Below are 72,089 nucleotides of genomic sequence, written 5' to 3'. Positions count from 1 at the left end.
AAATGCTGCGCAGCTAGCGCCATTCGACGGCCAACACCGCGGTTCCTGGTGTGTCCGCTGTGCCGTGTGTGTGATCATTGCTTGTACAGCCCTCTCGCAGTGTCCGGAGCAAGTATGGTAGGTCTGACACACCGGTGTCAATGTGTTCTTTTTTCCATTTCCAGGAGTATATATATATATATATATATATATAGTGTGTGTAATATGCAGCTTCAATAGAGTGGGTGAGGAAATCCAAATGCTTCCTGAGCCAGGACTAGTTTGCTGGGTGACTACGACAAGTAAACTGGTCTTGCAGCGTATCTAGGAAAGCACACCGACTACATTTATCTGTGTCACTAACCCAACACGATATAGACACTCATTGGTGGAAATCAAATTGTTGACCACACTGTATCAGGAGGAGGCCACTGTCATTGATAGAACCAGGGGGTAGTGTTGGCCCACACTGTTTCCCACGATATTTGCTGTGATGAGTGTTCAACGGGATTCGGGTAGGAGCACTGGCCGCTGTAATATGTCAGCCTCCAAAAAGGTCATGGCTTGTTAGAACTCTCGAATGTTTCTCATCTTAAAATTCAGACGATCAATGTCAACACGGGAATCAACACTCGCTGGCCGAGCTAAGGTGAACAGCAGAGAAGATATGTAAGTCCTGAGTGATCATCAAAATGACGCGGCGAACATACAAAACAAACGCCTTACTCTTAACGTAAGAAAGGCGCAGTCAGCCGAGGTAACGTGGCTCCGTCACAATCTCGAATCGTAGCCTGAAGATGTGACGCTTCCATAAAACGCCATCTTAGAGGGAAACGAGAAAAATCGTGGGATGTTATAGGCCTTGCACAACACATACATATCCAAACATCTTAACTTCTGAAGAAGCGTAAGAGACTGCCGATCATGTTCAAGTATCATTATTCGATTTCCAGCCGGCCGCTGTGGCCGAGCGGTTTTATGTGCTTCAGTCCAGAATCGCGCTGTTGCTACGGTCGCAGGTTCGAATCCTGCCTCGGATAAGGATGAGTGTGATGTCCTTAGGTTAGTTGGGTTGTAAGTAGGCTGTTTAGGTTTTTTTATTGGTAACGCCACGTAGCGCTCTGTATGAAAAATCACTGGCTGTGCTGTACACAGTCAGTGGCTGGTTGGCATTGTTGTAATACTCGCCATTGTAGTGTTGGGCAGCTGGATGTTAACAGCGCATAGCGTTGCTCAGTTGGAGGTGAGCCGCCAGCAGTGGTGGGTGCAGGGAGAGAAATGGCGCAGTTTTGAAATTTGTAAGACTAGATGTCATGAACTGCTATATATATTATGACTTTTGATGACTATTAAGGTAAATACATAGTTTGTTCTCTATTAAAAGCTTTCATTTGCTAACTATGCCTATCAGTAGTTAGTGCCTTCCATAGTTTGAATCTTTTATTTAGCTGGCAGTAGTGGCGCTCACTGTATTGCAGTAGTTCGAGTAACCAAGATTTTTGTGAGGTAAGTGATTTGTGAAACGTATAGGTTAATGTTAGTCAGGGCCATTCTTTTGTAGGGATTTTTGAAAGTCAGATTGCGTTGCGCTAAAAATATTGTATGTCAGTTTAAGCACAGTCTTGTATAAATTCTTCAAAGGGGAAGTTTCATATGTCGACCTTTAGCCGAGGGAATCTTCTGATTTCTTTCTTGTAGTTTGTGTAATTAGTGAAGCTTTTGTTTATTGCTAGTGCGTATTTATAGAGAGAATTTCCTTTGTAGTTGTAGTTTTTCATTGTTGTACAGTAAAACAGTTGTGGCATGCATGTACATTTGCACCAAGCATTTCGCAGCTGCGCTTGCAATTAATTACATATTATTTTCAGTGCTATGTTAATATGTTCTCTTATTCTTGCTCTTCAAATTGTGTTTTTATGTGTTGTCGTGTGAAATATTGTGACAATAATGGCGTGTGAAAAACGTAATACTAGGCTCCAATGTAAACTGAGAAATGACAGTGAAGACGAAAGCAGTGTGTTAGCTCCACCATGTAATGAATTAACTAATGTTCAAAGTAGTAATTTGGTAATAGTGCATAGGGAAATGGAGCGGACTGCAAATAATGGTGTAGGCAGTGAAACAATTAGTGAACAGGGAAGCATTATCGATCGATCGGTCGCCAACAGCTCGTCCCCGGAATCCGAAATGACAGGGCACAATCTTGCAAATACTGTAGATTCAGGTTTTGCGTCCTCACCGTTTTCTCAAATAAATCAAGACACAATTTCTGCTTTTCAAAATGCGAATATTGCCGATACAAATACACTGCCAAACATGTTTCAGACACCAGTGCACTGTTATTACAGATAATGCAACAAATAGGACAAAGGCTACAAAAGTTAGACACAACACTTGAACAAAATCAGAAACAAGTGGGACAAAATCTTCAAAAGTTAGGCACAATGGAAAAAAATCTTCAAAAGTTAGACACAATGTAACAACACTAGAGACAAACACAGCAACAGTTAGACACAATGGAACAAAATCTTCAAAAGTTAGACACAATGTAACACAATCTTCGGAAGTTAGACACCACACTTGAACAAACACGTGAAGATTTAACTACTGAGTTACATAACATTGAATCGAGATGTCAAAAAGTCTGTAATGACGTAAAAACACAAATTTGTGAGCATTTTCAACTTATTTTTTCGCGGCATGAAAATGCATTACAGGATCACGAAGCAGCCATAAAAGAACTGCAAACCATTGTTCATGAAAATCATGAGACCTTGCAAGCTAAAACTGACTCAGTTGCATCTACCGATTCGGTTACGCTACTTGCAAAAACTCAGGAAAACTTAAAGGACACAGTAGGTACGATTTCAACACAAATGGACACTCTGAAACGTGGTTCAGAAAAACACACTGAGGAAATAAGTACACTATCGGAGAAAGTAGCCGAACTTTCAGATCAGTTCACTAACTTATCTACAAAGGTAGATGGTGATCTGAATGACACAAGCCTTCACTGACACTGAAGAGTATGAACAAATTAGAAAATTCGAACAGAATCAAAATCAAATCAATACACGGTACAAAAGCGAGAAATGCGGGAACTACAAGATGAGTTGACACAGGCAGTACAGGAATTACATATTTTAGAGGACACTCGCGCTCCAGTACGGGAAGAGGGACATAGAAATACGGAACAACCACAAAATAATAACACAGGACACTTCGGAAATTATGAAAGAAATTGGCAAGGCGCATTGAATTTTGAGATGGACCCGCCGAAACGAAGTAACAATGACCGATGTGCGACTCGCCGACACGATGATTTTGACTATAAGCTGTTCATTACTACACGTAAATTAAAAACATTTAAGAATTCTGGCAACGACATTCATCCACGAGCATGACTTCATCAATCCTCTAATTTTTTTCCTCTCAACTGGTCATTAGAGTATAGATTAGAATTTATGAGTGGCTACTTAGAGAATGAACCAGCTGTAAGAGTGCGATCGGTCATTCACGATTGTCACAGTGAAGGAGAATTTTATGCCTTCCTCCCCCTCAAGCTACACAAGACCGAGTAAAACATAGCGTCATAATGATGAAACATTTCGAACAATCTCAATTTTCCAGTCTTGTGAAATATTTTGAAGACATGTTGCACAAGAATCAGTACCTGTCAAACCCATACAGCCTCTCAGAACTCATCCGCATTTGCATAATCAAATTGCCTGAACATTTACGACATATTATTTTGGCAGGATTTTGCAAAGACGACACTGAAGCTTTTCAGGGGCAGTTACAAGAATTGGAAATCGACACTGACAATCGCGGGACGCGAAAACAGGAACACAACAATTACAGGTCACATCCGGCTCAATTCCGCGATGACAGAAATAATAACTGGACACGACAAGGCTATTCTTACAACGCAAATAGTGACCAAAACAGACACCACCCGTATGACAACCGTTGGCAGAGTAGTAATAATTACATGGAAAGATCGCACTTCCTTAGTAATGAATATGACAGATATAACCATAGAAAGAGACAATATGGGAAACAAAACAATTATTATCAGGGGAGACAAAATAACTTCAGACGCAACAGTTCAGCGCGCAGTTACGAGTCAGGGAGAAATTCTCCACCACGTGACCGACAAGAAAGAAATTATGGAATCTACCGATAAAGCGACAGACCTGAATTCCATCAGAACTGGCGAGCTTCAAACACTGCAGGGCCTTCTCGGCAAGGTGAATTAGTAGAAGCGAGGTCCCCTAATCCTAATAACGTCGCGCGCCATCAAAGAGACAGGCAGTGACTCGCACCGCAGGCAACCGCGTGCGCCGGCTGGCTCAGAGAAAAATAACATAGACGTTAACCTTGAGAAAAATTTAGCTTTCCTTACCGACATATACAACATGATAATTGCGTTGAAGTTGAAACTCTGTGTACTAGGAAGAGTAAAGGTTTACACCACATTTCACACGTAAAACCGTTTATTGAAAGATAATGTGCTTTTTAACTTTGTCTTTGCCATAAAACTTTCCATTTCACGTTACTAGTATGCTTTGTCAGACTTAGAATCTGTTAACATGCAACAATGTTTGAAGGTAAATATCCAATCAAGAACCAAGAGAACTTATTTAAACAGAAATTACAAATGCATTGTTATAGTGAACAGACGACACAGTCTTATTGTGTGTGTACATTATTGCCTGTTAGTGGCACGATTAGGTAACGACCATAAGGCTCACATACTTAGAAAATGTACCGGTACTGCTAATGAGATCTTAATGCAACATTTTGGTTACTTGAAAATACATTCTGGATTTAAAGTACTTTCTGTGAGATACCAGATGACACAGTGGTTAGTATATGTGACAGCTACACAATTATATCACGACGCTACTAATGAGTGACAGTGTACAATGTTGGTTTTGCGGTGTATCTGTTTTATATCTGCACAGTTTTTATGAATTACTCTGGAAAGTAAAACATGTTTTAGTAGTAACTTTAGTGGTATAGCTACAAGGAGACAGCCCTTTCTGTTACACAACAATATGTTACAGCACAGTATTTTCTTTATCATGACAATAAGCGTAATAACTAAGATATCTATACGCAAAGCATTTCACTTTTGTTTATCATGAGGTAAGTACATTGACTTCTGCAGAACTTAGCTTTCGGAGGACGGTAAGTACGACACTTCCACGGAGATTATCACACAACAAGATGCACAGTTTACGCTACAGTACACGTATTTTAGTGATTAATTTTGTACTTAAAATATTTATTTTTAAAGATATTTGAAGTACAATGATACAAAGGTTTTCCGTGATACATTTCATTCCATTGCTGTAATCTGCAACACCTGAGGATATAATTACACTAATCCTCAGGGGGGTGCACGCTTACTTTGTGTAGCATGTGTTTGGCAAGCACGAGGAGCCCTAGCTAATACGGTATTTGCTTATCCAACTTTACACATCTGTACCACATTTCTCTAACACATAAATTACACAGCTATCTGATCATCTAACTGGGACAGACAAACATTTATTTTACTACATCAGTGACAGATGGTTATGTAATTACACAGCTGGATAACTTCACACTTATGAAACAGTATTTTGTCTGTACTTTGTGAAATGTTCATATTTTTTTGGGACCATTGTGATACTATGAGAGCTTTGAATGATGTATTTGGTATGGGGTCAGGATTTTTAAAGTACGTTTGAGGTAGACGACACTATTGAAATGAGCAGAGAATTTTTTTAGGTTTTTAAATTATTGCAGAAAGCTACGACGTTTTTGAGATTTGCCTGAGGTGTTACGATATTATTTTTACGACGACGATGTGTATTATGCTGCTGAGGTATGTTTATGATTAACAAGCTGATGCTATATGAGGAATTTGATTATGATGAAATATTGAAGAAGTGTCGACGAATATGTATATGTGTAATAAGTTAAGGAATAATGAGTATTGGTTAGGGACTCTGGTTTGTGAAAAAGGTTGTTGGAAACCAAGAATCGTACTTTAAGAGTTATGAAATGTATGTAAGTGCGCGAATGTATTACACTGTCGACGAAAATTTTTTGGACACAGTTATATTAATAGGATTTTGTTTCTACACATATGCAAGACAAATTCTTGACCTGTTAAACTTTTTGTACGAGACTGTCACTGTACTGGAAACTGCTGTCGTAAATATTTCAGTAAGAAAGTTAAGTGACCACCTTCACGTAATGCGTCGTGGGCACCCAGCTGCGCGACAGACGCCTGGAAAAAAGCCATTAGTGTGTGCCTTTCAGAGGAAAATGTGGAGAAAAACAAAAAGTGGCCATTATCCTCGCTATTGACATTCCTTTGTAGAAAGCATCGTAAATACGACACCCTCAAACTTGAAAACATGATTACACTGTATAGTTCTTAATTTACGATACTTACTGAACTGAAATTATGAGAAACATTTCATTTCTATTGTCTCGCTAGTAGGAAGGTTGTTTACTGCATTATGAAATGCCTTATGGCTAGCGAATGACGTTTCACACTGAAACGTCCCCTTAGAAAAATTATACACGACTGTGCTTAAACTGACACACAGTAATTTTAGCGCAACGCAATCTGACTTTCAAAAATCCCTACGAAAGAATGGCCCTGACTAACAATAACCTATATGTTTCACAAATCACTTACCTCACGAAAATCTTCGTTACTCAAGCTACTGCAACAAACAATGTATTTACCTTAATAGCCATAATATATATATCAGTTCGTGACACCAATTCTTACAAATTTCAAAACTCCGCCATCTCTCTCCCCACGTCCACCACTGTTGGCGGCTCACCTCCAACTGCGCAACGCTACGCGCTGTTAGCATCCAGCTGCCGCTGCCCAACACTACAATGGCAGATAACAATGCAAACAAGCCACAGACTGCACACGGCACAGCCAGTAATTTTTATACAGAGCGCTACGTGGCGGCGGCGTTACCAATAGAAAAACCTAAACAGCCTACTTACAACACCTTGGTTTGCCTATTTTGTTTAATATCTAGTTTCTAGCTGCACTGCAGCATTGCTTAAAATAAAATTTAATAGATGTACTAATATAGTTATTTTATGCTGTACTTCCAAGAAAACGAGGATAAATAAATAGACATTTCCCTTCACAGGAACTGATTAAATAATTTTTTTACAATTTGGTAACTTGTCTGCTAGAGTAAGTTTTCGTGATGCATCACCCTAGTGTTAAGATGTGACATAAGTGTTAAACATGGCCATTTTTCTGCAATATATTTTCTGCTTGTGCTTTGTCATGTTTAGATATAAGCTATTGCATTTGCTGCGGCTGTTTGCCAGGCATAGTGCTACTAAATTTCACTTTGTGTTACTCTGTTAAGCTAGTTTTACTACTGATTTATTTTTCTTGTTGCTGCACATTGGCTTATATTAGTTGTAATGTTGCATTGGTTGGTGATTCAGATTTACTGTAGCTTGCTTTGCCAATTTCCATTTTTTTGTCATTCCTGTTTGTGTTAATTGTTTTGCGCTGCTGCATTGCCTCATCCCTTAGTTTAGCATCTGAGCTCAGTAGATTTAAGTTAGCTTAAGAGGGGGTAGACTACATAAGAGAATGAGTTGCGATGAATTGGAAGAAATGCATTGAGAAGTTATACGAAAAAAGTACAGAAAGCAGGTATAGATCGGACTTTTTGGACATAATGAAGAACGAAGGGAGGTCTCCAAGAAGTAAAGAAAGTTTTGTTTGCAAAATACTGCATTAATACAAACCCTGTCCTTTCCTTGTGTTATCCCACTATGTGTTTGTGTTCCCTTGCGTATTTGTGTTTTCTGTCTTTACGTGTTTAGCTGATGTTGTTATGTTGTAGAATTTTTCTAACACTACGTTATTTAGTTTGTAAAGATTTTTGGACATTATTTGTACCGTTTTGTTTCAATGCTCACGTGTGGAGTTGATGTTTCAAAAGTTATTCAGACTTTTTATGTATTTACTTATGTCATAATTCTTGTAACACTGATTTACATGTTTATTTCTATTCTTTTGTAAAGCCTGAGTTACAACAAATGGTATCTGTACTACTATGTTCTTCAATGATGTATTTTGTACCTTTGTAATTGTATTCTTATGTTATAAAATTGTAATTGTCACTGGCCCATGAAATTAAGTAACTTGTAAGTTACGTTTCACTGCATACGTTTCTGTTGGTCATAGTATATGGACAATGTGTGAGAAGTAAGGACTGATAGTGTTTGCACGTGTGTTGATAATTCAGCAAGGGACTGGTTAACAGCATTGCTGGTTCTGAGGACAATTCGAAAAACTTTGTGAGTGCACAAGTGGTGGTTTACGGACTTGCTATATTCTCCGCAAGACTCTTTGATGGTGATTGTGCACCTGCACAGTCGCAACAGATGACTTCTGGCCGTCTCTACAAGGACGACAGCGGGTCTGCATCTTTGATGGCCCACCATTTCCATTATTTCTACAAGGACTGCAGTGGGTCTGCACCTCTGGTGGCCCACCAATAGTAATCTCTACCAGGACTGCAGTGGGTCTGCTCTTTGATGACCTACCTACCAATATCCTTCAAAACCTCGACTAACTCTGCTGTGGGTTTGCTCTGTTGTGGCCCATTACCTGTCTGCATGTCAAAAGTCTGCACTGTCTTTCTGTCGGAAGGACAACACTACTTCTTCACGACTGCATGGAAATACACTACTTCCATGTGCATTGTCTTTTAATGCTCAGACATTGAGAAAAACACTGCTATTTTACTGTGATGAACCATCAGGACTGTCTTTATGGACTGTGAGAAAATTTTAGCTTTTGACCAACAGTGTATCAATAAGTGTGTGCATTTGATTTCTTTGTTATTGTAATTATAATTATGAAATTTTTTTTCAAATCTGTATTGGCCAGTGCTCAAAACAATTTGTAAAATTTTTTGTGGGGAGCATGGGGACTATGTAAGTAGGCTGTGTAGGTTTTTTTATTGGTAACGCCACGTAGCGCTCTGTATGAAAATCACTGGCTGTGCTGTGTGCAGTCTGTGGCTAGTTTGCATTGTTGTCTGCCATTGTAGTGTTGGGCAGCTGGATGTTAACAGCGCATAGCGTTGCGCAGTTGGAGGTGAGCTCCCAGCAGTGGTGGATGTGGGGAGATAAATGACAGAGTTTTGAAATTTGTAAGACTGGTTGTCATGAACTGCTATATATATTATGACTTTTGATGACTATTAAGGTAAATACATAGTTTGTTCTCTATTAAAATCTTTCATTTGCTAACTATGCCGATTAGTAGTTAGTGCCTTCCGTAGTTAGAATCTTTTATTTAGCTGGCAGGGGTGGCGATCGCTGTATTGCAGTAGTTCGAGTAACCAAGATTTTTGTGAGGTAAGTGATTTGTGAAACGTATAGGTTAATGTTAGTCAGGGCCATTCTTTTGTAGGGATTTTTGAAAGTCAGATTGCGTTGCGCTAAAAATATTGTATGTCAGTTTAAGCACAGTCTTGTATAAATTTTTCAAAGGGGACTTTTCAAGGTTTAAGTAGTTCTAATTCTAGGGGACTGATGACCTCAGATGTTAAATCACATAGTAGTTAGAGACATTTTGAACCGATTTCCAATTTAGCGTCACCATTTTCAGGGGACAACGGTCAATAACAACTCCTACTGTCTTGTGACGATCAACAGCAATGACCCACAAGATCACTGCTCCATGGGAACCCCATAAATTAGATGATTGTGTTTTGCCGTCGTTAAGTAGAGCGCCCAAGATCCTGCAGTAGTCATCGACGCTCGTGTTCAGCAGAGGTTTCTCTGCACATCGACAGAGTAAATCCATCATATCATCATACTACGTGTGAACAGCGAGGGTACTTCCAGAAAGCGCACAACCCTGAAGCTGGGAAGCAACCTTCCGAAGCAGCGGTTCCAGAGATAAGGCAAACAGATTGAGCCATGCACGGCTCGCGTTTATCTCATTTATTGTTTGTCATATTCTATTACGGTACTGCCGCCTCTTTTTCTTATTCCATTTACTGACGTCTATAACTTCCTGCGTTACTTGCTCGTGAGCGGCATCAGCAGCGCGTATCGATAAGTGCACTGCCGTACCGTCACTGGATCAACCGATAATATTTCCAGGATTCTTATTTTTTTTTTTAAAAAAGGGCTCTTGCAATGTTTGATCAAATAATAAAGTTGTATGTTCAAGTGTAACTGACAGCCTCTTCGTTTGGCCCCTTTCCACAATTTAAACTACCTGTCCTGCGTGTTAAGCTAGGGCGTCTCACAGATATTGAGAGCTGGCTCCCCTGCGGCACTCCATGACGGATGCGAATCGGAGACATCAGTAGCCCATTCACAACTACCGAAGCTGCAATTCCCGTGAACTTGTTCAGTAACGCTCTACGGGCCTCAACAGTCAACCTGATCATCTCCAAAATCCGAAGCAGTAAGTCTTGATTTACACATTCGAAACCTTTATTAAAATCCAAAAAGGCAAAGATACAATGGAAAGAAGTAACGGAAGCAGCCGAAATCACATCATGGTATTCGGCCGCAGGGTTAAGAATAGAGTGCTATGGAGACTACTCACATATTCGCAGACGGCAGCGGTCAGCAAGGTAGACGATTTATTGCCTTACCCACTGTCTTTTAATCAAAATTAAGAAACGTGAAAGGACGAAAATTATGAACAGTATTACGACAGGCGTGTTTAGGCATCAATATACTCTCCCCCACCTTGAATGGAGCAGGCCCAACTGCCCCTCTTCTCTCCTCATTCAACATGGACGTAAATGTGATGCCCGAGAGGGGCCAAAAACGCACATAAAATTCCTTGAGAAGCCCATCGATACCTGGCGGTTTGTGGGAAGGAGAAGTAACAATAAGATGATATGCATCATCTGGAAGAAAGGCGGCCGAGAACTCGGTGTTCTGCTCAGACGAGAGTGGCGCAACTAGGGCCCCAAAAGCTGGGTCGAGGGAAAAGTCGCTAGGTGTATCCACGTCGTAAAGCTCTCCATGCTACTCTATCCTGTGCAAGCTGCTTCATCTCCCAGTACCTACTGCAACCTACATCCTTTTGAATCTGCTTAGTGTACTCATCTCTCGGTCTCCCTCTACGATTTTTACCCTCCACGCTGCCCTCCAACGCTAAATTTGTGATCCCTTGATGCCTCAAAACATGTCCTACCAACCGATCCCTTCTTCTAGTCAAGTTGTGCCACAAACTTCTCTTCTCCCCAATCCTATGCAATACCTCCTCATTAGTTACGTGATCTATCCACCTTATCTTCAGTATTCTTCTGTAGCACCACATTTTGAAAGCTTCTATTCTCTTCTTGTCCAAACTAGTAATCGTCCATGTTTCACTTCCATACATGGCTACACTCCAAACAAATACATTCAGAAACGACTTCCTGATACATAAATCTATATTCGATGTTAACAAATTTCTCTTCTTCAGAAACGCTTTCCTTGCCATTGCCAGTCTACATTTTATATCCTCTCTACTTCGACCATCATCAGTTATTTTACTTCCTAAATAGCAAAACTCCTTTACTACTTTAAGTGTCTCATTTCCTAATCTAATTCCCTCAGCATCACCCGATTTAATTTGACTACATTCCATTATCCTCGTTTTGCTTTTGTTGATGTTCATCTTATATCCTCCTTTCAAGACACTGTCCATTCCGTTCAACTGCTCTTCCAAGTCCTTTGCCGTCTCTGGCAGAATTACAATGTCATCGGCGAACCTCAAAGTTTTTACTTCGTCTCCATGAATTTTAATACCTACTCCAAATTTTTCGTTTGTTTCCTTTACTGCTTGCTCAATATACAGATTGAATAACATCGGGAAGAGGCTACAACCCTGTCTCACTCCTTTCCCAACCACTGCTTCCCTTTCATGCCCCTCGACTTTTATGACTGCCATCTGGTTTCAGTACAAATTGTAAATAGCCTTTCGCTCCCTGTATTTTACCCCTGCCACCTTTAGAATTTGAAAAAGAGTATTCCAGTCAACATTGTCAAAAGCTTTCTCTAAGTCTACAAATGCTAGAAACGTAGGTTTGCCTTTTCTTAATCTTTCTTCTAAGATAAGTCGTAAGGTCAGTATTGCCTCACGTGTTCCAACATTTCGACGGAATCCAAACTGATCCTCCCCGAGGTCCGCATCTACCAGTTTTTCCATTCGTCTGTAAAGAATTCGCGTTAGTATTTTGCAGCTGTTGACTTATTAAACTGATTGTTCAGTAATTTTCACATCTGTCAGCACCTGCTTTCTTTGGGATTGGAATTATTATATTCTTCTTGAAGTCTGAGGGAATTTCGCCTGTATCATACATCTTGCTCACCAGCTGGTAGAGTTTTGTCATGACTGGCTCTCCCTAGGCCGTCAGTAGTTCTAATGGAATGTTGTCTACTCCGGGGGCCTTGTTTCGACTCAGGTCTTTCAGTGCTCTGTCAAACTCTTCACGCAGTATCGTATCTCCCATTTCGTCTTCATCTACATCGTCTTTTTTTCCATAATGTTGTCCTCAAGTACATCACCCTTGTATAAACCTTCTATATACTCCTTCCACCTTTCTGCCTTCCCTTCTTTGCTTAGAACTGGGTTGCCATCTGAGCTCTTGATATTCATACACGTGGTTCTCTTCTCTCCAAAGGTCTCTTTAATTTTCCTGTAGGCAGTATCTATCTTACCCCTAGTGAGATAAGCTTCTACATCCTTCAATTTGTCCTCTAGCCATCTCTGCTTAGCCATGTTGCACTTCCTATCGATCTCATTTTTGAGACGTCTGTATTCCTTTTTGCCTGCTTCATTTACTGCATTTTTATATTTTCTCCTTTCATCAATTAAATTCAATATTTCTTCTGTTACCCAAGGATTTCTAGCAGCCCTCGTCTTTTTACCTACTTTATCCTCTGCTGCCTTCACTACTTCATCCCTCAGAGCTACCCATTCTTCTTCTACTGTATTTCTTTCCCCTATTCCTGTCAATTGTCCCCTTATGCTCTCCCTGAAACTCTGTACAACCTCTGGTTCTTTCAGTTTATCCAGGTCCCATCTCCTTAATTTCCCACGTTTTTGCAGTTTCTTCAGTTTTAATCTACAGGTCATAACCAATAGATTGTGGTCCGAGTCCACATCTATCCCTGGAAATGTCTTACAACTTAAAACCTGGTTCCTAAATCTCTGTCTTACCATTATATAATCTATTTGATACCTTTTAGTATCTCCAGGATTCTTCCACGTATACAACCTTCTTTCATGATTCTGAAACCAAGTGTTAGCTATGATTATGTTGTGCTTCGTGCAAAATTCTACTAGGCGGCTTCCTCTTTCCTTTCTTAGCCCCAATCCATATTCACCTACTATGTTTCCTTCTCTCCCTTTTCCTACACTCGAATTCCAGTCACCCATTACTATCAAATTTTCGTCTCCCTTCACTATCTGAACAATTTCTTTTATTTCATCGTACTTTTCTTCAATTTCTTCATCATCTGCAGAGCTAGTTGGCATATAAACTTGTACTACTGTAGTAGGTGTGGGCTTCGTATCTATCTTGGCCACAATAATGCGTTCACTATGCTGTTTGTAGTAGCTTACCCGCATTCCTATTTTCCTATTCATTATTAAACCTACTCCTGCATTACCCCTATTTGATTTTGTGTTTATAACCCTGTAGTCACCTGACCAGAAATCTTGTTCCTCCTGCCACCGAACTTCACTAATTCCCACTATATCTAACTTTAACCTATCCATTTCCCTTTTTAAATTTTCTAACCTACCTGCCCGATTAAGGGATCTGACATACCACGCTCCGATCCGTAGAACGCCAGTTTTCTTTCTCCTGATAACGACATCCTCCTGAGTAGTCCCCGCCCGGAGTTCCGAATGGGGGACTATTTTACCTCCGGAATATTTTACCCAAGAGGATGCCATCATCATTTAATCATACAGTAAAGCTGCATGTCCTCGGGAAAAATTACGGCTGTAGTTTCCCCTTGCTTTCAGCCGTTCGCAGTACCAGCACAGCAAGGCCGTTTTGGTTAATGTTGCAAGGCCAGATCAGTCAATCATCCAGACTGTTGCCCCTGCAACTACTGAAAAGGCTGCTGCCCCTCTTCAGGAACCACACGTTTGTCTGGCCTCTCAACAGATACCCCTCCATTGTGGTTGCACCTACGGTACGGCCATCTGTATCGCTGAGGCACGCAAGCCTCCCCACCAACGGCAAGGTCCATGGTTCATGGGGGGGGGGGGGGGGGGGAGATCCACATAGTACTGACGTAAGGCGTGAAGTACATCAGCTTGCGCTGTCACATGACGGCCGTCAATTGCTGTAAGAGAAGTGAAGCAAGAGCGGCGACATCGAGATTGATGTCGAAGCAGGGGGTGTAACGAAGCTAATTCCTCCGTCTCTAGTGCACTTGGTTTCTATCGCACTAACGACCCTTCCATCTGTCGCCACGTGGGGGAGAGAGCGGTCCGCACCGTCACACAAGTCACGCATCATCATCAGTGTTCTGCCAAACGTCAGGTTTTCACGTGGTAGTTCTCCAGGCTGTTCGGTCTTCTGCCATCCTCTTCAGGTCTGAATAACTTCCTCTTCCCTTTATGTCGTCTATCATCTTGTAGCTCCTTCTTCCTCTCAGTCTTCTCCCACAAACCAATCGTTCCAAAGCATCTGCTAGCAAGCACTCCCTTCTCAATGAATGTCCCAAGCAGTTCTTTTTCCTTTCTCTTACAAACTTCAGCAGACATCTTCTCTCACCAACCCTTTCCAGTACCCTTTCATTACTCAATCTTTCCATCCAGCTTATTTTCTCCATTCTCCCCCACATCCACATCTCAAATGCTTTTAACCTTTTTTTCATCCTCTCGTCTCAGCGTTCATGTTTCTGCCCCATATAGCGCAACACTCCAAACAAAAAATTTGCCAAGCTTTTCCTTAGTTCTTTATCTAATTTGCCACATAAGACTCTGCTCTTTCTGTTGAATGCCTCCTTCGCTATGGCAATACGAGTTTTTTTTATATTCCACACAAGGTTCATTCAGATCTTTCAGCATGTTATTCAGTGTCCGCTCACTTTCTGCCACTAATACCCTGACATCAGCAAATCTTATACATTCTATTCTCTTTCCACCAATACATATTCCTCTTTTCCCATCTAAGCTTTCCGCAATAATCTCTTCAAGGTATACGTTAAACAACAGCGGGGAAAGGCAACAACCTTGACTAACACCTCGTCCAATGCTGCTTCCTTCTGACATTTCATTTCCAATCCTTATCCTAACTTTCTGGTATAAATATAGATTCTGTATCAGTCGTCTCTCTTCCCAATCTACTCCTTTCCTCTTCAAAATATCCATCAGCTTGTTGCTCTGAACTCTGTCAAAAGCCTTTTCTGAATCTATAAAAACAGCAAAGATTTCTCTACCTTTTTCCATATATCTTTGCCCTATAGTTCTTAGCAGACCTACAGCATCTTTTGTTCGTTTTCCTCTTCTAAATCCGAACTGCTCCTCTGCAATCCGTCTATCCAGCTTGCCAGATAGCCTTCTATTCAACACTCTCAGCAAAACTTTAGCTGCATGAGAAATTAGACTGATGGTCCGGTTCCCTCCACAAGTCGCGCACAAGATAACAATAAAACTCATGAGTTCTCCGGAAATCCCTCACCCCAGCACTAAAATAAGTGATCAAAGCTTGACGGAGCTTCAGTATAGCGAGGGCCGTAGTGGTAGAGCATCTCCCAGCGGATCGAAGACTACGCTCCCGCAAACTGTGTATCACATTTGAGAGAAGGCTCTGCCAAGTGAGCGACGTTTAACATCCACGGGGAACGGAATAGTTTCATCGGTTGCCGATCAAGTTTGCAAAGTGGCGGCCAAAGCACAGTGTTAATGAAAGATAGTAGGGATCACGTCGACTTCTAGAATGCGATCACGCATCCAAACCGATAAATAGAAGCAACATGTCCTGCTACTAGAAATCGCAATAAAATGAGTAAGTTTAACTAGTGTCGGATATTTGCAACTCCCAAACATCTTTCAAGTGCATCGAGAGTATTAACTCGTTTAAATCTCGACAAAAATAAAATGGGGAGCCTAATCAACAGGATGCAGAACACAGTTAAAATTACCGCCCAACGACAGACGCCGAAGACTCCTACGTAAAAGGCGGATCTTATACCACTTGCACGTCAATCTGTGACATCCCGGGGTTCGAGGCCTAGCCTACAGAAGGGCCACTCTGCAAGGCACGCCGACTCCGCAATACAGGGCAATCACAGGGAATCTCCGAGGCAGCGGCGGACAACACTGGGGTAACAATTTCCGCAACGGGAGTCGCAATAAGCGGCAAATTACGAGCCCCATCACTGAGAGCAGGCTGCGGAACAGGAGGGCATTGCTGTATTACTGTCTGATCTTGTGGAGGCTGCGAAGGAGACGACCCCAATGCATTCTCGCTCTGTAGGAGGCACCCCTGCAGCAGCAGAAGTACCAAGTACTGCCTCCTCGATCTGACAGACAAACACGGCTCAGCGGAAGATGGGACAGAGGAAGAGACATATAATTCGTCACCATCCCGAGTGCGGCGCCGCTGGTAATGAACCATGGGCTGTCGTCTAAGCAATAGCAGGGACAGGTTCAGGCTTTGTTTGCAACGGCGCAAAATCACCCGCAGTGGAAATGTGAACTGCTGCATGATCGCTAGTAACCTAAAAACTCTCCGCGGGCAGTTCTGAGACGGCCACTTTCATTGCACAGAAAAGAGGTCCCCACCTACCCTATTTAAGTAATACGAATACGATAGCCACAAACTTGCAGGAGACATGAAACGTTCTTTTTGATGTACATTTCCACTGAAAATATACTGCTGTAACATCGTAGCTTGCGTTCACTTGACCAATCTCGACGGCGAATGCCTCTCACGTCACAAGATTGTGCCAAAACGTCCTTAAGATAAATATTCTCTTGCACCGGAGGAAGACTGAATATTCGAACATTCGGATAGTCTACGTCGGCATTCGCTAGCAGCATCACAGTGACCGAACTATCTCTATGCCGGAAGGGACCCTGAGTACCATGTTTTCAATTGCGATCTTGTGTACTTGTAGGGGATCTACAAATTTCACAAAGAAGACATAAATTTCAAAATCAGAGTAGGGGGTATGCACTTGGTCCGAGGTAATATGGAAAGTATCAGTTAACAAGTCACAGATTTCTTATGAACCGGGTTGCACGCTACTTATCGATTTGTCTAATGAGAAACTCACAGTATCTTTACACTCGTGGACGCCACGAGAAACAAGTGGGAACAGAATAAGCCGCAGTCAGACACGCTGTGTCGGAGCGAACATGCAAACAATGACTTGCTCGCTCGGCGCGTATGGCGGAACTGTAAGCCATCAAGACACATTGCTCAACACAGTTGCACGGATGACCCCAGCACGCCCCCCCCCCCCCCCAGACACAAATTCTCAGCTTATCTACACATTACTGATGTAGAGACCCTTGTCCATTATCCTCATTACTCGCGGCATTTCACCGATTCCCATAAGATTTTCAGCTTGGTGTGCATTTGCGCTGAAGACATTATTGGCCGCATCACCGTAGAATGTATATGTGTCCGGAAATGGACGGTACACGTGAAACCTCAACATATCATCCAGGAATACAGTACAGATCTGCATCGCATCCACCTCACACATACGTGCGATCCAATGCACGCATTCACACGTTGCATCATGGACTGCTGCGCTCTTTCACGCGTTCCGACCTCTCTCTGAATAGCGTCACAGGCGTCGTGGACACGCTGTTGAAAGGCTTGCACATCAGGAACCGGTTCAACATACACAACGCTTTTCAGATGTCCCCAGAAGTAAACGGGGGTTTAAGTCCGGTGATCTAGCAGATGATTCTGCGGGGCCACTTCGTCTAACCAAAGTCCGGCGACGGTGTTGTTGAGATATCGGTGAACTGTAACGCGGAAGTGGGGCAGTGCTCCGTCGTGCAGAAACCATATAACCAGTCGTATTGGCAAAGGCACGTTCTGAAGCAGTCCAGGCACAGTATTCCGCAGGTACGTTCCTCCGTCGAGGCGTTGTGGGATCGTAACTGGTCCAAGTATATGGCCGGCAAGAATCCCTGCCCACACATTGATGCCGAACCGATACTAATGAGGCGCCTCAAACTTTCTCCGATTACTGTCTGCAGCCCACAGACGACGACTATGTAGATTAGTGATGCCAGTTCTGGTAAGGGTTGCTTCGTCGGTAAAGAGAACTGATCACAGAAATCCCATAATTGTGATGGTCTGGTGCCAAAACCATCGACAAAAACCGCTGCTGATAATCCTTGCACTCGCTGCAGGTGATAGAGAAAGTAGCGGTTGTCATGCAGGATACACATAATCGTACATTTGGTGACACGATGTCAGCGGGCCACTTGTCTCTTGCTTGTACTAGAGTTGGTCTCAATATCCTGCATAACCCATTCGTCCAAAGTCTGGTGTACCCACAGTCCTCCGCCTCCCTGCACGTTCTTCTGTCTGAAATGACCCATCATCACACAGGCGCCCAAAAAGAGCTTGAAATGTTGTGTGATGTGATTGGTGTCTGTGAGGGTAATTGTTTTGTTATAGCGGTGCTGCCTCTCGACCGCTTCCATCTGCCTGCCCCTGCACAAACACCATGTCGGTTTGTTCCCGACGTAAATATCGGACCATTCTGCTGCTTACAGTACAGACTTTAACACACAAGGAACACACGCCACGTGGTCAGAGGAAGTCATTCCTCAGCGCCATCTACCATGGCAACTGTGCATTTCTGGAATCATATTCACAGCAACTTATTTCCTCCATTTCCGTCCCCGCAGTCCGTCTCTAACGACCAGTACTCCGACGGGACATATCCAATCTTAATTCCTTTTTTCATTTTGATCTGATGGGAGGCGTACTGAGGTAGTCCGTGCATGTACTTTGACCACTGCGTCCGAATGGCATAGCCGGCACGGTAGCTCAGCGTGTTCGGTCAGAGGGATAGCTGTCCTCTGTAGTAAAAAAACTGAGTTAATCGATCAACAACGACCTTCAACGGATGTTCTACGACGTCCGCCCCGAGCAGAAGCAACGAGCAAAAGTGAACAAAATGAGATTAAAAAAAAAGCGCCTTTAAAAAAAATGGCTTAGTGGTCAGCGCATTTGCCTAATAAGCAGTAGACCCGGTTTCGAACCCTGGTCCGGCATAAGTTTTCAATTTTCCGTATTGCATAAACAAATGCCTACTTGCAGCTAATGTCTCAAATTCCTTTGTGTCTTCGATACGATGATACAATCGTGTTTTATTGTGTTTTATTTATTTTCTAATCAAAGACCTGTTCCTTTTCGCTGCCACACCTTGAACAATTTCTGTAGGTTGTGGATGCGTGAGTGATTGATTTCAAGTGTAGCGGTGTATGTCAGAAAAGACACAGTCTAATAGTATCAACCTCACTGTGTCGTTTCATAGATATCCAATAAGATAGGGTGATGCACATTCACAACTCTCCCGCATTTTTGACTCGTTCGACTGCCTAGGTCTATGTAACGGACTACTCCTACTCAATGTGTGAAACGTTGCTCCGACTCCAACGGTCGTCCATTGGCCGGTTTTTTAAGACACTATCGTTGCAGACGTCTACTCCTGAGCGTCTGTGGTCTTCGGAAAGTGGTCCGTTGTGCTCATAGCTTCCTGTAGTTTAAAACATGGGTTGTAACGAGGGAACCGACTGCCCTCTATCGTTTTAACAGTCATTAAAGTTTTTGGTGAAGATCTCAATTTGTATTTCAAAAAAAATTTGCATACAATGCGCGAGCTTGTGATTATGCTATCCTTGTAGTACTGATCAACCACTTTCTCATTTTTTCTTTTGATTAAGTTCAACGTATCCCCCGTGCTTAATAAATAATCATGTTAGTATGCGTACTGTAGCTTTTTCCAGAGTAAATAATATCAGTGACGTTTCTCATGTCTTCGTGGTGGAATTTGTTCCTTGTGTGCTACTGACCACCACAGGTTACCGAATCCATGATTTGCTCTTAGGGAACATTCGTGTCAGATTGGGCTAAATTTAGTGAACGAAACTAATCGCTATACTTATGGCAACACTGACATGAATTAAGTGTTAACGAAATTATTCTGTGTTAACGGATTGGCTGATAACTATTTCTAACCTCAATAATCCGCCTTATCAGAAGTGATCTAGCATTCATAGTAGCACTGCCTTACGTTGAGATTCATCAGAATTAAACTTTTTTTAGTCGAATGTAATAGACTTTGGCTACTGTTGTTTGTAACATCCTGTGATCAATGAGCATTCTCGTATCGGTACAGCGTGTAGCAACTTCCACAGTTTCCTGTTGTCTGAGTGTTCGTTTGAGCCATGACACAAAATTATTCATTCACCGATAATTCCCGGAATCTGTCATGAGTTACTTATGCTGATGATAACGATAAAGAAGTTCTTTAATGTTTTCTCAAGCATGCATGTAAGGGATCGTGCAGAATTAGAAGTTTATCCCATAATGTATCCACTGTGTTTTCTGTAGTAGTAGAGCACCTTTGTAATAAATGTTCATTTGTTAGTACACGATCTATCGTTGGTCATACTCCCTCTTATCCTCTGCTTTATCTTGTAATAGATGGAATCGAGGATCGGACCCACAAACTTCCAAAACAGTTTCTTGCCTTATAAAATTAGGAAATAGATAGTTATCTCCGTCATGCACCATAAGCCTTCAAGGGCTCGATGGACACTGTGGGATGTCGAATCTATAGGGATTTCCGTTGTGCAGCTTAAATGTAAAACTATCAGTTTTCCATGGATCATTAAGCAATTTTACCACGACTTCGAGCTACACTGCACGCAGATGTTTAAGTTGCTGAGACGTTCCGTTACACTTAAGCATAGTTTACTCATACTTCTATTGTGCACAGAAAACAAATCATTCGTTAAAAGAATCATAAATGGTATAATCAGCTCTAACAACAGCATGATAAATAATAACAGTATCAAAATCATTCTTTTATTGACAAAGAACACAGTTATATAAAAACTTTGTAAAGTAAGAATAACATAATAAGAGGAAGTGTGGACCAGAGGCTACGGCAACAGAAACATGAGAAAAGATTCTGCAGGGCAATTAAAGAAGTAAATGTGAAAAGATATGAAAAATGAAAAACACGAAAAAATCGTAAATTAAAAAAAATATCAAAGTTAAAGAGAAAATAGTTCAAGATTGATTTAGTGTTTGGCAGCAGAAAAAGGCTATCATACCACCGCCGAAAGAAATCTTACTGTAAAAGAAAAGAAATATCATTTAAGGGAGTTATATCTTACGAAGGCATAACACAGCAATGTACATGGTGTTTTGAGAACGATTTAGTTTTGTAGTTGGGTAAATCTAGCATGTGTGGCAGATCATATCTTATATTTCAGTTACAATGTGACAGGTATCTCATATACTAACGAAGTACTCAATGTCTTGAAGGATGAGAAAATTACCAGAATATACACTTTGTGGTGCTCATATGGAACTTGTAGCCACTGCCACAGTCAGAATATGTCTGCATCGTCTCAATTAGAGTAAGTCTTATGAATGGATACCGGTTCAGAGTCAACTACGAGAGTAATCCCAAAAGTAAGGTCTCCTATTTTTTTTATAACTACATAGACCTGCTCATTTCTACAGTGGTTTACATCAGTTTACAACTTGAACATTTAGCTATTTTTCGACATAATCAGCATTTCTGTCGATGTATTTTTGTTGACACCGTGGCAGTTTTTGTTTGCCCATGTCATACCACGTCACAGCCATGTTGTTCAGAAAGTTATAAATCTCTTCTTTCACTTCGTCGTCGGAACTGAATCGCTTTCCGGCCAAATGTTCTTTTAACCTAGGGAACAGGTTATAGTCACTGGGCGCCAAGTAAGGACTATGCGGTGCGTTGGTGATTATTTTCCACTGAAAATGTTGTAGGAGAGCAACGGTTTGCCGAGGGATGTGTGGGTGAGCGTTGTCTTGGAGAATGTGTACGCCCTTGCTCAACATTCCTCGTCTCCGGTTCTGAATTTGTTGTTTGAGTTTTTTCAGAGTCTCACAGTACCTGTCAGCGTTAATTGTAGTCCCAGTGGTCATAAAGTCGACCAACAATACCGCTTTCCGATCCCAAAAAACGGTTTGTCATGACTTTACCGGCAGACTGTGTTTGAATTTCCGCGGCTTTGGCGAAGAAGGATGCCACCATTGTCGTGATTGTTGCTTGGTCTCAGGTGTAAAGTGGTATATCCAGGTTTCGTCACCCGTGGTAACTGAGTCCAGAAAGTTGTCCTGTTCGGCTGCAAGACCGTGAAGAAATGCGCGGGAAGCATCAACTCGTTGCCGCATGTGGTCCTCAGTCAGCATGCGTGGCACCCATTTTGCGCACACCTTCCGGCAGTCCAATGTTTCCGTTAAAATTCTGTGAGCGGTGCTTCGGGAAACCTCAGGAACCAACGTGCAAAGATCATCCAAGGTGATTCGCCGATATTCGCGGATGCTTTGCTCAACCTTCAACACTGTCTCCTCGGAAATTGACCGTCTCACGCTCCTTTGTTCGTCGTGAATTTCTGTCCGACCAGCTGCAAACTCTCTACACCACTTACGGACATTTTTGACATCAATGCACGACTCACCATACACTTCCGTCAATTGGCGATGGCTTTCAATCGGCGCAGTGCCCTTTGCGTTCAAAAACCGAATAAATGTGCGCAGTTGGCACTTGGCGGTAACATCCAACGTGAGCTCCATTCTCAACGGCTGCCGAGGCAGGACTGAGCGCCTCAGCGCGACGTGCGCATGTTTACACACAGGGCGTGAAGTTCGGTTCTTTTTTAAGAGAATAGGAAACCTTACTTTTGGGATTGCCCTCGTACCTGTAATTTTCAATACTCATGCCGTACTGAAACTCTTTGCTCCAGTTTCCACTGTCCTCAGTTTTAGATCCCTTGAAAATTGAGCCCTGAACACCGGAAGAGAACATAAAGGCTATTTACATGCTATGGCAAAGATTCTTACCCAGTTAAACTGCTCATCCATGATAGAACTCAGACTTTCAAAAGTTTTTTTTTGTTTTGTTCTTGTGGAGGTGGTGTATCGTTTAGAAGCATAGGACGAAAGTAGATACGGAAATAACAATTTCGATTTGGATACCGATGGAAATTATGCAGCCGACCGATGTGGCCGAGCGGTTCTAGGCGCTTCAGTTTGTAACCACGCATCCCCTCTGGTTGCAGGTACGAATCCTGCCACGGGCATGGATGTGTGTGCTGTGCTTAAGTTAGTTAGGTTTAAATACTTCTAAGTTCTAGGGGACTGATGACCTCATATGCTAAGTCCCATACTGCCATTTTGAAATTATGCAGAAGTGATGACTTATACACTCATCGCCATAAAAAATACTCCACCCATAAGGGGATGCTCGGTTCTCATAATACGGGGCAGTCGCTTTGCACAGCATAGGCAGCGCACACGATTCACTCTTTACTCTCGTCCGCATACTCGGCGGCCGGGAGAGGGGGGGGGGGGGGGGTGTAGAGGGGGCGGCGGTACTCGTGACGTTGAGCGTCACCGAGATAAGAACACCCCCAACAACAGTGCGATCATTGTGGAGTCGGATACCGTGTCGAAAGCATCAGGTGCAAGTTTACTACCCATTGGCTTCGCTTTAGATTGCGGTTTGTCCATCTAGGCGCTTTCGAGAAGAGACGTATCGCGTTTTAATTTTTGTGCGGACTCCACTACCGACTGCAAAGGAAGGCAATGAGTATGTGGTATGCAAAAAGAATAGCTAATTCACAGGATAAAATTAAAACCATACGGCGGTGACTTTAATTTAACCTAGATGTGTTGGTGAAAATACATGTTTAATTCCCGAGGTACGCATAAAATATCATCCGAAATCGCGCTTAACGCATTCTCTGAAAATTATGTCAATTAGTTTGTTCACGAGCCCACACGAATAGTAAACGGTTGTGAAAACACACTTGACCTCTTGGCAACAAATAATCCTGAGTTAATAACGGCATGAAAACCGATCAAGGGATTAGTGAACACAGGGATGGCAAAGCGAGATTGAATATTGTAATCCCCAAATCCCTGAAAAATAAGCGAAAAATATACCTATTCAAAAAAGCAGATAAAAATTCGCTTGACACCTTTCTGATAGACAATCACCACTCATTCCAAATTAATAATATAAGTGTAGACCAGATGTGTCTTAAATTCTAAGAAACAGCAATTGAGAGATTTATACCAAATAAATTAACAAACGACGGAGCTGATCCTCCTTGGTAAATAAAGAGGGTTAAAACACTGTTGCAGAAATAACGAAACAAACATGCCAAATCAAACAGACGCAAAATTCCCCAGGTAGGCGATCTTTTACAGAAGCTCGAAATTTAGCGTGTACTTCATTGCGATATGCTTATAACAGTTTCCACAACGAAATTTTGTCTCGAAACCTGGCAGAAAATCCAAAGAGATTCTGGTCGTATGTGAAGTATGTAAGCGGCAAGAAACAATCAATGCCTTCTCTGCTCGATAGCAATGGAGATACTGTGGAAGACAGTGCTGCCAAAGCAGAGTTACTAAACACAGTCTCCTGAAATGCCTTCAAAAAAAAAAAAAAGACGAAGTAAATATTCCATAATTCGAATAGAGAACAATTGCCAAATGAGTAACGTAGAAGTAAATATTCTCGGAGTAGTGAAGCAACTTAAATCATTTAATAAAAGCAAGTCTTCTGGTCCAGACTGGGTACCAATTACGTTCCTTTGGCAGTATGCTGATGCATTAGCTCCTTACTTAACAATCATTTATAACCGTTCGCTCGACGGAAGATCCATTCCCAAAGCCTGGAAAGTTGCACGGGTCACAACAATATTCAAGAAAGGTAGTAGGAGTAACCACTAAATTACAGACCATATAGTTAACGTCGATATGCAGCATGATTTTGTAACCTATATTGTGTTCGAACGTTATGAATTACCTCGAAGAAAACGGTCTATTGACACACAGTCAACATGTGAAACACAACTAGCTCTTTATTCACATGAAGTGGTGAGTGCTATTGGCAAGGGATTTCAGATCGATTCCATATTTCTGGATTTCCAGAAGGCTTTTGACACTGTACCACACAAGCGGTCCATAGTGAAATTGCGTGCTTATGGGATATCGCCTAAGTTATGTGACTGGATTTGTGATTTTCTATCAGAGAGGTCACAGTACATAGTAACTGACGGAAAGTCATCGACTAAAACAGAAGTGACTTCTGGCGTTCCCCAAACACTGTTATAGCCCCTTTGCTTTACCTTATCTATATAAACGATTAGCGAGACAATCCGAGCAGCCGTCTTCGGTTGTTTGCAGATGACGCTGTCGTTTATCGACTAATAAAGTTGTAAGTAGGCTGTTTAGGTTTTTATTTTGGTAACGCCACGTAGCGCTCTGTATGAAAATCGCTGGCTGTGATGTGTGCAGTCTGTGGCAGGTTTGCATTGTTGTCTGCCATTGTAGTGTTGGGCAGCTGGATGTTAACAGCGTGTAGCGTTGCTCAGTTGGAGGTGAGCCGCCAGCAGTGGTGGATGTGGGGAGATAAATGACGGAGTTTTGAAATTTGTAAGACTGGATGTCATGAACTGCTATGAATATTATGACTTTTGATGACTATTAAGGTAAATACATAGTTTGTTCTCTATTAAAATCTTTCATTTGCTAACTATGCCTATCAGTAGTTAGTCCCTTTCGTAGTTTGAATCTTTTATTTAGCTGGCAGTAGTGGCACTCGCTGTATTGCAGTAGTTAAAGTAATGAAGATTTTTGTGAGGTAAGTGATTTCTGAAACGTATAGGTTAATTTAGTCAGGGCCATTCTCTTGTAGGGATTACTGAAAGTCAGATTGCGTTGCGCTAAAACAATATTGTGTGTCGGTTTAAGCACCGTCATGTATAATTTTTCAAAGGGGACGTTTCATATGTCGACTCTTAGTCGAGGATACCTCACTGGAATCTTCTGATTTTTTCTTGTAGTTTGTGTAATTTATGTAGTTTTTGTTTATTGCTATCGCGTAATTATAGAGAGAATTTCCTTTGTAGTTGCAGTCTTTCATTTATATACAGTAAAACAGGTGTGGCATGCATGTAGTTTTGCACGAAGTATTTCGCAGCTGCGCTTGCAATCAACTAGATATTATTTTCAGTGCCATATTAATGTGTTTTCTTATTTTGCTCTTCAAATTGTGGTTTTCTGTGTTATCGTGTGAAATATTGTGACAATAATGGCGTGTGAGAAACGTACTACTAGGCTTCAAAGTAAACTGAGAAATGACAGTGAAGACGAAAGCAGTGTGTTAGCGCCGCCGAGTAATGAATTAACTAATATTCAAAGTAGTAATTTGGTAATTGTGCATAGGGAAACTGAGCGGGCGGAAAATAATGGCGTAGACAGTGAAACAAATAGTGAACAGGGAAGCATTATCGATCGATCGGTCGGCAACAGCTCGCCTCAGGAATCCGAAATGACAGGGCACAATCTTGCGAATACTGTAGATTCAGGTTTTGCGTCCTCACCGTTTTCTCAAATGAGTCAAGACACATTTTCTGCTTTTCAAAACGCGAATATTGCTGGTTCAAATGCACTGGCGAATAGCACTGAGGATCATGTTTTAGACACCAGTGCATTGTTATTGTAATTAATGCAACAAATGGGACAAAGGCCACAAATGTTAGACACAATGGAACAAAATCATCGAAAGATAGACATGATGGAACAAAATCAGAGACAAACACAGCAAAAGCTTCAAATGTTAGACGCAATGGAACAAAATCTTAAAAAGGTATACACAATGGAACAAAATCTTCCAAAGTTAGACACAATGGAGCAACACCAGAGACAAACACAGTAAAAGCTCCAAAAGTTAGACACAATGGAACAAAATTTTCGGAAGTTAGACACCACACTTGAACAAACACGTGAAGATTTAACTAATGAGTTACATGACATTGAATCGAAATGTCTGTAATGACGTAAAAACACAAATTTTTGCTCATTTTCAACCTATTTTTTCGCGGCATGAAAATGCATTACAGAATCAAGAAGCAGTCATAAAAGAACTGCAAACTATTGTTCATGAAAATCATGAGACCTTGCAAGCTAAAACTGACTCAGTTGCTTCTACCGATTCGGTTACACAACTTGCAAAAACTCAGGAAAACTTAAAGGACACAGTAGATACGATTTCAACACAAATGGACACTCTAAAACGTGGTTCAGAAAAACACACAGAGGAAATAAGTACACTATCGGAGAAAGTAGCCGAACTTTCAGATCAGTTCACTAACTTATCTACAAAGGTAGATGATGATCTGAATGACACAAGCCTTCACTGACACTGAAGAGTATGAACAAATTAGAAAATTCAAACAGAATCAAAATCAAATCAATACACAGTACAAAAGAGAGAAATCCGGGAAGTACAAGATCAGTTGGCACAAGTAATACAAGAATTACATATTTCAGAGGACACTCGCGCTCCAGTACGGGAAGAGGGACATAGAAATACGGAGCACCCACAAAATAATAACACAGGACACTTCGGATTTATGAAAGAAATTGGCAAGGCGCATTGAATTTTGAATGGAACCGCTGAAACGAAGTAACAATGAGCGATGTGCGATTCGCCGACACGATGATTGTGACTATAAGCTGTTCATTACTACACGTAAATTAAAAACATTTAAGAATTCTGGCTACGACATTCATCCACGAGCATGGCTTCATCAATTCTCTAATTTTTTTCCTCCCAACTGATCATTAGAGTATAGATTAGAATTTATGAGTGGCTACTTAGAGAATGAACCAGCTGTAAGAATGCGATCGGTCATTCACGATTGTCACGGTGAAGGAGAATTTTTTGCCTTCCTCCCAGCATATTGGTCTCAAGCTACACAAGACCGACTAAAACATAGCATCATAATGATGAAACATTTCGAACAATCTGAATTCTCCAGTTTTGGGAAATATTTTGCACAAGAATCAGTACCTGTCAAACCCATACAGCCCCTCAGAACTCATCCGCATTTGCTTAATCAAATTACCTGATCATTTACGACATATTATTTTGGCAGGACGTTCCAAAGACGACATTGAAGCTTTTCAGGGACTGTTACAAGAACTGGAAATTGACACTGCCAATCGCGGATCGCTAAAACAGGAACACAACAATTACAGGTCACATCCGGCTCAATTCCGCGATGACAGAAATAATGACTGGACACGACAAGGCTATTCTCACAACGCAAATCGTGACCAAAACGGACACCACCCGTATGACAATCACTGGTAGAATAATGGTTACAGAGAAAGATCGCATTTCCGTAGTAATGTATATGACAGAGATTACCATAGAAACAGACAATATGGGAACAAAAACAATTATTATCAAGGGAGACAGAATAACTTCAGACGCAACAGTTCAGCGCGCAGTTACGATTCAGGAAGAAATTCCCCACCACGTGACAGGCAAGAAAGAAACTATGGAATCTACCGACATGACGACAGACGATATAATCGTAAGGACGGGCCTAAATAGCTTCAGAACTGGCGAGCTTCAAATGTTGAGGTTCGCCGATGACATCGTAATTCTGTCAGAGACAGCAAAGGACTTGGAAGAGCAGTTGAACGGAATGGATAGTGTCTTGAAAGGAGGATATAAGATGAATATCAACAAAAGCAAAACGAGGATAATGGAATGTAGTCAAATTAAGTCGGGTGATGCTGAGGGAATTAGATTAGGAAATGAGACAATTAAAGTGGTAAAGGAGTTTTGCGATTTGGGGAGCAAAATAACTGATGAGGGTCGAAGTAGAGAGGATATAAAATGTAGACTGGCAATGGCAAGGAAAGCTTTTCTGAAGAAGAGAAATTTGTTAACATCAAGTATAGATTTAAGTGTCAGGAAGTCGTTTCTGAAAGTATTTGTATGGAGTGTAGCCATGTATGGAAGTGAAACATGGACGATAAATAGTTTGGACAAGAAGAGAATAGAAGCTTTCGAAATGTGGTGCTACAGAAGAATGCGGAAGATTAGTTGGGTAGATAACATAACTAATGAGGAAGTATTGAATAGGATTCGAGAGAAGAGAAGCTTGTGGCACAACTTGAGCAGAAGAAGGGATCGGTTGGTAGGACATGTTCTGAGGCATCAAGGGAACACCAATTTAGTATTAGAGGGCAGCGTGGAGGGTAAAAATCGTAGAGGGAGACCAAGAGATGACTACACTAAGCAGATTCAGAAAGATGTAGGTTGCAGTAGGTACTGGGCGATGAAGAAGCTTGCACAAGATAGAGTAGCATGGAGAGCTGCATCAAACCAGTCTCAGGACTGAAGACCACAACAACAACAACAACAACAACAACAAGCTGATGCTATATGAGGAATTTGATTATGCTACGTTGAAAAGTCCCCTTAGAAAAATTATACAAGACTGTGCTTAAACTGACACACAATATTATTTTAGCGCAACGCAATCTGACTTTCAAAAATCCCTATAAAAATGGCCCTGACTAACATTAACCTATACGTTTCACAAATCACTTACCTTACAAAAATCTTCGTTACTCGAACTACTGCAATACAGCGAGAGCCACTACTTCCAGCTAAATAAAAGATTCAAACCACTGAAGGCACTAACTGCTGATAGGCATAGTTAGCAAATGAAAGATTTTGATAGAGAACAAATAATGTATTTACCTTAATAGTCATAATATATATAGCAGTTCATGACATCCAGTCTTACAAATTTCAAAACTCTGCCATCTCTCTCCCTGCATCCACCACTGCTGGCGGCTCACCTCCAACTGCGCAACGCTACGCGCTGTTAACATCCAGCTGCCGCTGCCCAACACTACAGTGGCAGACAACAATGCAAACCAGCCACAGACTGCACACAGCACAGCCAGTGATTTTCATACAGAGCAATACGTGGCGGCGGCGTTACCAATATAAGAACCTAAACAGCCTACTTACAACGTATTTGTTATGATGAAATATTGAAGAAGTGTCGACGAATATGTATATGTATAATAAGGTAAGGAATAATGAGTAGTGGTTAGGAACTCTGATTTGTGGAGAAGAATGTTGGAAACCAAGAATCGTACTTTAGAATTATGAAATGGGTGTACAGTTGTGAATGTATCACAATGCCACTGAAAATTTTTCGGACACTGTTGTATTTATAGGATTTTGTTTCTACACATTTGTAACGCAAATTCTTGACCTGTGAAATTTTTTATATGAGATTGTCACTGTAGCGCAAACTGCTGTCGTAAATATTTCGGTAGGAGAGTTAAGTGACCTTCACGTAATGCGTGGTGGGCACACAGCTGCGCGATAGTCACCTGGAAAAAACCATTAGTATGTGCCTTTCAGAGGCAAGGTGGAAAAAAAGAGACCATTAACCTCGCTATTGACATTCCTTTGTAGAAAGCATCGCAAATACCACACGCTCATTAGTTGGAGAGTATCTTACATCTGCACACCTGATTATGACAAGCGTCTTTCTACGAGAGTTGAGATAATTTCTACTAACTTACGAAATGCCACATAGCTTCTGAATGATGTCTTTATGCTTTGCTTTGCGTAATTGCTTATTTCATTTGATATCTGTTTTCCAGCTGTGGTGCAGCATTGGTTTTATAAAATAAACTTAAATGCATTTGTGCATTTGCTAATGTGAACACTTTCTGTCAACAGATCTATTAAATAATTATTTTATAATCCGCATACTTCGAAAAAGGAGCTCTTGGAATGGAAAGAACAATAAGAAGGGTTTAATAACAGTAACTGCATATATAATTTTCTTTTCAAGTACTTGTTAATTTTTTTGGTAGAGTAAGTTACCGTGATGCATCACTCTAGTGTTAAGTTGTGACATAGGTATTAAACATGGCCATTTTTACTGTAATATTTTTTCTGCTTGAGCTTTGTAATGTTTATTGCATTTGCTGCTGCTGTGTGCCAGGCATAGTGCTACTGAATTTCACTTTGTATTACACTGTTAAGCGAGCTTTACTACTGCTTTATTTTTCTTTTTGCTGCACATTGGCTTATACTAGTGATAATGTTGCATTTGCTTTGCTAAATATATATATATATATATATATATATATATATATATATATATATATATATATATATATATATATATATATTGCTGCTTGCTTTATCAATTTCCATTTTTTGTCATTACTGTTTGTGTTAATCGTTTTGCACTGCTGCATTACCTCGTCACTTAGTTTAGCATCTGAGCTCAGTAGATTTAAGTTAGCTTACGATGGGGTAGGGTATATAAGTGAATGAGTTGCGATGAACTGGAAGAAATGCATTGAGAAGTTTTACAAAAAAAGTACAGAAAGCAGGTATAGATAGCACCTTTTGAAATAATGAAGAACGAAGGGAGACCTCCAAGAAGTAAAGAATGTTTTGTTTGCAAGATACTGCAGTAAAACAAACCCTGTTCTTTCCCTTCCTGTTATTCTGCTATGGGGTTGTGTACACTTGTATATTTGTGTTCTCCCTGTCTTTATGTGTTTATCTGATGTGAGTTACATTGTAGAATTTTTCTGATAATATGTTATTTACTTTGTAAAGATGTTTAGACATTATTTATTCTGTTTTGTTGCTCATATGTGAAGGTGATGTTTCAAAAGTTATTCTGACCTTTATGTATTTACTTATGTCATAATTCCTGTAACGCTGATGTATATATTTATTTCTATTCTTTTGTAAAGCCCACATTACTGCAAATGTTGTCTGTACTATTATGTTCTTTAAAGATATATTTTGTACCTTTGTAATTGTATTCTTATGTTGTAAATTTATAACTGTATAGATACCAGTTCTTCAAATTAAGTTTCATTTCACTGCACACATTTCTGTTGGTCATAGTATATGGACAATATGTGAGAAGTAGGGACTGATAGAGTCTGCACGTGTGTTAATAATTCATGGACTTGCTATATTATCCGCAAAACTCTTCAATGGTGATTGTGCACCTGCACAGTCGCAACAGATGGCTGCTGGCCGTCTCTACAAGGACTGCAATGGGTCTGCATCTTTGATGGCCCACCAATACCATAATTTCTACAAGGACTGAAGTGAGTCTGCACCGCTGGTGTCCCACCACTACCGTAATCTCTACCAGGACTACAGTGGGTCTGCTCTGTGACGATGTACCTACCAATATTTCTCAAAACTTCGACTGACTCTGCTGTGGGTTTGCTCTGTTGTGGCCCATTACCTGACTGAATGTCAAGAGTCAGCATTGTCTTTCCATTGGAAGGACGGCACTACTTCTTCAAGACTGCATGGAATCCACTACTTCCACGTGCATTCTCTTTTACTGCTCAGACTTTGGAGAAAAAAAAACACTGTAATTTTACTGTGATGAATGATTGGGACTGTCTTTATGGACTGTGAGAAAATTTTAGCTTTTGACCAACATTGTATCAATAAGTGTGTGCATTTGATTTCTTTGTTATTGTAATTATGAAAATTATTTTCATATCTGTATTGGCCACTGCCCAAAACAAATTGTAAACTTTTTTGTGGGGAGCATGGGGGCTATGTAAGTAGGCTGTTTAGGTTTTTATATTGGTAACGCCACGTAGCGCTCTGTATGAAAATCACTGACTATGCTGTGTGCAGTCTGTGGCTGGTTTGCATTGTTGTCTGCCATTGTAGTGTTGGGCAGCTGGATGTTAACAGCGCATAGCGTTGTGCAGTTGGAGGTGAGCCGCCAGCAGTGGTGGATGTGGGGAGAGAAATGGCGGAGTTTTGAAATTTGTAAGACTGGATGTTATGAACTGCTATATATATTATGACTTTTGATGCTTATTAAGGTAAATACATTGTTTGTGCTCTATTAAAATCTTTCATTTGCTAACTATACCTATCAGTAGTTAGTGCCTTCCGTAGTTTGAATCTTTTATTTAGCTGGCAGTAGTGGCGCTCGCTGTATTGCAGTAGTTCGAGTAACGAAGATTTTTGTGAGGTAAATGATTTCTGAAACGTATAGGTTAATTTAGTCAGGGCCATTCTCTTGTATGGATTACTGAAAGTCAGATTGCGTTGCGCTAAAACAATATTGTGTGTCATTTTAAGCACAGTCATGTATAATTTTTCAAAGGGCACGTTTCAAAGTCATTAGAAGATCACCAAAGTGCAGAACGATTTAGAAAAGATATCTGAATGGCAAAGTACTGATGCTATATTGTGTTCTCATCGACCCTCTGTCCATAATTATCTTGTATAAATGGAGATGATGTTGTAACTACTGATGGCGCCTTTGGCACGATTGTTTTATGTATCTCCATGATTTTAGTGTATTTCACTTCTGATGAAGGTATATGTAGATATACCGAAACCATGGTCTAGGAGTTTAATACATCTTTATCCTGCCATTGTTTGGCTGTTATCACTTACAGTGAAGAAATTCAACAGTTGCTGTTTCAAAAATGGTTCAAATGGCTGTGGGCACTATAGGACTTAACATCTAAATAACCTAAGGAATTCACACACTTCCATGCCCGAGGCGGGATTCGAACCTGCGACCGTAGCGGTCGTGCTGTTCCAGACTGTAGCGTCTAGAACCGCTCGGCCACCCTGGCCGGCCGGGGAACATAGTGGCGAGTTAAACTGATGTGCTACCCCCTCAATTGGCCAGATCTGAACCCGATCAAACGGATCTGGGATATGACTGAAAGTGGTGCCAGAGTTTGTTGTCCACCTTACGGGATTTTATGGGAGTGAGGTGGCTTGTGTGTGTAGATGTAGCACCAACTCCCTCCAGCGGCCTACCAAGATATCAATGCTTCCATACCATGATGAGTCGCCGCTGTTACTGGTGCGAAAGGTGGACATATTCTAGGTGGTCACAATGTTATGGCTGATTAGTGCATATATACAAAGTTTGTGCCAATCATAGATGACGCTGTTGTGTGCAGTGAGGTGACATCATTTGCAACGGCCGTGCCACAGTGGATACACCAGATCCCAGTCAGATCAGCGAAGTCAAGCACTATAAGGCGTGGTGACTGCTTGGATAGGTGACCGTGTGACACTCCATTTCTTTTCACATTCGTCAGTCATTAGCAAAAACACCCTATTAGTGCGTCAGCATCACTAAAATAAATTACGGTGGTTAGGCGTTGACCCTTGATCTACAACAGAACACATCGGTGTTTACCTGTGCAAAATTTGTTTAGATTCCGTATTTTTTTTTCAATGGAAGGCACTGGTTTACATAGAATGTGACATGACAATCTCAGGACAGTTGTCAAGATAACGTATTACGTCCTGGTTAGCAGAAATAATCTTGAACTCAACAATATAAAATGTTAAGAGAAGGTTCTCTACAGGTTTTTCTTACACGTAGACAGTGAAGCACTGTCAGAGTTAGCCAATATTATGTCAAATCATCCGATACCGGTTCCAAGTTCGGTACTATTTAGGGTGTAAATCAAGTCTATGGAGAATGATTAATTTTTGTCACAAGATTTGCAAAAGATCACTCAAGGTTTCTTATGTTCACGGTGGACGCAAGCTGGTGATCCAACAATTTTACGCCTCTGCCAGCGGCATTTACCTTTACATGCGACGTGCTGTCGGCTGCATGGCTCCTCTCGCCCTCTGATAGTTCTATAAAAAGCTAATCAAAATCTTTACTGTTTTTATCAGCTGAAATCGCCCTATGTTTCTCGTTAGGTAATAAAACATGCACTCTTTCCTAGTCTGGAAAATATGGCGATATGCACGTGCATAAATGGAGCAGCGTGTATACTTCAACGTCCTCTCAGTTCTCGCAAGAACACTTAACTACGTGGCTGTTTCGTTTCTCCACTGTCGGAGCTCAACGAGTCTTTAGCTAACTTCTAGCTGAATATCAGCCTAAGTGAACGCAGTGTTCACACAAAATTCTTCTTTTGGCGTCGCACAGAGCGTGATGCGCCTTGTTCTATATAGTGGTTCAAAGGAAAATCCCCGAAGTTTTCGGTGTTCCGTCTTCCGTAGCAAATTGTCCCTCACCTGTGTCCTTTCACGCTTCGCGTCACGGCCTTTTCAGACCAATGGAAGCATTCCTTTCATCTCGTGGAAACTACCTCCGCCAAACGCAAAGGGCCTACCTTTAAGCTGCAGCGAAATACCGCCACTTATACTCTTTCCTAGTTTATTTCAGCCTATCGGACATTTTGTGTCCTCTCCTGACGCCTACAAATTACATCCGTACATCACGAGAGCACCACGGACCTTTCACATGATCATTAACTGCGCCTCTCTTTTAACTGCGTCTCTGGCCTGTCTGTATCCATTTGGAAATTGCCCAACGCAATTTTCTAAAAAATGTTCTCCGTCACAGGCAGTGCTGTGCCGCAACCTACTCCCCTCGATGTATCGCCTGGCGCCTTTGTTGTCTCTCTCGATGTGGGTTACCGACCCCTGTTAGAAGCCTTCCATTGTATTGCGAACCATGACAGCGCAACTTGAGTCTGTCCCAAACTAAAGCGTTTCTTCCAGCAGCTTTTTTCACCTTTTGCTCATTAACATCCAGGATTTGGGTTCGATGTGTTAATACTGTCGAATCCACTGTCATCCATTTGCTTTACATACTATACATTTCGATAGGCAGATGTGCTTACAATCGCTGAAGTATGTCAGGTGACATACCCATCTACTTATTGCGATGTATAAAATCTTATGTAAGGTGCGAAATTAGCATTCATTCAGGCTGCCACTTTACAACCGTCCGGGTACGCCGCATGCTGTTGACAATTTTCCCTAGGAAGGTTGGCGACCTTCAGTATCTGGTCACCGGTCTTTGCGCCAATGTCCTGGATTCAGTTCCACACCTCTCTGCAATCTCTCATGGAGTGAAGGCAGGTGACACAGTAGATGGTGATCCATCCATCAGATGGGGTTGTTTAGCTCATCGGGCTCCTTGGTGCCATTTGTGAGCTGTAGGCTATGTTCTGGCACCGGATTTAACCCTCACTCTTCGCTCTCTAATCATCATACAATACAGACATTATACCAAAGTACATACATACCCATTACAGTTAAATATGCTTAACCGTTATGCTTAAACAACACAAACTCTCACACTTCATGGGGAGCGAAGGATAGAAAACACCTATCCAAATAATTCGGCCGCACCTGCCCATTGGCATGTACCAGACTTTCATGCCGTACTATTAGAAACTTGTCATGAAATGTACAGAAACTTGCAGATGATTGGACTACAAAGATTTCAGTCAACGTCCACATTTTTTTACACCAGTTTCGGTAGATTTGTTATTTCCGGTAGCCTATATTAATTCTTGGTGTTTCACTATGTTTTGATGATATCAAATTTGAACATGGTCAGTAGGATCCAGATACGACGACTGTGGCAGCATCCAGTTTCATGTCATATACAGGTCAGTAATCATGTAATACTGGTCGAAGAAACTTTGTGTGTTAGCGGTGGAGTGCTATTTTCGCTACGACGAATGTGTCTTGCGTTTGCAAGTGACTTTCGAAGGCATTTCATGATTCATCCCCGATATCCAGTTCCTGCTCGTGGAAAAATTTTGAACTGGGTAAGAAAATTATGTGCGGTCAACCGGCCTTCGGAAAACCGTCTGAACTCCATGCCAGGCTTGTACCCATGGGGTTATTTGAAGGTGAGGGTGTACTCCCACCGGACGAGCAGCTTGAAACAGTTAAAAGACCGAATTCATGATTAAATCTCCAGGATTCCTCTAGCAGTTACAAAAGATGTTTTTAAACACAGGATGAAACGACTCACGTATTGTGTAAACGCGAATGGTCGTCATTTGTCTGATGCAGTATTTAGTAAAAGTGAATAAATGTTGTAGCTTGAGTGAATTATTTAACTTTCTTTCGAATTTAGTCTGTGTCTTATTCAAATTTGAAATCGTCCAAACATTGTGAAGCAGCATCTCCACAACATTACTACTAAGGGACATATTTATCTCGGACTCTTTGTACATCCTACTTGTCATAAAAGAAAGTAGTACACCTGTGTACCCATCGTAATTTACGTTATTGCTGTTTCCATGCCCTTCCAGGGTCATGGAGGAATCAATCGAAATCTCGTTGGTGACAAAATTCCATTTATAGGCGACTAAGTACTTCTGTTATCTATTGCTACCTCTTGGGCACCAATACACATTTGAAATTTGAGATACAGTTGAAGTATTGCTTTATAAAACGTTTCGCAGATTACGCAAATGACACTGTAATGAAGTTTCCTTCTCAGAATACAGATGTTCGTGCTTTATAAGTTTTATTCGCGTATGCCCTTTAATTTATGTGTGGGGTGCGTAGGGATACTGAGGACGCTGTTTAAAAGCTGACGCTAGTACACAATGCAAATCAACTGCGCCAGTTTAAATGTTTGTGATTCAGCGTGGCGAGTAAGTACTCTGTTGTTGTGCAGTGACCGCAACAGTTTATTGTTTCTCTGCTCGTTACTGGCGCAGAAGTGGTGCAACCCAAAACGTTCTCTTGCAGCCTTCTCTGCGGTATCGCCTTTAAACCTCTTGTCTTGCAGGCCTGCGGCTCAAGGCTCTTTTGTTCTACTAGCCGACGTTTTTAACTTGCAGCCCCTTAATATTTTCTAAAGCCGATCCGAGTAAGCACATGGTAGAAGGCAGCGCTGCCATAAAACGAGTGGATTCCTAGCGGGCGATAAAAATGAAGGAAAACGGCGGCTTACTGCCAGGATGCAGACGTAGATGGTGGCTGTGGCGCATTGATGGTAAGAGCTTAGGTTCGACTCCTGATACAGCACAGAGTTGTAATCCGCCAGAAATCCACACACTGCTGCGGAGTGAAAAATGCATTCTGGAAACAATCGCCTAGGCTGTGTCTAAGCCAGATCCACCTGATATTGTTTCTTCCAGAGGTAGTGGTTCAGCAAATTATACAGGACAGTTCAGGTTTGGGAAGTACGAAAGAGATATTCGCAGAAATGAAGTTGTGAAAATAGGTCATGAATCGCATGTGCGTAGCTAAGTGGTCTTGGTAGAATTTGACGACAACTAAAAAAGCATTTTAGGTAGTGTGAGTAGTCGCTTTCTATGCTAGTGTGTATGGAGCTAGATTAGAGGTCTCAACGAGAAACTCAGCGTCTGAATTACTTTAGAATTCACTTCGTCTGTGAATTGTGAAACCATCAAATATTTCGGAAATGGCGAGTGAAACCTGGTTGGTTGGTACTCAGAGAGCGCACAGGATAAGATTACGATTGTGGATAGGGCAGTAAACAGTTACTGTGAGTTGAGCAATCAAACACACAACTTTATTTTTCTAAGAACCACGTATTTACACACTGCTTTAAAAGATCACAACTAGACAATACTGCTGAAGGCCTAGTTAATGAAACCTTGAGATGCTTTCTGGGCCGAAGGCCCAAAACCACACACAAAACAAGAAAAGCTGAAGGCCTGGCTTAGAAATCAAAAGCAATTAAAAATAGAAGGTAAATTTAAAAAATTCAATTGGAAACAATTAGCTACTGAAAGCCAACAGTACACATCTGACGGACAACTATAATTAAAACTCATTAAGGAACAATTTTTTCTAACCAACAAATTTCTTTTTAAACTTACAACAGAGTGGCTGAAAGGGTAATTAAAGAAATATTAACTTATTGCACGGCTGAAGGCCACAAACAAATTTGAAACAATGGCTGAAGGCATGAACAAAACGTCAGACAAACAATTTAAAATAAACCCCTTCCTTCTCATACACATGGCTGAAGCGCTCATTAAAAGGGGTTCACGTAAATCATCAGCTGAAAGCCACACGTAACACATCGAACAACTAACGGCTGAGGGCCTGGCTTACAATTTCAGAGAACAAATTTTAAGTAAAACATACTTTAAAAAAAGCAAGCAACAGTAATGAACCGTGGTTTTACTTTCAAAATCTTTTCTTAAATAATTTACTTTATTTACTAGCGATTCGCCAAGAACATTAACACATTTAATCACACAGGTGAGCGTGGAAGTAGTTGCCAGGGGGTAACTAATGAAAATGAAATTACCTTTAACAAATGGGAATTTTATTCATAAAAGCCTTTTCAAAAACAGATTTAAAATTTATAAGCAGAAAAGCACCCTCGAAATATCAAGTTACAATTTCATTTAGAGGCAGAAAGAACAGCATTGACAGTATGAGCCTTCGAGCTGAGAAGCTGGCCGCTTCCTCTCAACATGGCTGCAGTCACGACCGGCCACAACAACCTTTGAAAGATTACATTGGTGTAAATCTGCAATACACCAGATTACTTTAAACTAAAAATTTTAACAACTCACACAAACACATTAACTATGCACCCCGTAAAAGGGATGGAAATGGTACAAACACTCACACTAAGAAATTGTTTGCCACCGAACGTGCAATTTGTTTTTAAAAGGACTCTTACGGTGGGTGGAAAGCTGGCAACTTTATAAAAATGACTATTTAAATAAAACCCATGAAATTCAGATTTACATAAAATGTACAACGTGCTAAACATTACACATATGGCGCCTCGCAACATGAAAGATGAAAGCCAAGATAAAAACATATTTCAGGAATTCGGCCTTTACACCTTAATTCTATAAATTCGTTAACACCGAATCCGATTAACATGACAAGGACAGCTATTAACGTACGGCAGACCGATAGAGAGACAGACAAACACTACCTGCCTAACAAATGCGGACGTAAGACAAACGAGCAAGCTGGGGACGACAGACTGTCCAAGAACACAACAAGTAAATGAAACCACATATCTCCAATCAAATGGTTCAAATGGCTCTGAGCACTATGGGACTTAACATCTTAGGTCATCACTCCCCTAGAACTTAGAACTAGTTAAACCTAACTAACCTAAGAACATCACACACATCCATGCCCGAGGCAGGATTCGAACCTGCTACCGTAGCAGTCGCGCGGTTCCGGACTGCGCGCCTAGAACCGCGAGACCACCGCGGCCGGCCATATCTCCAATCACTTAGCTTTTAATAAACTGAGATGTCTGGCGAAAACCTGGTGCAGCACGCCCAAAACGCTCTCCCGAACCATCCGCTGCCAGTCGCTTCAACGGACGCAGGAACGCGCGACGATCTCCCGTCTCACGGCGTCGCAGCTCGCGTCGGCCAGACCGATGTCGTGGGTAGACTCCTATTGCTCTCGTGTCGGCCGCGAAGCCACTACCCCTCGCTATATGGCGCGGTCCACTGGACTGACGTGGCCACCTCACATGCGCCGACGCTCAAGACGGACAAGGCATCTTGTGTCCCAGTGCACGAACGACCAGCCGACAGATCCTACCGACCTGAAGGATCGATCCGAACGACAGACATCCTGGCTCTCCAGACGGCAGACCGACATTGACTAAGCGATCACTCGGTCGGACCCACCCCTGCAAAGGAAACATGGCCTCATTCTACCCAACATCCCTGCCCCGGGAAGAGACCGACATACCGATGAATCAAACCGCCAATGTCCATTGCCTGAACAAACTCGAGCAGGCTGGCGGCCTAACACATACTACTCCAGACGACAGACAGACACTGACTGCCCCGCACTGACCCGGATGACCAACTGACCAACTCGCGGAGACTGACAGACTGCGACTGAACCTTTGCTTTCTTTTTGTTTATTGTAATTTTAAAACCTGTACAACAAGCAGCCTGTCAGCAGCGTTCTATGCTGCTCTTCAGACAGAGGATACACAATGAGGAAATACAGAAAGATTATACGTAGGTTACAGAATTGTCGGCATGAAAACAGTTGACACAGAAAGACAAAACGGAGCCGTTCACACTCGACGAGAATCCACACGTGAAACTGTTGCTACGACGCACAAACACTGAAGACGACGACGGCACAGGTGAACGACGGAGTTCGACGGTGAACACTGAACACTAAACACGACGGCACACACGAGACACTGATGGCGATGATCTCCGGCGCGTGGAAGTCCACGTAGCGTGTGCGAGTCCGGGGACCTGGCAAGAGGGGAAGAAGGGCGGGGGTTGGAGAGGGGAGAACAAAGACGCCAATGGCTGAGGAGATGGGAGGAGGAGTAGAGGGACAGGGGGAAGGAAAGCCCAGGGGAGGAGTGGGGAGAAAGGGAGGAGGGAGGGAGGGTGCCCAAAAGAACAGAGATAGGAAGAGGGAAGGAGGATCAAAGTTGATTGGAGGGGTATATGGAGGGAAGGAGGACATCATCAGGGAGGGGGAGCTGGCGGAAGCCACCTTGGGAGAGGGTAAGGAGGGTAGAGAGATGGAGACTGGGTGGGAGGTGGGAGTAAGGGCGCGGCAGCGGGCGGGGCGGGAGAGGATGGGCAAGACAAGCGGGTGAGGAGGATCGAGTTTGAGGGAGTTGTACAGGATCCGTATCCTCTCAAAGAAAAGAAGGAGGTGGGGGAATGGAATGAGATCGTAACCTTTGCCGAGCTCATAGCGCCCCTTAAATGCATGTGAACAAGCAATTTTTCCCCTTTCCCACCAAGGGGAGACACCAAAGCTACGATTGCCACAGCGGCGCCAACGTCAGAAATGGAGGGCGACTGTTTTAGAGTACGCGCTGCAGCGCGCTCTTCAAAACAGCAGATTTTACCACGGCTCAAGTCAGTTTAATTATTTATCACATTACAGGAAGACGGCTGCCAGATTTCGCCGACTCCAACACATCATACACTACTGTTAACCCGAACGGCCCAGTGAGCAACAACCCGCAAATGAACGAAGAGATGTCACAATAGTTGAGGTTTCATAACAGGTTAACTGATCACACAACGTCAGCGTCCAGGTTCGGTGGCAACGAACTTTGTTGCTCTCGCAGCCAGCGCCTCACGATCCGACAGCGTGTGCATGCCGCCAGTGGTCCCGGCCTGGCATGGTGAGCCTGGTGCTAAATCCCTACTGACTGACCATCACACACACCACCACCACCCAAAAATACTAGCGGTCACCAAAGATAGTACAACAGTGCTAATAACGATAAGCGCTGCTGCTGCCACTCGAGGAGGCAAGCCAGCAACTTCGTTATGCCAGTAAGTAAGGAAGAAACAAGACTCCACTCAATGTGACAAAATGCCAAAGAACAAACGGCATGAACGCGAGCCGCACACGGCTCAGCGAGTGATACGAAATTTGTCAGCGTTGGTGTGGCCCTGCTCTATTTTTTCAGTTTCGTCAGTTGGGAATCACCGTTGTGATGCTCTGCAGTATTCAGCGATGGATGTACGCAAGGAGCTGACATGGTCGAACCCTTTGCATTCATGTTGAAAGAACAAATACAGAGCCAATGCATCTGTGGAATACGTAGCAATAGGTGCATATTTTTCAAAGGGTTGTGTCAACAGGCTAGCATTTGTCAAGATCTTTATTGACAACTTAAAACGAGGAACGCGATCATGCTATCAGACTAACAGATTCTTTGCTGATGCATGGTGAAACCCTTTGGGACATAAAGAGTACCTCTATCAACAGAGCTGGTATGGAAGGATGTCGTCATTTCGAGGGGAATGTAACTGTTGGTTTAACATCTGTGAGTAACGAATGTGAGTCCCCAAAGTAGAAGGGTCAGAAACGTGACGCTGGCATTAAGCCTTTGCGTAAGACAAAGGATTCATTCAACAATTACCATCCGGTAGATTACCTCGCTGGGTTATATCTCGAGCAACAATGACACAGTCATCATGACCTTGCTGGAAAAATGTACATCCTTCTAAACAATTCTTGTTTCATAAGAAATTACTGAACGGGGGGTGCACTTGCTTTTGGTTAAGTTATTGCAATCAACTTGTTAGGTGTCAGGCAAATCCAACACCTTACATGAAAACCCTGACATAATAAGCAAATCTACTAGTATGTCACATAGCTCTGAATAAATCGTGACATTAAATTAACCAAAGTAATACGAGTAACGAGTGAGCAAATGGAATACCACAGACTAACACAAGAATGCCTAAATGCATGTCGTACCTTCCCACCGTGAGGCAGACGCAGTTCCGAGGGGAGAAACGAGGACAGAAGTCGAGAGCAGAACCGTGTTAAACTAGAAGGCCCTACGATAAGGGAGGGGCTGGACATCCACGCCACCAGACTACCTGTACGACTACACAACCCGCACGTTTCAACGTGAGGCTTTTTCGCGTCTCAGGTGCGTCAAGGACAACCCCCAGCCCATGTTAAAAGCTAGAGCCCTCCAGAAAAGCAGTATAGATCTTACGATAACACAAAAAAGGGCCACTACCACCCGCAAGTTTTAGCGTGAGACTTTTTCGCGTGTCTGTTACATTAGGACAATCCTCCAGCCCATGTTAAAAGATAGAGCCCTCCAGAAGAACAGTATAGATCTCACGATAACGCTAAAAGGACCACACCAGCTGCAGGTTTTAGCGTGAGACTTTTTAGCGTCTCTGTTACGTTGCAAACTTTAAAAAACATTGACCCACCACGAAAAGTATAACATTTCTCATTGGATAGACAGAATTTTTGTAGGCGGAGCTTAAGGTTAACATTGAGACCCTGATTGGTCAGATGAAAACATAGCCAGATAGTTTTTTTTAAATAACTTCGGTAAATTGCAGTAAGGAGAAGTTAAGAGAGAGTTGGTTCCGAGACGGCGACCTGGATGGTTGCTGCGCCGGCCGCTGCCGCCCTGACGCTGCTTAAACACCAACAAGGTAATGAACGCACGCGATGCCGCATTTTTGAGCGCATAAGGCTACACTCAGAACTGCAGAAGTCTCATCTGTTACACCCCCTTTTTGTGTAATACTAGTGTTGATCGTTAATTAAAAACTCATGGTGTTCACATTTGCCACTTGAAGCTGAAACGCGGTGATTTTTATTTTATATAGTTATTGAGAAGCCACATCAGCCACTGTAATTCACGACAAGTTAAATAAGTAATTAAAGATAATTGAGGGTCACTGTAGACCATTTTGATAGTTGTAGACCATTTTGATAGTTTGCTCTTTTGTGAAACTTAATTTAAACCTAGATTATAGATGTGATATGGCATGGGTCATCCTTCGATCGATTGTAGAACTTGGAAACCCATTTAGGGAATATTCGTTCACATTTTTGTTGAACGCAATTGGTTTTTACCATTCTGTATTAAAACATTTCCTTTTATCAATAGTGCAATTTATAAACGATGTTTTGTGAGTAGAATAAAATTTCCAATGGTAAACTTAACTGCTTTTTTCGACGTTATTTTATCAGCTAACTAAAAATAGGAAAGCCTTGAACCCTTTCCACTAAATTTAGTTAGTATTAAGATTCTTTTACAGGGAGTTTAGTGGAGCTGACGCTGAGATCATTTAGTATTTGGTTATATCATCGCTAGTCTCACTGAAGTCTTCTGAATTCTACATGTCATGTGTGGTCTGGCGTCTCCTTACCAGCAACAGGTCCCAGGTTCAAACTAGTTGATTCCCTAAAAAACAGGCTCAGAGCGTCGTTGCGCGAAAGTGGTAGGGAGACACGATATAGTACAAACAGACACCACCATGAATGTCGGGGGGTGCACTTGCTTTTGGTTAAGTTATTGCAATCAACTAACAACAGATTTTTATACCTGCAGATGTGAGCAGTTTTGTTCCCTCTTTATTGGAAAGTTGTTAATGCTAATGTTTTAGCTCCACTAGAGGCTCTTGGAAGCAAGTTAAATGCCTTTAAATGGAATAATGTTTTCTTTAAAAAAGTATGATCAGTGCTCTCAGAAGCAAAGGCTGTGGGTTCGGGTCACGGCCTGCATAGCGCTTTCATATGTCAAGAAGTTCCAGAAGCTGCATTACCGTCTTGCCTGAGGATGCAAAAGTTCACAAAAAGTGCTTAAGCATTTCATTAATAATGCAATTAATGTATGTTGTAAAATACTGTGTATTTTAAAAGCCGTGCTGTAAAGTAACGAAACTCCATAATGTGACTGAAACCGCAGCAGAGTAATTTATTCCGACGAAAGTCAGTTTCCTTGTATCTCAGCTTCCTTTTTTTTTATTTTTTATTTTTTTTTTAATTTCATTGGTTATCTCACGTATGTCCAATCTATTTCAGGACAACATTGTCTCATCTCCACGTACCCGCCAGAGGTGTATCATGAAACGAACGCCGTACTGTAACTATCGCTGTATCATGGTAGACTCCGATACATGAACCACGCCTAACAAGAATTAGATATAAAGTAATATTGTCTTGGAATCGATTATACACACATGTCATAAACGTCAAGATAAAATAAAACATTCAGCTGTAAGGAAATTGACCTAATCTAGAATTAATAAGTAACAGCTCTAAGTCGTGCGTAAATTTAATGCGTAGAGGAGACTTATGTTCAGCGTGAAGTAACTAACTTATGGAACGTCACCGAACTAGTGTATATGTATGTAAGGCTTTTAAAAGTATTAATAATAGTAGCTAAAAGTATTTCACGTTGTTTTATGGACTTTAGAGCTTAATCAGAATTTTCAAACAGCAAACGGACATTTGTTGTCTAATATTACTCCGACGGGGTGTCGCTTTCTATCTCATTTGTAGAATTGCCGAAGAAGCTTAAAAAGGAAAGAAGGAAGACTATGATTGAAATGTCTCCTCGACGACAAAGTCATTAAAGACAAAGCCCCATCTTAAAATCGACAAGAAACTGTAGCTATTTTGAAGGAATCATACAGCAATGTTATTAAACGGTTTCATTTTGTCAGAAGCCATCTTATGTGGTTGGCCACGACTTTCTCTCCTACGCAGACTTCTTCATCTCAAAGTAGCATTTAAACATACTTGTTGGATATATTTGAATTTTCGTCTTTTTCTACAATTTTTGTTTTCTATAACGCCCTCTAGCACCATGAACAACTCCGTCTAGTACCATGGATGTTGTTCCCTGATGTTCTAACACGTCCTATCGTCCTGTCACTTCATCTTGCCAGTGTTCCCCACGTGTTCCTCCACTCGCCAGTTCTGTGGAGGCCCTCTTACCTTAACTTAACAGTCCTCTTAATTTTCAGCATTCTTCTCTAGCACCACACCGCATACGCTTTGATTCCCTTCTTTTCCAATTTTCCTAAGTTCTATGCACCAATAAAATACAACGCTTTGGTCCAGATATACGTTCTCAGAAATTTCTTCCTCAAATTACGGTCTATGTTTGAAAGTAGTAGACCTTCTCTTTGTTGAGGAATACCCCTTTTCGTTTGTGCTATTTTCTTATATCTTCCTTTCTTTGTTCGTAATGTGATATTTTCTTTCCAGGTAGCAGGATTCCGTAACTTTCTACCTGGTTGCCAATTTTGATATTAGGTTTATCCCTAATTTCATTTCTCCTACTCTTCAACACCTTCGTGTTTTTTTGGGCTAATCTCGATCCATATTCTGTTCGCAGTAGACTGTTCATTTCATTCATCAGGTTCTCGACTCTTCCTCATTTTCACTGAGGATAGTAATGTCATTAGCCAATGTCATTATTAATCATCACTCGATATACAGGGTGTGTAGCGCAGGTATTTTTGTATGTGGTATCATAATATGTCTACACATCAATGTGTGGGTTGTTTTTTTCTGTGTATTGAACAGTCTTTCCACAAACACATCACAGACTTTATGACCTGATGTTTTCTGAATGGTCGTAACTACACCATTAAGTGGACTACGCCAGTCAGTATAGACTGCCGTTTTGCGTCCATCTGTCCACACTTCAATAACTGACCTGCTGTCCAGGGGAAAAGAAGCATTAGTGGTTTGCTCTTCCGACAAAAACTTCGAGGTTCTATCTAACCTAAAAACATACGATTTATAAAGGCTATAATTATTAGACGGGAAATGAAGTACATACTGATGTAATGTTGTTCAGTTCATTGTCCTTACTCATCAATAGAAATGCCTGCACTGATACCCGTTACATACTATAGGTTGTCAACACAAATCGTTAAGGACAGTCCAGTACGCTCAAATTAATGTCTACTAATGTATAGAGAGATTTAGATAAGAATTTATGTAAGAGGCGATAGTGGCAAACACGGAGGAGTCACTGTACTATCAGTATTTTGCAAAGTATACGAAATATAATAGTATTCAGCTAGGCAATGAAAGAGGTATCTATTCTGTAGATCTCACTGGCTTTATAACCCTGCAATTATTGGTTACCGTCAGTAAAGCTGTCGTTCCCCACTAAACAGATTTTCCACCAAATATGTTGGATGTATTTCCAGTGTGTCAACATAAAAGTAACTTAAACACACAAAACACATACGTTCTCCTGTCCAATCATAGTACACAATAAGGTTCAAATAATATGACACAATTAACATGTAACATATAAATAAACATTATTGATGCGAATTATTAGGCAGCTAAAATGTAACTGTGGCGGTCGCTTGTATAATGACGCGTGATACCAGACGACTGCGAAAAGTAATTCTGTAAGACATTCAGTAAATGGCAGTTCAAAACTTCTTGAACAAAACGTAATTATTTCCTGCAAAGTTTTAGCTGCCTGTAAGAAATAATAAATGATATTGCAATACTATTCATTTTTAATAGCTTTTGTATGTTGTTATCAGGCTGTCAGTCAAGTACTCTGCCCTCTGTATGTTGACTGTTTACATTACGTAACCGTCTACTGTAAGGGATTTATTTTTTGTATGTAACTAACAGAGAAACTCGGCATTTCTCAAGTATTTATTTATTCCGGTCTTCTATTAGTCTCTCCTCTTTCTTTTCACCTCCTCCACCCTACTCTCTGTGTTTTGCTTCTTCTACTTTGCTTCTTAATCCTCTTTTCTATGTTTGTTCCTCTCAATCTCTCTGTCCATGTAGTCCTCCTGTCACTCCCTCTTCTCCTCTCCATTTCCACTCCCGTGGGGTTCGGATGATTCTCTGTTATGTAAAGTAGGATAATTGGTGATCTGTGGCATCTCTGCCGAAAGAGCAAACTGCTGGTGCACGCACAAGTATTTCGGAGCGCTTCGTTCATCATGCATTGTTGAACGTGGAACTCCGCAGCAGACCATCCCTAAGTGTTCACATGCTGACCCAGCGACATCGTCAATTACGCTTTCAGTGGTCACGGGACCGAAGGGATTCCACCGATGATCAGTGGAAACTTGTCAGCTCTCCGGGTGAGTCACATTTTTGTTACACTAGGTCGAAGGTCGTCTCCACAAACGTCGTCATACTGCTCCACGGACGCAGGTATTAGGCTATGGGGGACATTCTTCAGCGCTTGTACGAGACCTGTGGTAGTAATAGCTGCGAACCATGTGTACCACTTTATGCTTTATGTCCTTCCAGACGGCGGTGTCATTTCAGCGGTGTAATTGTCCGTGTCTCGTAACCAGAAGCCTGCTACAGTGCTTTGAGGAGCATTATAGTGAAGTTACGTTGATGTCTCGGCTACCATATTCACCTGATGTAAATCCTATATAACCCATCTGGATGGCTACCGGGCTCCATCACCGCGTATGCAAATCAGCGGCCCGTTATTTACGCGAATTACATGACCTATGCGTAGACTTTTAATGTAACATACCTCCAGAAACCTACCTACAAACTGTCGGATCCCTGATACACAGAGTAAGTGACTATTTTCATCCAAAGATGAACGAACAAGCTATTAAGCAGGGGGTCCTAATGTTTTGGCTCATCATTGTATATGTCTGATTCTCTGCGGTTTTATGCCATACTAGACAGATGATATCATATTTATTTGTGGTATTCAGGAGTGTGGCTTGATCGTAGGTACTGAAAGAGGTAGACGAAGTCATTGGTTCACTGCAATGCTCATTCTCGCAATTTGTTTGACACAATGACAGTAGATAAATTTAATTTTATAATTGTAAAAGTGTTCCAGGTTAACTAAATACAGGAAGTAAATAGTAACAGGTTGTTTTTATGCAACTAAGTCATGAACCTAACAAATTTAATTGGTTTTCCTCCAGGTGTTCCTGAGTTATCCTTCAATGTCACTTTATCTTTATTCCCACTCCTGTGGGATGTAGGTGTTAAGTAACCCCACAGTGCTTCTATCCAGATGGTAAGTAAGCAGTAAATCCTCGATTTTTTAAATAATGGAACTCCCCTCTATATTACAGCTTCGAACTCCTGCTTACTTTACAAATTGGTTAATGTGTTACATATTGGATGTTGGGTATGTAAGAGAATAAAATTTTAGAGAAGGTTTGAAATTAGGTTTAAAGTTTGTTGTAAGTCGCTAAAAGCTCTAATTATCAAATACTGGAATAGTATAGCCTGGGTAGTTTCCACTCCATTTTAAGAAATCCTGGTTTTCTCGCATCTCGGTGTTTATGACGTAATATCTTATCAACTATGTGCCGTACATTGACATAATTCTGCAGGCACATTCAAGGGTATACGTGAATCCTGTCTGCAAAACGTTTTGGGACTAGAGTCAGTACTAAAGAAGTAATAACTTAAGACGTTATGCCTGATGCGGAAGATTTTCACAGATTTATGGTGTCACTAGCTGAGTACCCGGTGTGTCTTGTGTATGTATTTATTCCAGTCTTCTGTGAGTCCATTTTCATGTCTCCTCTGTCTGTCCACTTCCTCCATCATTGACTTGCAGTAAACCTCCTCCCGCCCCTATTTCTGTCCATATCAGTCCTCTCTGTCTATTCCCACATTTCCCCTCTCTCTGTCCCCCTTCTCTTCTTCCCTTTCTTTATTCACATCCTCCTCCTCCTCCCCTTTTTTCTGACCCTCTCCTCTCCTCGTCCCTACCTCTCTGTTCATCTCCTTTTACCCCTCTCTGTGTCCCTCATCTTCCCTTCTCTCTCTGTCCATCTCTTCCTCATCCCTCTTGTCCATGTCCCTCTACCTCCTGTCTCACTGTCCATTTCCTCCTCTTCACTTTTTCTGTCCTTCTCGCTCGACGAAAGATCCGTGCCCAAAAACTGGAAAGTTGTACAGGTTACAACAATATTCGGGAAAGGTAGCAGCAGTAATGCACTGAATTACAGACCCATACCATCAACATCGATATCCGGCAGGAACGTTATGAATTATCTCGAAAAGAACGGTATATTGACACATACTCAACACTCATTTAAAAAACATCGTTTTTGTGAAAGACAACTATTTACTGACGCGAAGTAGTTGCATGGTGTCGGTGGTCGAACCCGGGACGCCAGGTGGCATACCTGAAACCAGGACACTCCGCTCCATATTTCGTCAGGAGGCCGAGCACGTTCAATAGCGTCAAGAGTCAGTGCCGAGCGATACAGCTGTATTCGGAAGTATTCCTTTATTCACATAATTTACAGTGCTACGATGAGTGTAGGGTAGTGTCGGCATGCTGCCCGCAGCACTGTTCCGCCAATCCAGCTGGCCCAGCAACTCCTGGTATGCCGACGCCGCTGCTCCGTCATCAAGGCCGCTCATCTGGGAGTAGGCCGCGCTCTGCCCGGTCGCCGCCCGCCGAGGTGTCGCGTCCTGCACCGTGCAGCTGCTCACGATTCCAGAGACTCATACAGTTCCTAGTCTTCACCGCCCTTCACCCCGTTTGGCCTGCTCTGTCCGACCATGGCACGAAGGCGAATGTACTGGTCACCCGTGGCCCTCACGCTGCCGCTGTTCCCAGGACATGACTGGATTCAAACCCGAGCCCTCCTGGATGCAGTGCCTTAACTTGCCGCTAGTGATACATGCCGGGTGGCAACACATGCCGCCGTCTCTGGTGCCGCTGTAGCGTTGCCGTGCCTCATGCAGTGTACGCCTCGGCAGGACCCTGGTATGCCAGGTGGGAAGCGAACGTGGCCCGTCCTGGACCCGCTGCAGACCGCTGTCACCGCCCTCCTTCAGGCAGACAGTGCAATCTCCAAGTACATGGCTGTCGTTCCGTCCCGCGTCGGTCTTGTGTCCCTGGAAGTGGTTACAGTCCGAACAAGTACATAGAAATAGAGTACAAGTTTCAGTAATTAAAACTTCCGGGCTAAGAGGCCGTGGTCCAATAGTAGAAATACTTCTCCCTGACGTTTAGTTGCCAGCTACAGGCAACATCATCTGAGGTGAGTCTACGACTGGCTGCTAGGCCGTGGAGGTCCTGTTTATATATAGCGTGTAGAGGGCGCCACCACTGGTCACGTGTTGTCAACAGTAAAACTATCTCTGGGTGGCGTCATTACTCTCGATCGAAGGTAATCGATTGTCACATCTTTGGTACAAGTCGATCGCCATATCTTATCTAACTTCAAACCTTCTGCTTTCCTGTTAAAATTATTGTGGTGTATAAAAATCTCTACAGCTTCTCTATACATACGTGCATAATAATGCGATGTCTTAGCCAGCACGCTCGTCTCACTAAATAGCGGAGCATGTTTTTGAAACGGGTGACCATGAAATAAAATTTAGTGAGACGAGCGTGCTAGCTAAGACATTGGGGTGGACATCACTGTAACAAAGGCGTTTTTTGCAGCGGAATCTTCTCACAACATTTCAATCACCAACTGTCTCCAATGTATGCGAAAATATTTTTTGACATCGATCTGCTTAGGGAGAAACGATCATCATAATAAAGTAAGGAAAGATATAGGTGTTCGTTTTTTCCAGGCATTGTTCGAGGGTGGAGTAACAGAATTATTGTGAAGATGATTGGATGAACCCTCTGGCATGCACTTTAATATAATTTGCAAAGCAGTCATGTAGATGTAGATGTAGATCTACTCCTTCTCACTGCCTCAGTCCATCTCCTCCTCTCTCTGTATAGTTCCTCGACCCCTTCTTTTTCCATCTTCTCCTCCTCCTTCCTTCTCTGTTCATCACCACGTTATCACACCACACCAACAGGAGGTTGGTGATTTTTACCTCTACAGTATTTCTTTCCAGATAGTAAGCTGTTTACACTATGTGATCATAAGTATCAGGACACCTGGCTGAAAATGAGTTACAAGTTCGTGGCGCCCTCCACCGGTCGATGACAGCTTCCATTCTCGCTGGCGCACGGTCAGTTAGGTGCTGGAAGGTTTCTTGGGGAATGGCAGCCCATTCTTCACGAAGTGCTGGACTGAGGAGAGGTATCGATGTCGATCGGTGAGGCCTGGCAGGAAGTCGGCGTTCCAAAACAACCCTAAAGGTGTTGTATAGGAATCAGGTCAGGACTCTGTGCAGGCCAGTCCATTACAGGGATGTTATTGTCATGTAACCACTCGGTCACAGGCCGTGCACTATGAACAGCTGCTCGATCGTATTGAAACATGCAATCGCCATCCCCGAATTGCTCTTCAACAGTGGGAAGCAAGAAGGTGCTTTAAACATCAATGTAGGCCCGTTCTGTGATAATGCCACGCAAAACAACAAAGGGTGGAAGGCTCCTCCATGAAATTCACGACCACACCATAATACCACCGTCTCCGATTTTTAATGTTGGCACTGCACACGCCTACACGTGACGTTCACCTGGCATTCACCATTCCCACATCCTGCCATAGGATCGCCACATTGTGTACCGTGATTCGTCACTCCACACGCTTTACCTCTGTTCAATTGTCCAATGTTTACGCTCCTTACACCAAGCGAGACGTCGTTTGGCATTTATTGGCGTGATGTGGCTCATGAGCAGCCGCTCGAATAAAATCCAAGTTTTTTCACCTCCCGCCTAACTGTCATAGTACTTGCAGTGGGTCCTGATGCAGTTTGGAATTCCAGTGTGATGGTCTGGATAGATGCCTGCCTATTACTCATTACGACCGTCTTCAACTGTCGGCGGTATCTGACAGTCAACAGACGAGGTCGTCTTGTACGCTTTTGTGCTGTAAGTGTCCCTTCACGTTTCCATTTTAGTATCACATCGGAAACAGTAGACATAAGGATGTTAAGTAGTGTGGAAATCGTGCGTACAGATGTATGACACAAGTGACACCTTATCACTTGACTACGTTCGAAGTCCGTGACTTCCACGGAGCGTCCGATTTTGCTCCCTCACGATGTCTAATGACTACTGGGGTCGTTTATCTGGAGTACCTGCCAGTAGGTGGTAGCACAATGCACCTAATATAAAAAACGTATGTTTCTGGGAGTGTCCGGATACATAGTGCATGTACCAAGTTTGGCTGAAAGTGATATAGGGATATAAATAAGAGGGGCTTATACACGCCGCTTCGCAGGAGTGAGCACGTGTCAGATATATTCCACAGCTCTTTAACATAATTCACGCATATTTTTGCACATGATTTCTGAACCGCTAGCGAATGTTGCCCAGCAGTTTCGTTTTCATGCAGCTGAGTTCTTGTAAACTTTGTTTCTCACGGCAATATTATTTTGCAAGTACTTGTACATTCAACTGCATATGTGGCTACTGTCTGCAAAATGTACTGAGAGTCGTTAGCAGTAAAGAAGCAATAAACTGAAACGTCATGCCTGACGCAACAGTTTTAGTACATGAGCAGCCGAAAATGTAGTGAGCGACAAACATTATTCCTTCCATTATTTTGTGGGGATTTCAGCAAAAAAAGCATTCGTAAAGGTTTGAAATTATGTGTATACAGGGTTGTCCATTGATAGTGACAGGGCCAAATATTTCAAGAAATAAGCATCAAACGAAAAAACTACAAAGAACGAAACTTGTCTAGCTTAAAGGGGGAAAGCAGATGGCACTATGGTTGGCCCGCTAGATGGCGCTGCCATAGGTCAGACGGATATCAGCTGCGTGTTTTAAATAGGAACCCAATTTTTTTATTACATACTCATGTAGTACGTAAAGAAATATAAATGTTTTAGTTGGACCACTTTTTTTCGCTTTGTGATACATGGCGCTGTAATAGTCACAAACGCACGTGGTATCACGTAACATTCCGCCAGTGCGGACGGTATTTGCTTCGTGATACATTACCCTTGTTAAATTGGACCGTTTACCAATTGCAGAAAAGGTAGATATCATGTTGATGTATGGCTATAGTGATCAAAATGCCCAACGGGCGTGTGCTATTTATGCTGTTCGGTTTCCTGGACGACATCATCCAAGTGTCCGGACCGTTACGTTATTTAAGGAAACAGGAAGTGTTCACGCGATTTTTGGCGCGCGGGAGTAGCTGAGCGGTCTGAGGCGCTGCAGTCATGGACTGTGCGGCTGGTCCAGGCGGAGGTTCGAGTCCTCCCTCGGGCATGGGTGTGGGTGTTTGTCCTTAGGATAATTTAGGTTCAGTAGAGTGTAAGCTTATGGACTGATGACCTTAGCAGTTAAGTGCCATAAGATTTCACACACATTTGCACATTTTTAGGAAGTGTTCAGCCACATGTGGAACGTCAACCACGACCTGCAACAAATGATGAGGCCCAAGTAGGTGTTTTAGCTGCTGTCGTGGCTAATCCGCACATCAGTAGCAGACAAATTGCACGAGGATCGGGAATCTCAAAAACGTCGGTGTTCAGAATGATACATTAACATCGATTGCACCCGTACCATATTTCTATGCAGCAGGAATTCCATGGCGACGAGTTTGAATCTCGTGTACAGTTCTGCCACTGGGCACAAGAGAAATTACGGAACGGTGACAGATTTTTTGCACGCGTTCTATTTAGCGACGAATCTTAATTCACCAACAGCGGTAACGCAAACCGGCATAATATGCACTATTGAGCAACGGAAAATCCACGATGGCTGCGACAAGTGGAACATCAGCGACCTCGGCGGTTTAATGTATGGTGCGGCATTATGGGAGGAAGGATAATTGGCCCCCATATTATCGATGGCACTCTAAATGGTTCAATCTATGCTGATTTCCTACGTAATGTTCTACCGATGTTACAACAAGATGTTTCACTGCATCACAGAATGGTGATGTAGTTCCAACATGATGGATGTCCGGCACATAGCTCGCGTGTCGTTGAAGCAGTATTGAATAGCATGTTTCATGACAGGTGTATTGGTCGTCGAAGCACCATACCATGGCCCTCACTTTCACCGGATCTGACGTCCCCGGATTTCTCTCTGTGGGGAAAGTTGAAGGATCTTTGCTATCGTGATCCACCGACAACACCTGACAACATGCGTCACCGCATTGTCAATGCATGTGTGAACATTACGGAAGAGGAACTACTCGATGTTGAGAGGAATGTCGTTACACGTATTGCCAAATGCATTGAGGTTGACGGACGTCATTTCAAGCATTTATTGCATTAATGTGGTATTTACATGTTATCACGTTGTAACCACATGCGTTCTCAGAAATGATAAGTTCACAAAGGTACATGCATCACATTGGAACAACCGAAATAAAATGTTCAAACGTATCTACGTTCTGTATTTTAATTTAGAAAATCTACCTGTTACCAACTGTTCGTCTAAAATTGCGAGCCATATGTTTGTGACTATTACAGCACCATCTATCATAAACAGAAAAAAGTGGTCCAACCAAAACATTAATATTTTTTTACGCACTACACTACGACGTAATAAAAAAATGGGGGTTCCTATTTCAAAACACGCAGTTGATATCCGTTTGACCTATGGCAGCGCCATCTAGCGAGCGAACCATAGCGCCATCTTGTTTCCCCCTTCAAGATAGAAAAGTTTCGTTCTATGTAGTTTTTTTGTTTGACGCTTATTTCGTGAGATATTTGGCCCTGTCACCATCAATGGATCACCCTGTATATTACTTCAGTTTGCTAAGTGCTCTTATTGTCAAATACTGGATAAATATAGCGTGTGTATTTGTGGCCGTGTGTTATGTTTCTTTTTCTCAATCCCACCGCTACCCCATCCGTAGGTGGTTCTTAATCACACATTACTTCACTCCAGGTAGCATCTCCGGCGGTATTCCGTAAGGTTACCGCCCTTCGATTGTGCAATTTCCACACTAATCGAAACGCTAGGGTTTCAGGTGTCAGCCAGCCAGCGAGCCAGCCTAGCAGCAGCGGTCCAGCCGTGTAGTAGCAGTCCAGCCGTGCAGCAGCAGCAGCAGCGGTCCCGGCCAGCAGCAGCGGTCCAGATGGCAGCAGCAAGCCAGCCCTCCCACAGTGACGGTCCAGCCAGCCAGCCAGCCAGCCAGCCAGCCAGCCAGCCAGTCGGCCAGCCAGCCCTCCAGCAGCAACAGCAGCAGCAGCAGCAGCAGCAGCGGTCCCGGCCAGCAGAAGCGGTCCAGCCGGCAGAAGCCAGCCAGCCCTCCAGCACTGGCGGTCCAGCCAGCCAGCCAGCCAGCTGGCCAGCCAGCCCTCCAGCAGCAGCAGTAGCAGCTTGTCGTCAAGTCAGCCCCTACCACCACTACGACCACTACCACCACAGCCATAGTTTACACTTCCCCCTCTGCCGCCACCATCACCATTACATGGTGTGCCCAGACACCCCCCCTCTTTCCATCCTCTTCTTTCTCTCCCTTCGCCCTCGCTCTTTGTCGCCCCCTCTCCAGCTTCTTCCTCCCGCTCCTCTCCCTCTGATCCTTTCCCCCCTCTCCCCCAACCTGTCACTGCAGCTCCAGCTAGGGTGGTGACCCGTCGGGCCACTGCCCATGCCCTGCTCTCCCCATCGCCTTCGCCATCACCGCCGCCGCTGTCACTGTCGCCGTCGCCTTCACCGTCACCGTCACCATCTCCGGCACCGACTGCTGCGTCCACGCCGGGACTGCCCCTACCCGCCACCTCCGTATTGCCCCCGTCCCTCATATCACCACCCACCCTTTTGCCGCCGTTAAGCGCGCTAGTGGCACCACCACCTCCTCTGCTCCCAAAAAGGCCCCGCCCTGTCCTCCTTCCCCCCCCTCCCTCAGGATGCCATGGATGTATCCCAGTCTGGCCCTGCTCCCTCCGCCTCCTCCCCCACCTCCGCCCCCTCTTTATACAAATACCTCCTCTCCCGTCCCGATCCTTCCCTTCTTGAGGCCCGGAATCTCTCCCTCCTCCTCCGCCAACGCTTCCCTGGTGCTCCCATCTCTCTCCTCACTCTCAGACGGGATTCCGTTCTCATTTCCTCCCCCAGCGCTACCCTCCATACTGACATCCTCTCCCACCTCCCCGTTTTGGCCCCCATGCTTCCCTCACCCCTGCTCCTTCTCCATCTCCAGCCAGCCGACTCCAGCCCCCGCATCGCCCGCCGACCCGCACTGCCGTGATCACTCGGCTCAGTCTGTCGACCACGGAGGAGGAGGTGTTGGCCGAGCTCAAGGCCCATCCCACACTGAGGCTGAGGGCGGTCCGCCGCATTTTCAACTCGCCGGCCCCACCCACCTTATGCGGGTTTTCTCCGATTACGCCCCCTCCATTGACCGTCTCCTGAAGGAGGGTGCCCTCCTCTTCAACCAGCGCTACAAGGTCAACCCCTCCCATTCCACTCCTCAATCCCTGTGCAGCCAGAGGCGTCCGCGTTATAGTGCACACCCAACAGCCGAGTGCCGTGAGGCCCCCACCTGCCTGCATTGTAGACAAGCGCACTTCCTCCAGCAGTGCCCTATCCTTCAATCCCCTCCCTCCTGCAATACCTGAAATCTCCCCCATCCCACCTACTCCCAAAAGTATAAAAAGCCCGACCCCCTCTGATCACTCCTGAACTCACCGTACCTGTCCATCCTCTGGACACCCCCACCCCTCCTGGCAATTCCCTTCGTCCCCCCCCCCCCCACCGCTGAGGACATCATTAGGTTCCTCACCATTGTCTTACAAAACGTCCACCCTTTCCAGCGCCCTCACACCCTCCAACAGGTCTCCCTCATACCACCTACTCCAACAACCAGGCCCATTTCACCTTCTTCCCTCTTGACGCCCTTGTCTAAATCCCTGTAATGGCGCAACAGCACCGTATCCTTTTCAACAACATCCACTCCCTTCCCACCAACAAGAACCTCTTCCTGCACACCCTTGCCACCCACCGCTTGGATGCCTTCCACCTCAATGAAACTTTCCTCCAACCCCACCACACCATCCACACGTCTCCCTACCTCTTTCACCGCTCCGATAAACCCCTCCAGATTGCGCGTGGCAGAGTTGCCATTGGTCACCACTGCCAGATCCCAGTTCGACTCCAACCTCTCCTTCCCAACCCCACCGAACATCTGATCCTTAGTCTCTTCTTCCCTGGCCTTACCTTCACCTGTACCACCATCTACGTCCACCCTAACGTCCCTATTCGCTTCGACTTCCTCTCCCACATTGACCGTACCTTCTCCTCCTACGTGATCGTCGCCGACCTCAACATCCATAGTCGTTCCGCCGCCCAGTTACGGCGGTGGCATCGTTCCTCTCCTCCCTTCAAGGAGGCCTCATTCCCATCCCCCAGCACACCCGTCCTGAATCCAACTCCACTACCAATGTTATCCTTTCCTCCCCTAACCTCCTTGGCCGCATAACGGTGGATGTCCTGGAGCGACCATCTCCCTGTCCTCCTCACTGTTTCAGACGGTCGTCACCCCCACACCGACCCTTGTAATGACCCTCCCCCATGTCCATGACTATTCCCGTGCTGACTGGAATGCCTACTGGGATACCCTTTCTACCCAGGTTGATAGCCACCCCTTCACCTACCACCACCCTGATAATGTAACCCATGCCGCCTTCTTTCTCCAGCAGACCTTGTCTGAGGCCGTAGTGGCCCACGTCCCTACTGTCGCCATCCACCACCACTGTCCTACCTTGCCCCCACAGGCTGTCCTCCTCCCCTGTGAATCCCGCCATCTCTACCGTGCCTTCCTCCATATGCGTGAACCGGACACACTCCGACTCCACCAGCAACTCCAGCGACACATTCGAAATTTGCTCAGGTCTAAGAAACGCCGAGACTGGCGACAGACATACACCCATTTAAATGCTACCCTACCTATAAACTCGTCCAAGTTCTGGTCAGCTTTCCGTCGCCTTACCGGAACTAAACCCTCCCCCTACTTCTCCATGATGATCACCCGTTCCCTGACACCCTTAGTAAGGCCAATCACTTTGCCTCTTACCTCTCTGATGTCTTTTCCATCCCTGATGATCCTTTGTTCCATTACTTTCTCTTCCCAGATGTCCAGGATCGAACTGCCACCTCTGTCCCTCCACTCGCACCTGGTTTCCAGTACTTGGACAACATTGCACACACAGAACTCAATGCCCCTATCACTACACAAGATCCCATTGCTACACTCTGCATGAAACGCAACACCGCTTCTGGTCACGATTGTGTCACCTACCGTCACCTTCGTGAAGTTCCTGTCTCTTTCCTCTGCAACCTGGCCGAGCTCTACAATGTAGTCCTGTGCACCAGTTACTACCCCAACCTGTGGAAAACCTCCCGTATCCTGATGCTCCTTAAACCTGGTAAACCACCATCCGCCATCTCCTCCTACCGTCCCATCAGCCTTACCTCGGTCTTCAGCAATGTCCTGAAATCTATCCTCATGCGCCGCATCCACCAGCATCTCCGCCAGCACTGCCTCCTTCCCGTTACCCAGTGTGGCTTTCGGCCATCCTTCTCTTCTGACGACCTTCTCCTTCACCTCACTCACCTCCTTTCCAAACAGCTTAATTCCCGTCGCTCTGCAATCTTCCTCTCCCTGGACCTCGAACGAGCTTATGACCGCGTATGGCATTCCAGTCTCCTCTTCAAGCTCCAAACCGTCGCCCTTCCCATTAACTACGTCCATCTGATTGGCTCCTTTCTCTCCCAACGTCCTTCCTACGTCACCAGCCACAACATGGATTCCTACACCTTTTTTCCCTCCGCCGGTGTGCCCCAAGGCTCCGTCCTCTCCCCCCTTCTGTACCTTTTGCATACGGCGGACATGCCGCCCCCGTCACTCCCCCCCTCCACCTTCTTCAGTTTGTCGATGACACCGCCTTCCTTGCCCTTGCCCCCACCCTGCAGCGCTCCCAACACCTTCTCCAATCCCATCTTGACCGGTTCGCCGCTTGGTGCAACCAGTGGTTGCTCAAGGTCAATCCCTCCAAAACCCAGGCGATCATTGTAGGCAAAACCACCCCTTCCTTCCGCCTCATTGGTTTCTATCTCACCGTATATGGCTGACCTATCGCCCTTACCCCCACCCTCAAGTACCTTGGCGTCACCCTCGACCGTCGCCTCTCCTGGACCACCCATCTCCGGACAATCCAAGCCAAGGCACACTCCCGACTCCGTCTCCTCAAGCTCCTTTCAGGCCGTATGTGGGGTCTGGACTCATCCACCATCCTCCACACCTATAACTCCCTCATCCGCCCTATCCTTTGTTCCGCCCATTCGGCCTGGATCTGCACCCCTCCTCCTTTTTATAAGTCCCTTCAAATCCTTGAATGCCATGCTCTCCACCTCGCCTTTCGCATCCGTCTCCCCTCCCCCACGCAGATCCTGTATGATCTCATCCCGTTCCCCCACCTCCTCCTTTTCCTTGAAAGGGTACAGATCCTGTACACTTCCTGCAAACTCGACCCTCCTCACCTACTTGTCTCGCCCATCCTCTCCCACCCCAGCCCACTGCTGCGCCTGTATTCCCACATCCCACCTGGTCTCCATCTCTCCGCCCTCTTTACCCTCTCCCAAGGTGGCTTCCGCCAGCTCCCCCTCCCTGATGATGTCCTCCTCTCCTCCATCTATCCCTCCTATCAACTTTGATCCTTTCCGCCCCCACGTCCTCTGTCCTTTCGTTTCAGCACCCTCCCTCCCTTCTCTTTCCTTTTCCCCCATCCCCCTTCCTCCTCCCCTCTTCCCCTAGGCTTCCCCTCCCCCTTCCTCCCTCCCCCTATCTCCCCTGCCCACGGCATCTCTGCTCTCCTCCCTCCCTTTCCCCTTCCCCTTCCTCCTCCTCCTCCCTTGGCAGGTCCCCAGACTCGTACACAGTTAGTGAACATTCACGCGCCGGAGATCGACGTCTCGTGTTTCTGTGTGTGCCGTCGTTTTGTGCTTCAGTGGTTCAGTGTTATTCGTTTTGTGCAGCTACGTTCACGTGTGACTATTTTTCGTCTATGTCTGTGTCCAAGTGTCTGAACAACTTTTATCTTGGACTCTACGCCTGTGAACGGCTCCATGTATTTTAAAAAGTGTTTGTCTCCGTTTATATGTGCACCATCTTTTTATCTCACATTGTCATCATTTCTGTCCCGTATTTTTCTCTGCTGCCGAAGAGCGGCGTAGTATGCTGCTGCAGGCCTGCCTGTAAACAGGTTTAAAATAAAAATAAAGAAAAAAAAGTTCCAGTTAGCAAATGATAGTTGTACCAAGTTTGGTTGATATCGATCACGTAGTTTAGGAGAAGATGTTGAACCTACGTACCACATATAGATCCACAAATTTTTATAAAGTATACAATCGGTCACATTCTGGCTGTTTAATCTGCAGTCGGTTGCTAAAAATCTTAACCTCTCCTTAATAAAGTCGTGAAATTTAAATTACAATAGGATACCCTTCGACATCTAATTAACACAGTTCACAGTTCTTATCAGAGATTTTCACCTATTAAACTTCCACTTAGTTAAAATTCATGACCGTAATCTTTTAATAATCTTTAATAAGCTTCGGGTTTAACACAGGAGTAACCTCCATTTGCATAATAATACGGTGTACATAATTGCTACTTCATGGCTTCTGCTACATCTTTACTTAGCTAAGCACAGCCGATGAGGCCTCTGTGTAACCACTTCCGAAGCTACTCGCAGTCCAAGCTTAAATTCGTAGCCAAAATGTCTCACAATTAAATGAAATCTCTATGGAGCGCGTCTGCAAGTCCTCCTCCCGACACGGCAACTAGCTTTCTTTTGTTTCATCAACAAAATAGCCTCAATCTCGACAACACTTTTCTCAAATAAAACGTATTTCTAAACGGGACACCTCATTATCTTGTATTGAGAGTATTATTTTCAGGTAATATTGTAACAATAGCTTAGACAATATATACACATGTGACAACAAAATATAATTACGCTGTTTCCCATTATACATGATTTAACAACATATGCGATATTATTCTCATTAAAACTGGAGAATGAACCAACGATGTACACTAAAATCGAAGCGTATACGTTAAAAAATAACCGTTTCAGTTGAACACATAGTTTTAATCTGCCACGAAGTTTCAATACATAAAAGTACTTAAAACATGTAGACAGTAACACACACAAATACTGGATACAAATACATTTGCTACCTGGAACGAAGCAATGTGTGATTAAGAACCACAGGGGTAGCGGTGGGAGTGAGAAAAAGAAACATAACCCACGGCCGCAAATACAGACGTTTGTTCGGAAGGCTTCTGACGTGCTATCTTGTTTCTGTTTGAAACTGTCATGGCAGTTAAAAAAGAAGACATGGACGAATACGACGCAACGTCCCGACGACGACTCCTTTAGAGACATTGTTTAATCTTGGAACGGACACGAACTTCGAACAACCTGTCCCGTCTTATGGAAAATCTGAATGGATGAGGATTTAAGAGCAGCTCACACAGATGCCAGTCTAGCGTGCTCGTTGTTGCAGCACCTCGCCCGTTCTTTTCTCAGGATGAATGTGAATTTACAACGTCCAAAGATTTTATGGAATCACGAAACTATATGTAAAACTATGATCAGTGGAAAGTGAGGGACAACCTGTCTGGTATTAGTGACAAGTGAAGAGCAACTACTGGCCATTGCTTTGATCCGCACGGCAGCAACTCTGGTCGTATCTGGTAGACAATGATGCAGGTAGCTGTTCTGTACAGTCCTGTTTAAGCCGGTTGGAGTCTGACAGCAACGAACGAAAGTTGTGTGTAGGGAAACATTGATCATCCTTATCCTCTCCGCTTGCTGTCGGCTGCAGTTCGTGATTGGATGAAGTCGAGTTCGGTGACAATTTATGCCACGTTTGACCCTCCTGTTATCTGCGTGGCGTAGGAAATGTTACGTGTTTTCCGAAATTTCCAGTGGAACAGTGCCACAGTCCCGCGCTTTCCGCTGCACCTTTCTAAGCCAGAAAAGGCAGAAATTTCTAGAATTCCTGCTGAAGGTTACAAATACACCAAGAATAAGCTTTAGCATTAATATTAGTCATCTTAAAACTGAAGTTCGTTGAGGAGTAGTAACAACGAGCTGAAATGTTTTGACTTCAACCAATTCCTGATCAACGGCCGGACGCTGATGACCCCAGATGTTAAGTCCCGGAATGCTCAGGACCATTTGTACCATTTTGAACCACAGCAAAGAGGTACTGATTGCAGTGAAGGACGCAGATGATATTAAACTTCCTCCAAATCCTCAGAAATCTATAACGATTGTTAACCTGAAGGCAGCAAGTGCTTCATTTCCTGATTTCCGAGGAAAAGATGGGAATGCTTTTCTTTCCATGCAGACACACAACTTTTAAGTTACATGTGCACCTTCCCTTTCCTCGTGTGCCGTGTGCCAGAGCTCTATTTTGCGTCTGGTAAGAGCATATTTTTCCAATACCAACGAATAATTGTGACATACAAAATTTATTGTTGATATACATTTTTGTACTTTGTTAACAGTGAAAAATAATTCACTGTTGATCTAACAGTGCCATTTTTTTATACTAGCAGATTTTGGCGTAAGACTTGTGTGTAATTCTTCCTCATATTTGATAACATGAAACTTCTTTTACATTGAATGAATGCTCCCTGCTTGCATCTACTTGAGAGGTCATTAAAATAGTGTATTCTGCATATACCAACTATAAAGTTTTATATAGTGATTAAAACCAATGGAACAATTACATTTAATGCCCATTCGTTTTTTAAAGTGGTAAACTACATGGAACAGAATGCCGTTTAACATCCAGTAGTGAGGGTTTCTTTCCGATTTCAAAGAGGAACTGAAAATTTAGGCCTAATTGTAGAGACACTATTATTTCATGCTTTTTGCGGCCTTGATATTTTGTCTTTGTTTACTTTGATAACTACCAGAGCACTACCAGGCTGTAAGTTAGGTCAGGATAGTGCGTGTATGTGGGTCGAACTAAACTCATTTAAACTACCTTACTCCGTCTGAAAAGGTCTCGTAAAACCCAACGGTACTGACTGCCCGCAGTGTCATCATTTGCCGATAAGCGTCATTGGATGCTGATGTGAAGGGTTATGTCATCAGCACATCGCTCTCCCATCCGTTGTCATTTTTCGTGACCTGATCTGTTGCTTGACAGTCAGGAAGTATCTCAATTTGCCTCACCAGGCCGAGTGCACCCTGCTTGCCAACAGGGCTCGGCAACCGCAGACGGTGACCCATTCAAGTGCTAACCACTCCCAGCAGCACTTAACTTCGTTGATCTGAAGGGACGCAGTGTTATTACTGCAGCAAGGCTATTGGCAAGATCATGTACTAACCTATAAATTAATTCACTAGGGCCTAAAAGTGAGTTGCGTGTATTTCAGTATGTTACACAGACAATTTAGATGTGAAAATATTTAATTTTAAGATTCATAGAACTTGCTAAGCGTGGTACACAAATTGAACTTTTGCATTAATGGGTGCTGCTTTGATGTGTATTTTAAGAACTGATGCATACAAATGTAGACATGAAAGTAATTACTTTTGAGGTCCACTGTGCGTGAAAAATGCATTTTGTGCTCGATATAATACAATTTTATTTAGTACTCTGCCTGACGTGGATAATTTATCCCTAATAGTGATGATGTCCTTTGGTATATGACATTGATGTTGTCCGAGCATAGGTGCTATGGAACATGTGGCCGCCGTCATCGACGCCGTTGCGCAACTATGAGAGTGTATGGACGGTGCTGGAGTGTCTGGGGTACTATGAGAAACACACAATATCTTCTGGAGACCACTGCCACAACGGAAGTGGTCGGCAGGCTTGGGAAATGACGGCCAGGTTTGTCTGATTCGCCGGCTGCTCCTGGAGATGTTGGAACGAGGAAAAGTCTCCGTTACCGAGAGGAAGAGGCAAACTCAACCTGGACCAGTGCTGGAAGCAGCTTCTAGAAGCGGCTGACAAGTAGTGAGCCAGTGCTGGGCCATTGCTTGGTGCACCGGCCACACATGGTTGCGATCGGTGCGGCTGGTCCAAGGAGTCACCACGGGAGCTGTCAGAATCTGGAAATGAACAAGGCTGGCCGCTGAAGACCCATGTCCTGACAAGTAGTGAGCCAGTGCTCGGGCATTGCTTGGTTCACCGGCCACATATGGTTGCGATCGGTGCTGCTGGTCCAAGGAGTCACCATGGGAGCTGTCAGAATCTGGAAATGAACAAGGCAGGACGCTGGAGACCCAAGTCCACGGGGCCTCATGGAGTTTGTGAGGAGCGATCCCATATGGTCAGTTGTCAGCACGGACGGCTGTCGTGTGTACAACAGTCTGTGGAAGCAGGGGCACGTCGTTACAGTGAATGCGAGGAACAGCTTCAGCAAATTGCAAGGAGCACAATCAAAGTGCTTTTGGTGTTTCTGTTGATATTCTGATGAACCCGCACAGTGTTATGTGCCACTTTGTGGACGTGCATTACGTGATGAAAATAGTAACCTTAATGCGCCCACTGTGTGCTCAGAACTGAGATGGGCAACTTGTCACCATCTACGATGGTACTAGAGACACTGCTCAGCACACCTGTTAAAAGCTTCATCGGTTTGTCACTGTGCTTTTCCATGTCGCGAACTATCACTACTTACTTTCCGAGTAGATCTCGTATTAGCAGAAGCACCGTGATTAATTGCGAGCTTGTGGGTTATCTGCATTGCAGACCTGCTGACAGTATAGGGCGTGCTTTTTAAGTAACTACCATCTTATATTAAACAAACTCAAGTAGATTTTATAAATACACTCCTGGAAATGGAAAAAAGAACACATTGACACCGGTGTGTCAGACCCACCATACTTGCTCCGGACACTGCGAGAGGGCTGTACAAGCAATGATCACACGCACGGCACAGCGGACACACCAGGAACCGCGGTGTTGGCCGTCGAATGGCGCTAGCTGCGCAGCATTTGTGCACCGCCGCCGTCAGTGTCAGCCAGTTTGCCGTGGCATATGGAGCTCCATCGCAGTCTTTAACACTGGTAGCATGCCGTGACAGCGTGGACGTGAACCGTATGTGCAGCTGACGGACTTTGAGCGAGGGCGTATAGTGGGCATGCGGGAGGTCGGGTGGACGCACCGCCGAATTGCTCAACACGTGGGGCATGAGGTCTCCACAGTACATCGATGTTGTCGCCAGTGGTCGGCGGAAGGTGCACGTGCCCGTCGACCTGGGACCGGACCGCAGCGACGCACGGATGCACGCCAAGACCGTAGGATCCTACGCAGTGCCGTAGGGGACCGCACCGCCACTTCCCAGCAAATTAGGGACACTGGTGCTCCTGGGGTATCGGCGAGGACCATTCGAAACCGTCTCCATGAAGCTGGGCTACGGTCCCGCACACCGTTAGGCCCTCTTCCGCTCACGCCCCAACATCGTGCAGCCCGCCTCCAGTGGTGTCGCGACAGGCGTGAATGGAGGGACGACCAGAGACGTGTCGTCTTTAGCGATGACAGTCGCTTCTGCCTTGGTGCCAATGATGGTCGTATGCGTTTTTGGCGCCGTGCAGGTGAGCGCCACAATCAGGACTGCATACGACTGAGGCACACAGGGCCAACACCCGGCATCATGGTGTGGGGAGCGATCTCCTACACTGGCCGTACACCTCTGGTGATCGTCGAGGGGACACTGAATAGTGCATGGTACATCCAAACCGTCATCGAACCTATCGTTCTACCATTCCTAGACCGGCAAGGGAACTTGCTGTTCCAACAGGACAATGCATGTCCGCATGTATCCCGTGCCACCCAACGTGATCTAGAAGGCGTAAGTCAACTACCCTGGCCAGCAAGGTCTCCGGATCTGTCCCCCATTGAGCATGTTTGGGACTGGATGAAGCGTCGTCTCACGCGGTCTGCACGTCCAGCACGAACGCTGGTCCAACTGAGGCGCCAGGTGGAAATGGCATGGCAAGTCGTTCCACAGGACTACATCCAGCATCTCTACTCTCGTCTCCATGGGAGAATAGCAGTCTGCATTGCTGCGAAAGGTGGATATACACTGTACTAGTGCCGACATTGTGCATGCTCTGTTGCCTGTGTCTATGTGCCTGTGGTTCTGTCAGTGTGATCATGTGATGTATCTGACCCCAGGAATGTGTCAATAAAGTTTCCCCTTCCTGGGACAATGAATTCACGGTGTTCTTATTTCAATTTCCAGGAGTGTATTTTATTACTTTGTGAGTGACCTGTGTGTGTGTTAGCTCCATGGGGATGGTTGTTCAAGTCTGGTTGACAGAGGTCGGCGTCCGTCGATCGCGACAGCTCCGGTGTGTAACTGTTAAAACAAAGTCATCGCTTTATTTAGTTTCAGATACTATCTCCCTTTAACAGATATCCGCGTATCGATGGAGCAGCACGCCGAAATGTATAATCGTCCCTCTCTTATAATTGAAGCAATGGTGTTCGATGGATGTCTGTCTTCGTTACTGCTACACACAGCGACTGCACCACTCGGTACTGCAACAACTCCCTTTATCTGAAACAATAAAACAAATATCCTTCGCGTGTTCGCGACGGGCTTACAAGCTTATGCGAACTTGATAACAGTAGTTTTTATGGACGGTTTGCAAATGAATGTTCAAACGTAGATAATATGATATCTCGAATTATAAGTTTCACCATTCATGCCGATGCCACGTTATAGTCTTGCGAGGATGTTTTGTGTGTATTACATCGTCGTTAATGCGTCGCAGCGGTGCTAATTCAACAACTACGTCGTAAATACAGAGATAATGTAATCTCCAAATAACGTACAGAAAGCGTCGTAATAAAATATTCCATTACTGTTCACTGTTAATAATGTCACTCAATCACCTTTAGCTTCGGCGTCCTACCAAGAAAATAATTATTCACAGTTACACAACAAAGTTCAGTTAAGTGACGTAGACGACACGAAGTATTAAAGTTATAACTGAGTTTATTGAACTTCTCAATTATCTAACCACTGCACTAGAAAGCGCACTGAGCTCTGATTCAGGAAACTGAAGCTACGATTTACATCAGCAGTTCTGACATTGACTAGAGCGTCTGACAACACGGTGTACCTGTGAATTCTTCATGATTGCGTGTATATGTTGCCTACTCAAGTCTATTTGTAGAGTTAATATCGGAGTCTGGTACATTGCTGTGTCCTTCAATGTTCGTGACAATAACAGATCACGACGACTAAGTCCCAGAATTTATTAAGTGTCAGACGAGTTACTTTTCCCTCGAGTATAATATCTGTTGCGTTGTCTGGCTAAACAGTAAATGTTCTATCACTTTTCTTCAGAACTTTGAATAATACGTCAAGACGATACCTGAAAAACTTTAAAATTCCAGATCGCTCTGAAACAATCTAGTATCGATCGACAATCGTGCTTCTGTCGCTACGTCTACAAGAGAGCGAATTAACCTCTCCATTGAAGTTTCTCACTGTAGTCGCATGGAACTTACAGCTCGATGAGGCTATAACTCTTTTCTTGGATAAATGTTATCTCTGAATCACTTTATCTGTCTGGGTTTTAATCTTCGTAAAGCATATATTTTGAATTCTTTATTTAGAGTTTCATGCTTCATAGATTAAGTAATCATCTGGTAGTCTTTCATTTAGTTCTGTCCTTGGAACAGATGTTGTCACTCGTAGTTCCTTAGTATTTCTGTTGGTCAAACTTTCAATAGTGTTAATATTTTGTTGCCAATAGCTACCGTCAAGGTCAGGGTAACTAATTTTTATATCTTTGCTGTCAAAAGGGATGTAATTAGGGGCTCTATGTTTGGAATGTTATATGTGAGAACGTATACCATAACCATTTTTTAGGGTCTCCACCTCAATCGGCAAAAACAAAGTCGTTAGAGGATGACTTTGCTGTTCGTCTGTCTCTACGTCCGTCTATTAAGACCACTTTTGCTCAGTAACGAATAGAGATGAAAAGTTGAAATTTATATGAAATCCTAGGGGCTACTGTCTTTCGTTGCGTAAAAATTTAAGCTTATAAATCAATGCAATCGAAAGGTCCCGTGTTTATATCTCGAAACTCGCTCATCAAATCCTATAGCCTATATCATCATCATCATCGTCATCACTTATTGCACATACACAGGTCATTTAGGCCCACAGAAGACAAAAATATACAATATGAAGGTAGTATCTGTTCTTTCGGACATGTTCGAAAGAACAGGTACCATCTTCATATAGATAAGGCCTACCGGCCAATGACCTTGTTCATTGTGGATGCACTCACGTTGCTCAAACTCTTACGGGAATCGGTAGATTGACTGCCGCAAGTAATGAGCATAGCGGGCGGGGGCACCAGAAATCTAGTGTGTGGACAGTAAGTTGGAAACGTGAGTCTCACGGGAAAGGTCCTCTGTAACCGCAATGACAGTCGGATAGAGCGTCTGCCATGTTATCAGGAGATCCTGGACTCGAGTCCCGGTCGGGGATTACATTTTCAACTGTCCTCGATGACATTTATCAACATCTGTAAGCAGCTAATGGCCTGGATTTAATTGTTATTTCAAAAATATACAAATCAAAGACATGTTGTTGTTTTTGTGGTCTCCAGTCCTGAGACTGGTTTGATGCAGCTCTCCATGTTACTCTATCCTGTGCAAGCTTCTTCATCTCACAGTACCTACTTCAACCTACATCCTTCTGAATTTGCTTAGTGTATTCATCTCTTGGTCTCCTTCTACGATTTTTGCCCTCCACGCTGCCCCCCAATACTAAATTGGCGATCCCTTGATGCCTCAGAACATGTCCTACCAACCGATCCCTTCTTCTGGTCAAGTTGTGCCACAAACGTCTCTTCCCCCCAATCCTATTCAATACTTCCTCATTAGTTAAGTGATCTACCCATCTAATCTTCAGCATCTTCTGTAGCACCATATTTCGAAAGCTTCTATTCCCTTCTTGTCCAAACTATTTATCGTCCATGTTTCACTTCCATACATGGCTACACTCCATACAAATACTTTCAGAAATGACTTCCTCACACTTAAATCAATACTCGATGTTAACAAATTTCTCTTCTTCAGAAACTCTTTCCTTACCATTGCCAGTCTACATTTTATATCCTCTCTACTTCGACCATCATCAGTTATTTTGCTCCCCAAATAGCAAAACTCCTTTACTACTTTAAATGTCTCATTTCCTAATCTAATTCCCTCAGCATCATCCGACTTAATTTGACTACATTCCATTATCCTCGTTTTGCTTTTGTTGATGTTCATTTCATATCCTCCTTTCAAGACACTGTCCATTCCATTCAACTGCTCTTCCAAGTCCTTTGCTGTCTCTGACAGAATTACAATGTCATCGGCGAACCTCAAACATTTTATTTCTTCTCCATGGACTTTAATGCCTACTCCGAAATTTTGTTTTGTTCCCTTTACTGCTTGCTCAATATACAGATTGAATAACATCGGGGAGAGGCTACAACCCTGTCTCACTCCTTTCCCAACCACTGCTTCCCTTTCATGCCCCTCCACTCTTATAACTGCCATCTGGTTTCTGTACAAATTGTAAATAGCCTTTCGCTCCCGGTATTTTACCCCTGCAACCTTTCGAATTTGAAAGAGAGTATTACTGTCAACATTGTCAAAAGGTTTCTCTAAGTCTACAAATGCTAGAAACGTAGGTTTGCCGTTCCTTAATCTTTCTTCTAAGATAAGGCATAAGGTCAGTATTGCCTCACGTGTTCCAACATTTCTACGGAATCCAAACTGATCTTCCCCGAGGTCGGCTTCTATCACTTTTTCCATTCGTTTGTAAAGAATTCGTGTTAATATTTTGCAGCTGTGGCTTATTAAACTGATGGTCTACACCTGCTATCTTTGGGATTGGAATTATTATATTCTTTTTGAAGTGTGAGGGTATTTCGCCTGTTTCATACATCTTGCTCAGCAGATGGTAGAGTTTTGTCAGGACTGTCTCTCCCAAGGCCGTCAGTAGTTCCAATGGAATGTTGTCTACTCCGGGGGCCTTGTTTCGACTCAGGTCTTTCAGTGCTCTGTAAAATTCTTCACGCAGTATCGTATCTCCCATTTCATCTTCATCTACATCCTCATCCATTTCCATAATATTGTCCTCAAGTACATAGCCCTTGTATAGACCCTCTATATACTCCTTCCACCTTTCTGCTTTCCCTTCTTTGCTTAGAACTGGGTTTCCATCTGAGCTCTTGATGTTTATACAAGTGGCTCTCTTATCTCGAAAGGTCTCTTTAATTTTCCTGTAGGCAGTATCTATCTTACCCCTAGTGAGGTAAGCCTCTACATCCTTACATTTGTCCTCTAGCCATCCCTGCTTAGCTATTTTGCATTTTCTGTCGATCTCATTTTTGAGACGTTTGTATTCCTTTTTGCCTGGTTCATTTACTGCATTTTTATATTTTCTCAATTCATCAATTACATCCAATATTTCTTCTGTCACCCAAGGATCTCTCCTAGCCGTCGTCTTTTTACCTACTTTATCCTCTGCTGCCTTCACTACTTCATCTCTCAAAGCTACCCAATCTTCTTCTACTGTATTTCTTTCCCCCATTTCTGTCAATTGTTCCCTTATGCTCTCCCTGAAACTCTGTACAACCTCTGGTTTAGTCAGTTTATCCAGATCCCATCTCCTTAAATTCCCACATTTTTGCAGTTTCTTCTGTTTTAATCTACAGGTCATAATCAGTAGATTGTGGTCAGAGTCTACATCTGCCCCTGGAAATGTCTTACACTTTAAAACCTGGTTCCTAAATCTCTGTCTCACCATTATATAATCTATCTGATACCTTTTAGTAACCGATGACCATAGTAGTCTGGTCCCTTTAATCCCACCTTTTAGTATCTCCAGTGTTCTTCTATGTATACAACCTTCTTTCATGATTCTTAAACCAAGTGTTAGCTATGATTAAGTTGCGCTCTGTGCAAAATTCTACCAGGAGGCTTCCTCTTTCATTTCTTAGCCCCAATCCATATTCACCTACTACGTTTCCTTCTCTCCCTATTCCTACACTCGAAT

General features: G+C 43.4%; 1 pseudogene; it reads left to right on the top strand.

Annotated features, from left to right (window-relative positions):
- Positions 1–16,573: 16,573 nt before the first annotated feature.
- Positions 16,574–42,925, top strand: LOC126282336 (uncharacterized; annotated as a pseudogene).
- Positions 42,926–72,089: the final 29,164 nt, after the last annotated feature.

This window comes from Schistocerca gregaria, chromosome 7 (assembly GCF_023897955.1).
Source record: "Schistocerca gregaria isolate iqSchGreg1 chromosome 7, iqSchGreg1.2, whole genome shotgun sequence".
NCBI classification, from domain to species: Eukaryota; Metazoa; Arthropoda; class Insecta; order Orthoptera; family Acrididae; genus Schistocerca; species Schistocerca gregaria.
Note: the sequence above shows the minus strand (reverse complement) of the source record. Positions and strands in the feature narration are given on the sequence as shown.